Below are 72,089 nucleotides of genomic sequence, written 5' to 3' on the forward strand. Positions count from 1 at the left end.
TACTAGTGAGTTGGTTGGTGCCCACATTTGTCTACGGTATCTTGAGGGGGAGACGTTTCACCAGCTTTTGGCAGATGTAGATGCGCATTCTGTAGCGTGCCACAGACGAGCCAACCTGTTGTGTTTGATATGTAGGACACTATTTTGGACCTTTTTGGGAGTTATGCGCATTTGATGTTCCTTCCACTCCTTGCGGACCTGCGAGAGATTCGATCGTACAATTGTGGGTCCGCGACATTGGCATGGCTTTATAGGGAGATGTGTCGTGCTGTTGACCAGTCGCGACAGGAGATCTCTGGCCCACTCCGCTTACTACAGGTTTGGGTCTGGGAGAGATTCCCATCCTTAGCTCCTACACGCCATGGTGTCCTATAGATTGAGAGGGACTAGGATAGTCATCTGATTGACCCAGTCCCACTCGCATTCCGGTTAGTAGCTTCATTTACAATGCATTCATGCTATAAGTGTTGACTTTTTGAATCCAATCCTTGTTTTGATGCTGACAAAGCACGATCATCTTATGTGTGTTATTAAGTGATTAAGCAGGATTTTATTTTAACACACACATAAGGAAAAGGGAAGATGGAAGTCAGGATGCTTAAAGTTAGACAATTTGACGCCTTCCATAAAGACAAGAAGAGCAAAGAATAGAGGAAGCAAACATATTTGTTTTCAATTGTAAGGCATTTAAGTTTTATCTTAGGGGTCAATAATAATGGTCAACAATATTTGCATCTCACGCGTGATTTGGATTTAATGCTCAAAAGGCCATAGACTGATCATAGGGAACCAAACCTGTTCGGTTGACCGACGATAGATTTTTGGGCTTAATTTAAAAGCCTAGGCCAATCATAACATAACTTAAATTTTGAAAGGGCTTCGGGTGACCGAACCTAGAGTATTAAAAATGGTTCAGGTGACCGAATGTACGAAGAGTCAACAAAGTTGACTGAGGCTCGGGCAACTGAACTTAAATTGAGCTAACTGTACTTGGTCGACCTAATGCTTAAAAGCTACTTTTCCACTGTCCCCAGGTGACCAAACTTTTAGTTCAAAATAGGCTTGAGTGATCGAATTGTGAGGTTTGGAAAACCGAACAACTCACCGGGCAATTGAACCTCAAACGTTTAGAAAATCGCCTTAGCTTCAGCTAACCAGACTCACCCTCAGGCACTAGAACCCAAAAGCTTACCTTTTCTCTGTGTGTCTGTTTGGGCGACCGGACCTAAGGATCGGGCGACCGAAACTCTCGGGTTGTCACATTTTTACTGTGGTAATTGGTGTTAAAACTTGATTAAATATTTTTAAAATTCCAAATAAGTCCCCAATAGCTATAATTTTTGGAGTTCCTATAAATATTCATTCATTTGCTTTGATTAGCAACAAGATTAGCAAATAGATTAGCAAAAATTCTCTCAAATTTTATATACTCCTTGTTGACACCCTAATTTTAACTAGGCTATCCTAAAAAGACCTGGTGTAATAAAAGTTGACTTCGAATCCCAAAAATTGGAGGACCCTTATTGAGTCCTAATATTTTGAACCGAGTCCTGGTACTTTAAATTGAGTCTTAGTGTTTTTAAATTGAGTCTCAGTGTTTTAGGTTGAGTCCCGATGTTTTAAATCGAGTCACAGTATTTAAAATCGAGTCCCAATATTTTAATCGAGTCCTGACATTTTTTAATTGAGTCATGGTATTTAAAATTGAGTCTCGATATTTAAAATCGAGTCACGGTATTTTTAATTGAGTCTCGATATTTTTAATTAAGTCCTGGTATTTTAATTAAGTCCCGTTGAATTTTAATTGAGTCCCATATTGTCTTAAAAGTAGTCAAGTCCGGGTCCTCTTAATTGTCGGGATCAAGTTTTAATTTTTAAACTCGAGACTTTTCTTTTGGAAGACAAAAATTGGCCAACAAATATGCAAGAAATTCAAAAAAAAATAAAATAAAAAGGAAAGGCATGTACGTGGTGGGAAAAACAATTCTCTCCTAACAGAACCACGCATAGCAGGGGGAGGGAATATTTTCTGTTGGGATTTCCTTGCTTTCCCGCGGGCATTTTTGAGCCAAATTGCACCACCCAACTCCTATAAAGGTCACTGTTCACCCATCATCTAGGGTGGGAAGGATCTATGGTTCATTTTTTTTCTCTCACTCTCTCAAACCATCAACCATCACCACACCAGCCCCGAGAGTACTCTCACCCACTCACACACAACACACAACCATCACCACACCAGCCCCGGGAGTACTCTCACCCTCTCACACACAACACTGTTCACTACCTCTCATCCTCGCCAGTATCCCCATCGTTCTCCATATCTCTCACGATCTTCACAAGCCATCTCCATTCTCCTCTCTCCCATCACCATCTCTCTCGCTGCTTCTCTCCCATCTCTCCCGATCCTCATTAATGTCGTCTCCCCATTCTCACCGTCACCACCATATGCATCACCACCAGAAAAAGCCGAGACATCTCGGCTGTAACGCAGCAGGTTCCACTATGGTCTCGACTCTTCTCGCAAGCCTGAAGTTCGAGGCAGCCCCAGGAGCTCTCCAAATTTTCCGTTCACGCCCACCATCATAGAGCTACCTCACATAGCAGCCACCCTCACTCGTCACAGCTCCAGTACCCATGCCTCCACACACGTGGCCGCCTCCATAACCGAAGCAGCAATCATTGCCTTTGGCGGAGTAGAGCAGCACGTCTAGTAGCAGGTCTCCTCCTTCAACAGAAATCATATGCTCTCTCTCTCTCTCTCTCTCTCTCTCTCTCTCTCTCACAGATATTTTTGTTTCCATGCTCTTTCTCTTTTTCTCTCCCTCTCTTCCTCGCTCTTCTAGTCGTCTTCGATGAAGCATATCTGTTAATGTTGAGTTTTTGAGTCTGATCTCTGGTTTTGATTATGACAAACTACATATTACTAATGTGTGTGTCTAGTACTTGAAAAAGTCATTAATTCAGTGCACACACATGAGAAAGGATTGATGGAAGCTTGAAAGTCTTAAATATCATACTTCTGGCATATTCAATGAGAAAATGAAGGGCAAAAGAAGAAGACCTGCTTATACTTCATTTGTAAATGAATTTATTATATTTGCGTCTGTAATAATTTATATCGATTTGTAATAATCTCTACATGTCATGCATGTAGGTAAGTGTAAGCTCAACATGACCGTAGATTGACCATAGGGACCAAATGACCTTAGGGCACCCTTCGGTCGACTGATGTCAGGTTTTTAGGCTTAATTGAAAAGCCTAGATCGTAGGCTGGCCCTAGGTCCCCACACAAATGCACAAAATAGTCCCCATAATCACTTACATTATCATGGGAAAGAATTGAAATGAATTGGAAAAAATAGGCAAATCTGTGAGAGGTCGTGTGACCAAACCTGTGGTGTTTAAAACACCTCGGGCGCCCGAACCATTGGGAAGTCAGAGGGTTGACTTGGTTTCGAGCGACCGAACCAAAAATGAGCGTATCAACTCCGGGCGACCGAACCTTAAGAGGGAACTGTAACGACCTACTCAATTTACTATATAATAAAACAGAATCAACAAAGTAAACCCGAACCCGTGGGTAACGAGGATACACCTGACATACACAGAAGAAACCTAAACAATAGTAAATATAAATTACATTCATCAAACCATAAATTACATAATACCAGAGTTAACTACAATCCACAATAATACTGTACTCAAACACAATCCCTAAAATATCCAAAAATATCTTTAGGATCGCACATCAAAATCTCCTTAAATCTTAGCTCAAACTTACCCTCCTAGCGGGGTAGCATAACTAACTCAATGGGCGGCCTCGCTCTACCGATCTTTTTGGGTTTCCTAAAAATTATTTAAGTTAGGGTGAGACACCTTTAGTAAGGGAAAGTAAACTAAATACAGTTGTGTGGTAACATGAATATATTTAATGCCATTATAGATATACAGTACATTTTGCATACTAGAAAACATTAATCATTTCATAACTGCATGGACATATACTTTCATATTTCTAATAAATCGTACTGTTCATGAACTATTTGTTATAACTAATAGTACTGAAATTTACCCAAGATGTATAGCTAGCTGATGTCATGTATTACCCCCCATGACGGGTTGTGCAGCCCAAAGGCGGGACCCGATCATGGCTGGCCAACCACTGCAGAGTAAAAAATGTTTGTAAGTACGATGGGCCGCCACACCCTGGTCCGGATTGCCAAGTGGATGTCTACAACTCTACACTAAAAGCCACATCGACTATTCATATCCCACCCCCTCTACTTGTAGGGACGATTAGCACAAGTCTGAAACATAATAATCTGATCTATATAGCTACGGCACCGTGCTCCTGAAACTGAACTGAATTTAAATATCATCCGGGTTCGAATAATACATATAATACAGGATAATATACAATTTAACGTAAATAGATTGATAGCTGTTGACTTGATTGGTCACACCCAGTTTTGATTATGACAAATACTCTTGGTACTAATGGTTGTACTGAGAATTGTATGCAGGATCACCTTGTGCGCGCTTCGGGACTAAAAGACTTATTATGATGGCGTGCGGTGTTCGTGCCGATGAATGAAGAATCTTGTGCTACATTTGTATTTATTTTTCAGTTTCTTCATTCTGGGATGTAATTTTATTATGGACTGTGCACTCATATGGCTTGTAATAATTTGCATCATGCATGATAGGTAGGTATGCTCAAACTGACCTTAGATTGACCATAGGACCTCCAAATAACATGAAAAACTTTTGTCATAAAATGCCTAACTTATACAAAGGTTTTTAAATGGTTTTAAAGTTAAAAGAAGGCAAAAACTAAAATTTTCAAAGGGGTCGGTCAACCGGCTAGTCGACCAAATGTTAGAAATGAACAATTTTATTACTCAATTGGATGTCATATCAAATCATGTTCAAAATGAAAATTGTGGCATTTTACCATAGCTTGAGTTTGATATCAAGAACGTCCAAATTGGAGTTACATAGAAAAAGTTATGGCCAAAACACTGAAACGTGTCCGTAAGAGAAAAACTCCTTTCATGTTTCTTCCGTCTCATTGATGGACATTTTGCTCAGTCCAAAAGTCATTATCTTAAAATGTGTTCAACATGAAAGTTGTGGAATTTTCTCTTACCTTTCTATTGGTATCAAGAAAATCCAATTTGGAGTTGTATAGCAAAAGTTATGGCCAAAACACTAAATAGTGTCTGTGCAGAAAAGTAGGGGGCCGGTCGACCGAGCCCTTTCAGTTCATTTGACCCCGGTCGACCGAACCACGTGGGAGTCAACTTTTTGACCTCCCAGTAGACCGAGCCTTCACCACGGTCGACCGAAACACCCCTGGTCGACCGAAACTTGTAGTTCAAAAGTCCCTGGTCGACCGAAACCTTCCAGAGTCAACAGTTGACCGTTCGGTCGACCGAGAGCTTTTGTACTACAACTACCTGGTCGACCGAAGGGTCCTCGGGTGAATTTTCAGCGGTCTGGTCGACCGAACCAGGTAGTTCAAAATGCCCTGGTCGACCGAAACTCGAAAAATTGGCAGATCGCCCTCTCCGGTCGACCGAGCCCTTCAGTTCAAAAGTCCCCTGGTCGACCGAGCCAATTGAGTCCTGGTCGACCGAAACATTTTTGGTCGACCGGACCTCTCGGGTTACCCTGATTTTTACCGTGGATAAATATATTTTAAATAGGGTTAATTATTTTAAAATGATTTAAAACTTTCTTAATAATGCCTAATAGGTCCCCAACGGTCAAAAATACCTCCTTGCCTATATATACCCATTCATTTATCATTATTAGCAAGGATTAGCAAACTTGATTAGGGCAAAACTCTCTCAACTCTTAAAACCCTATATTAGCCAAAAACTTCTTGCAAACACTCACATACTCTTCAATCTTTATTTCTCTAAGCATTGTGAGTATTTCTATAAGGCTGTTGTGCATAATCTTTCTAGCTAATACTCTCTTTTGGTATAAAGGTTGATTGATTTTATTTGAGAGTATAGCCTAAAGTTCTTCCACGGATTTCATTTGATAAATCTTGTGTGGGAAGACTTTGAGGGTTGTGGTTCTTGCATTGTTGTTGCAAGATACCTAAACCTAGATTTTGTGTGCAAAATCCTTTTGTGAAAAGCTAATCTTTCAAACAACTCCATTGTTCTTTAGAAATTGAAATATCATATTGAGTTTGTTTGATCTATCTTGCTTAGCATATTTGAAACCCTAATATGATTTTGTGATATTCGAATATTGAGTTTCAAATCTTGCTTAGATACACACTCTAGATCTTGATTGATTATCATACTTGATTGAGTGTTTAGCACACATTAGAGCACTGAGCATATCTACATATCATTCGTGCTTGCTTTATTGATTGAGCTGTATTGGTGCACACATCTGCTTTTCTAGAACCATATTTCCGTGTACAAATTTTATACACTTTGGTTGTATTTCCAGGCACGAGCCTGAAGAGGGAGACTAGCCCTGGAATAGTCCCGGATTGGCTTAGACCCGGTTAGGAAAGCTAGGTGCGTCGTCCTGTTAAGGCGTGTAGGTTGAGGTCAGCCCCGCTAATTGACCTGGTTAAGGTTGAGGTCAGCCCTGTGTTAATTTGACCTGGTTGTAAACGGTGCCGCTCCACCCTTAAGTGAGCTGTTAGTGGAATCCTTTTACTTGCGAGCTAGAGGCGGGGACGTAGGCACAGTTGACCGAACCCCGATAACATATCGTGCGTGTTCTTTACATTTCCGCAATTTACTTACTGCACGTGTATGTTATATTGTAAATGATTAGATTTACATTTGCATAGACAGACCCTAGGTTAAGTAATACTGCTTATCTGGTTTAACCTAGGTGATAATTTTTAAATACCCAATTCACCCCCCCCTCTAGGGATTGCACCAAAGCTAACAATAGCATTTTCTGTAATAACATAAATACATACGGCCTTGCGCCGATTATTTTCACGTCTGCAGCCTTGCGTCGAATATTTCATAAATACAGCCTTACGCCGGCTATTAATCACGGCCTTGCACCGAACATTTCATAAATAATGATCTAAATAAATATGTTATTTATCATGTATTATAAAATCGTAATGTACTGCATTATTCCATAGTTTCTGAAAACATACTTTATCTATAGAATTGTTGTAACATAATATTTTTCATGTAAAATAATATTCATGCCACACAATACTGAATAAGACCGTATATTCTATACTAAAATCATATTTTCTGACATTTTATACTAATACATACATTTCAATATAATAACAGTATTTTCCCAAATGGACATTTTTTCAATAATACTCAAATGTAATACATGCTTTCTGAACATAAATTTTTACTAGTAATTTAATATTATTTTTCATGGAAAAGTAACTGCTTTAGTTTATTTCCATACTTGATTTCTGAGAAGAAACCCCCTAAAATATACTTGTCCTGCACCCATAGGGTTCCCCGTTCAATACCCTGAAACCAACATCTCTCAGAACTAAACTTCAGTATTTCTTCATGTACAACATTTCCTATAACTATGGAAAGACCAAATTTTGAATATAAAGTCTTACCTTAAACCAGGGATGAATTCCAAAGTAGCTCCATCGACGATCCACTCCGGTAGGTTTGCAGAGAACTTTTCCAGAAGCATTGTGGTGGTTTCAGATTGTCGAATCAGCGAGAATCTGACCCGAGATCTTAGAGAGAAGGGGGAGAAACCAAAGAGGAGAGAGAGAGAGAGAGTGTGTGTGTTTTGCGTGAAATTTCTGAGAGAAAATCCAATTTTGGGCTATTTATACACTAACCTTCATCGATGAGGTCAAGAAGGAAATTCGTCGACGAATACTATTCCTCGTCGATGAAATTCAAAACTGAAAAAAAATAGCCTCTCGATATCTTCTTGTTGACGAAGCGCACCTCATCAATGAGCCCAAAATGCTTTGCGTTCGTCGAGGAAGTCTGCTGTCACCCCCTTTTACTATTTCCATTTTCCTCTCTCTTTATTATTTAAATACCATTATTCTTTGGGTCATTTCAGGAACTTTTCACCAACTCGGGCCACTGAAGGTTTTAGTTCAAAATAGGCCATAGGCGACCGAACACTTAAGTTCGATTAACTGACTTAGCTTCAGGCACCTGAATTGCGGACATAATGTTTCTAACTTTTGTTCAGTCAACCGAACCTAGACTCGGGCTACCTAACCTTTTAAAAAGCCTTTTTAAGTTAAGTCTATTCGGACGACTGAACTAAAGTTCAGCCACCCGAAACTTCTCGGGTTACAAAATACTTATTGAGGTTAAAATATTTTAAATAGGGTTAATTTTTCTAATGTGTTTTAAAACAATGCTAATAATACCATACATATCCTAAACGGTTATATTTTGGCCTTTGTCTATAAATATGGGTTCATTTATGAGGATTAGTATTAGATTCGCAAAAATCATTAGCAAGAAATCCTCTCAAACTCAAAATCCTATTTTGCCTAAATACTCTCACTTCTTCACTCCCTTAATACATCTTAGCATTGTGAGAGCTTATTGATTGTGTTAGTGCTTATTAGATATTACTAATACTCCCTTTGCTTTGATTGATTATTGATATTGATTTTGGGGAGTTTAGTTAAGTTTATCCCACAAATTTGAATATTGTAAATCTTTTGTTGGGATAAATTAACAAGCTTAAGGATCTTTGCATTGTTATTGCAAGATTCCTATAGCTTTGATTTTGTTGTGCAAATATTTTTCCAAGCTATAGTATTTTCAAACTACTCTTCTGCTTATTTCACTGAAGTAAACTATTTTGAATTAGTTTGAATATTTGATTAACATCTTTGAAACTCTGATTTGTTATTGAGATTTGATATAACTTATTTCAAAGATATAGCTTGATTAGAACACTCTTGAGCATGCTTGTTATCACATCTTGTTGAGTGTTGCTTGCGCAAAGATACACATCACTGAGCTTACATAAGCAATACTGTTGATGTGCATGTGATTGATTACATTTGGTATATATCTGCTTGATTGAGAAGCATAATCACTGTACCCAGTTATTATTGTGAAATATGTTGTATTCCAGGCATGGCCTGAGGGGGCGGTAATCCAACCTGTAAAGATTATTAGGGTCTTCTCCGTCCCGTAAGGAGAATTTGTAAAGGTTGAGGTCAGCCCTGTGGGTTAAAGTCCTTTTACGAGGGTCATATGCACAGCAGCAGTCCTGTCAAAAAAGCGTTGTGTGATGGATCTATATCAAGTAAAGTATGGGTCATTCAGACGCATCGGATCGTCCTCCCCCACTCCTGATAAAATATGCTCTCATTGATACTGCCATGTAGTCACGTACTTCTCATGCTCAGTCGCCCAGTTCATGACCCCTCAAACGTGTCCATCAATGTCATGTAGGTCCTCTCCATGTACGTCCACCCCCGACGTCAAGAAAAGGTCGGGAATGCCCTATCAATAGCCAAATTGCGGCATAACTCAATCAATGAGATACCACTTGATAATATGAAAGCATATGAGTGGAACTTGGGCTACCCACTGGTTACTCTCGACTACATAATCAGTGGGTAGGTCGGCTAGAATATCAGCCGTGTAGGGTATCCATATGAACTGTACTTAAACATAAATAAAATATAAGTGAACTATACATATCTAGTAGTAAAATACTATGATGTGCTACATTTTAATTGGACTATACCTCATGCTCCCGGTGCATGTCTAACTCGAACTTGTAACAGGGCAATGTGTGTTGCGCAACCAACAGCGCCCTCAACTCGTCCCTCCATCTGTACAAAATAAAACATAAGTTTTCTAATGTAACGACTAGTAAGTACTACAAATTAGTATTTGTAGTACTTATTGTTGGAATTGGTGTATTCTCAAGAGGGGGGATGAATTGGGTATTTAAAAAATTTATGCCTAGGTATAACTAATCCAACAATAGTAGACCATAACCTAGGGTCTATCTAAAACACATATCAATTCAACATATAAACTACTGAGCAGATATATAATCAATTTAAAGCAATCTCAGTATATCAAACATTCAGAAAATAAATATTAATATACAGGTGCAGAATGTAAATTGCGAAAAATAAAATTGACACCAAATATGTTATCAGGGTTTGGCTAATACTGCCCATGTCCTTGCCTCAAGCTCACAAGTAAGAGGATTCCACTAGTTGCTTACTTGTGAGTGAAACGACACCATTTACAACACCTTACAGGCTGGAGCACCTAGTTCTCTTAACTGGGTCTAAATTAGTTCAAGACTATTCACAGGACTAGTCTCCCTCTTCCGACCACACATCGAGAATATAACAGATAATTAATACTTTTGTGTACAAGGAAATGTACTTCAAATGCAAGCAGATGATGTACAACAATATGCTCAAAAATACACTCACGTATGATAAGGAGTTAATGCTCAAGTAAGATTTGGTTAAACACGAATGTTAGCTCACACCAAGATGTGTATCTAAATATATATATATATATATATATATATATGTGTGTGTGTGTGTGTGTGTGTGTGTGTGTGTGTGTGTGTGTAAGTAAGATCTTTGATTCTAGAAAATATATATATTCACAATATGATTAATCAAAGAATCTTAACAACTCTAAACTGAATATCTCAATAATATTTTTCAAAGATGTAGCACAATATATGTTCAAAGTTTAAGCTTGCAAAACATTTATTAAATATAGAAAGCAAACTTTCAAGTCTTGCAATCAATATGCGAAGAATCAAAAGCAAACAAAATGATTTTCCCAATCAATGTAAATCAATCAGAAAATAATGAGAAAAAACTACCAAGCAAACTCTCAAAAAGGATTCTTCAAATGAGTATAAAAATTTGACAGTATAAGCTTAAAAGTAGTGTATGGGAATGCATACAGCAATATAGAGAATACTCTTCAATCTTGAAATCAAATTTGCAAAAGAGGAGTATAAGAAAATGAAACTCTCTTTTTCAAAATAATGTTAGCAAAGAATGTAAAAGAAAGTATGAAATATCTGGTTTCAAAATTTGAAGTGTAGGCAAATAGGAGTGTCGTGACATCCCGAACCCGTCAAACACTGGCACGGGTGCGGCTGCGTACTGGGAAAAATGGGGTGAATTTTGAAGAAGTATTTTCATGGAAAAACAAGGTATATGGAGTCGCCACTAACCTTTTGAAGTGTGGTTAGAATACTTGATTACTACCCAATTAAGGGTAGAACAGTCTTTTTTACCAGAGTCGAGCTCGAGAGTTCGGTTACACGAGGGAAAGGTATTAGCACATGCACACTAACACATGCTTTTACACACACTAAACCACACGCCACGACACTCACACACTGACGTACATGAACTAATACACCCACCTGCACACAAACCGGCACAGGAATGAAACGGTTAAAGGGGGTCGACCAGTTTTAGGTCTGATCAAGGCCGTTGTCAACACGCGATACCTTCCACGTGGGGGGGGGGGGGGGCATGTATGGAATGTTTGAGTTCATGTGTGTTAGTGTGTATTTTGTGTGTGCATGAGTACGTGTTCTGGTGTGTATTGTGTACGTGTGTGAGTGTGTGTGCATGCGCATGGGTTGTGTACATGCGTGAGTGTGTGTGCACGTGCATGGGTGGTATGTGCATGGGTGAGTTGGTGTGTGTGTTGTGTGCTTGGGTGTGTACGGGTGTGAGTAGGTCTTTTATTGTGTTAGTGGTGTGCAGGTAGGTGTGTGGGTTAAACTGAACTTTATTGTGTGTAATAGTGTGTGTGCAGGTGGGTGTATCAGTTCATGTACCAGTGTGTGTGCAGGTGTGTGGCAGTAGGTTTTAGGGTGCGTGTTGTATAAATAGTGAGTTAATGTGTATTTGGCTGTGAGTGGTGTGTGCTTTAGTGCATGAAACAGTATGGGTGTATTTTGTGTTGCAGGCAATGTACGTCAGTGTGTGAGTGTCGTGGCGTGTGGTTTAGTGTGTGTAAAAGCATGTGTTAGTGTGCATGTTGTAGTGTGTAGTTTAGTGTGTGTAAAAGTGCATGTTTTAGTGTGTGTTAAGGTGTGTGCATGAGTGAGATTGGTTGGGGAAGGAGCTAGGCCCTGCTGTGATGGCTGCCGAGAAGGTGGCTGTCTGTGAGGGTTGCGGCCCGCGAGTGAGGGTGTGTGAAAATCATGGGGTGGCGCAGGGAGAGTAAGTGTATGCAGGTTGTGAGGTGGAGCAGAGTGAAAATGGCGATGATGGTGAGCAAAGGTGCTGCGGGTTCAGAACTAGAGCTGATGAACGAAGACGAAGACAAGGTGCTACTGGAATGTTGCGGCCATGAGCGGGTGCTCTGACGCTGAGGGTGGCCGGAGGCGGTGAGGGTGTTCGCGGAGCTGGTGTGGCCGTGGCTGAGTGAAGACGATGGTAGGGACGATGCCGAGGGAGGGTGTGTGAGTGTTGTGTGCTTTAGTGCATGAAATAGTGTGTGCATGAGTGTGTGTAAGTTTGTGTAAATGTGTGCTTGCAGTGTGTGAGTTGTGAGTGTTAATGTATTGCTTTGGTGTGAAGGTGTTATGGCTGTGACGATGGAGGTGATGATGGTGGTGTGTGCTTTGGTGAGTGAAGGAGTTATGGCTGTGACGATGAAGCTGATGATGGCAGTGTGTGCTTTAGTGAGTGAAGGAGTCAAGAAGATGGTGCGAGTGGGAGAGCTGAGTGTCGATGAGCGGTAGTTGGTTGATAGGCATGGCCACACGCAAACACGCAACATGGGCTGCAAACAGCTGCTTGTACAAAGGGTGGGTGGCGATCTCTGCCTTCAACTACCGCTGCTGCTGCTCCTTACCGCATACAACCACCGCCACCGAAACCTCTCCCAGAATTAAACAAATAGTTTTGCCGAACTTTAGATGAAAATGGAATAGTAACGCATGACGACTGGCTTGGTTGTCGCGAAAGAAAGAGAAACAATTTTTTCATTCTTACAGTCAGCTCTACAATTCCAAAATGTTCTTTCTTTTCCTACTACTCATCGGCAATATTCAACTGAAAGAAAGTTCTCGAAACACATTTTCCATTGAAAACAAGAACAAAAGGAAAAAGAATCTAACGGCAACATTAGGAACGATAACAGGGAGGCGAAATCAACACGTAACGACTAAAAAATTTACAATAACACTTCTTCAGTACGCAGGAATCGCGGATCGAAATTAAGACGAATGAAACAAAACCAAAAAAGCAAACCAAAAAAACAAAACAAAACAAAACAACACACAAATGATTGGATCTTCAAAAGACGAGAGAAAAAAAAAAACGTGAAGAGAAAAAAACTTTTAGCTTTGGTGCAATCCCAAGAGGAGATGAATTGGAGATTTAAAATTTTTTTTTGTAGGTTAAACTAATCTAGTAATATTATGACGCAACCTAGGAGCAGTCTAAGTATGTATGAAATTGCAGATATGATATATTAACCAAATTCAGTACATGCACTACAATTTCAGTGTTTCTCAACAAGATACAATATCGTGTCAATCAGATACGTAGTATATTCAGTAGGGAAATTAAATCAAGCATAAAGCATAATATCATGCAGAAAATGTAAAAGGAACACCGAATATGATATCGGGGTTCGGCCAATCTTACCTACGTCCCCGCCTTGACATACCAGCACAAGGATTACACTATAAGCTCACTTAACGGGTGGAGTGGCACCTAAACAACCAAGTCCATCACACGACGCTTTTTTGACAGGACTCTGCTGTCTATATGACCCTCGTAAGAAGACTTTAACCCAGACCTACTTTTTTAATGTGTTCATTACGATGTCAATGTGTTAACCAATTTTTTTCGTATACTGCAGGTTGGCGTACTATACGATGTTGATCTACTCTCTCCGGATCCCGCAGTTCATAGTTTAGTGAGAGCTGGATTGGACGTTGTCCATGAGGATGGTAGACAGATCCCTAGACCTCAATCTGTTCCGCCTGCACAAGGAGATTGACCAACTCCAATACGAGGGGGTCGAACAGCTTCCTCTAGTCATCCATTTAGTCCCACCTTCTCGCCGCCGGTTGTACATACAGAGTACGTGTTCAGCTCGTCAACACCATATGTGCATTGGTCAGGAACCGAAATTGCTAAACCGTCTAGTAGACAGGGAGACGCCCTCTCTGACTCTGCTACCACCCTATCGATGTCATACCTATTGGACAACATTCTCGATGCAGAGGAGGTGGATGCACCCGCCATGCCACCTCGGTCTCATCCAGAGCCTTCATATGCATTCGCATGGATGTTGATGATGCAGTACCGATTGGCGGAGATGTTGGACATGTAGCACATCGACAAGATAGGACACCAAATGCATATGAGCAGCCAGGAGAGGGTAGATATAGACGGCAACCACCTCGAAACTAGAGACGACCTCTATGTGGCATGGGGTAGTAGGATCAATTATTTTTATTTCATTTGTACAACATCTATTTTGTATAGCATCGTTGCATTATTTATGTATAATTAGAAATATTTATTCATTTTCTATAGCATGTATATGTGAATGAAAGTTGTGTATGACAGGTGTGAATGAAAGTTGTGACCATATTGGTATTCCCGACTAAAATTATTTTCTTTTAACATTTGCATGGATTTGAACAGGTGCTCTTATGTATTGTTTCCCACGGACTTATATATGAAACTTTTGAATGAAATTTGTGAACATACTAGTATCGATTGCCGAGGATAAATGTTTTATTTGAACAGGTGCATAGATGGATATGATCATTTCTAAAAGGTTACTTTGCCGGAATTTTTACATTAATTTTATACTTTGAATGTGTATGAAAGTTGTGAATGAAATTTGTGAACATACTGATATTAATTGTCTAGGAAAAATGTTTTCTTTGAATAGGTGCATGGATGGATATGATCATTTCTAAAAGGACACTTTGCCGAAATTTTTACATTAATTTGATATTTTGAATGTGTATGAAAGTTGTGAATGAAATTTGTGAACATACTGGTATTGTCTAGGAAAAATATTTTCTTTGAACATTTGCATGGATTGGACGCCCACACCACGCTAAATGATATTATTCATATTATAGAATATTGGTTCAACAACAAATAAAAATTATAATTTAAGTTTTGTAACAACCAATGAGAATAAAATTAAAATATTCTATAATTTTTGTTCTATTAATTATTGGGAGAATACATTTATTCATAATTATTATCTTAAGATCACCTTAGGTCGTAAATAAAATGGATGTACTTTGAAATTGTCTCATGAGTTTATTATTTAATTTTTGAAATTGTATGATAAATTTATAATTTAATGTTTGTACATTAATGATAAATTAATAAATATTTTAAGAATTAGTTAACCAGAACATGAGATTGTAAGTTTCAAATTTTGAGCTCCAATACTTGATATTATTCATATTATAGAATATTGGTTCAACAACAAATAAACAACTCAAAGTGCATGACTGAATATGGGCAATAGGAGTCACTAGTCAACAAATTTATTAAAATAAATATTTTTTAATGAAGAGTGACAAAATCGTGATGACCTCATAGAGAAGGTGAAATTTTGGGGGATGGGAGGTCTAACATGATCTACAAGGCTAGTGTAGTGACGTTAGGATTCCAAAGTCCAACCACTTCAATGTCAAAGAATCTCACTCTCGATCTCTTGACATATTCCTATTTTATTTTTTCTTTTTAATTTTGTTAATAGAATTAAAAGAAACATAAGTATAGTCATCATCCTTATTATTATTATTATTATTATTATAAATGAAAGAAAAGGAGAACACAAAAAAATATTTATAAATAATTTAAAAAGATGGATGACCCAAACGAGCATGTCATTGGTCAATAGAAACACCATGAGTAGAAATTAAGTAATATGACAAGAATTAACCACCATCAAAATAGTACAAGTTATCATTCTCAAGCCACCCACCTATCCTCTTCTTTGTTTGGAGATCCTAAATAACACAATTAGAAGGAAAGAAGGTCACAAATAGTTATGAGATTTAGTTAATTGACTAATTGACAACAACTTCAAGGGGAATTTTGGCAAATATAATACAAAGGAAACATGAATAGAAGGAAATGGAAGAATATTGCCAATATTGCCACAACTAGAAATGGGTGTAATAGAGCACCAATAACCTTAGAATGTAAGTAATGGGTTTTAAGGACTGAAAAAAAATTAGCACTACATTTCATATTGAAGGGAGCACCAGAATCAATAATCTAGGGTGAAGAGGATGAAGAGGCAAAAATTCTTCCTCGTTATCATCCTACAGAACCTATAAATGAAACCTCAAATGAACAGAAACCTACATATGTTAGGCATTAAAAACCACATATGGAACAAAAGACACCCTTTGCTAATAGTAGCATCTGCATTCCAATGCGACGAACCCACTAAGAAGAGCCAAAACTAAATCCTACATGAACCCATGGATGAGAGAATCGGATAATTCATGCAAGTTGATAACATGAACATGACAATGACGATGGTTAGATCTAGCCAGTAGGTAGGACTTGAGGGTTTTGTCAGAACAATCATCAATTATCTTAATTCATTTTCCAAATCCCTTCACTTTAATATGTTTGCCTGTGTAAAAAGGTGATAAATGACTTGCAAGTTGCAAACCAGTTGATTCCAATGGGATGTGACAGGCAAGGGATGCAACAGTAGTGGATGAGTAGGTAACCATGGCCAAATGGACTGGTTGGGAGTACAAAGTCAGGGTGCACTAGGGCTTGCAACCAAGGGAAGTTAGTTGCTAGCTTATTAAATAATTTCACAGAGAGGCTATGTTGGCTCTGTTAGAAAATGAAAAATTACAATTAGTCTACATAAAATATCACTGTTCTGAGTGAGGAGCAACTGATGACAACATTAAGAACATATAATAGCTTGTAGTTGGGTGATACCAACTCAAACCCATTAACATGCTCTTTGGAAAAAAAAATCATTGACACGCTGTTTCAGAGTTTAGAAACAGTCCATGTTACAAATTGTAGTTAAAAAGATAAAAATAAAATAGAATACTTAGGATTTCTTAATTAATAAAAAAAAAATGCATAGTAAATCTCGCGGCTTGGTCTAGTGAAATTTAAACAAATCTCGTTAGACCAAGCAGCGAGAATTAAATGGTAGCCCAATTGGTTAAGTGACGCATGACAAGAAAATCACGTTAGATGGTCCAACGAGATTTGGCTGGGAAATAAGCTGGTCTTGATGCGTGGCAAATCTTGCTACTCGGTCCAACGAGATTTGGCTCATGACTGTGCCTCACAAATTGCAGCGTAGTTTTATAGGAGTTTTTTCCCAGTTTATTATCATTTTATAATAATATATTAAATAATACTCTATTTGGGAAAATTATTCCCAAATCTTTCTAAACCAAACAGCGAGATTACGTGAGCGTCATTCTGAGAATAATTTTCCTGAACATAGTATTATTTAATATATTATTATAAAATGATAATAAACTAAGAAAAAACTCCTATAAAACTGTGTTGCAATTTGCTAGGCACAGTCACGAGCTATGCTTTGACTGGGCAATCGACCAGTGGATTTATAGACTTTCAAAGCTATTTGAATTTAGTTTTAACCAATCAAGTTGAATATTTTTATCTATAGGTAGAATTCTTGAATATGTGATTTTTTCAGTGTTGAATTATATTACACATTTATTAAAATGTCATTATAAAAATTATAAAAAATATTAAAAAATAAATTATAAATATGATTATTTTTGCAATCTCTTATTTTATACAAGAGTTAATTTAATTTAATTTAATAATTTATAAATAAATTATTACAAATATATATTTATCATATTATCAATTAATTGTTTGTCCTTTATGATGTATTTGATCAGAAACAAAGAATAAAAAATTAAATAGAATAATTTAAGATATTTCTAAACAAAATACATGTAATTAATTTATGTGTTGTGTTAATTGAATCGTGAGATCTTTAACTATTTTGCCATTTATCCCACATAATAAAATTGGTTCAATATTTTTCTAATTAAAAAAATTTATCTATAAAAATTATTGAAAAAGAAATAGAACCAATCCCCCTCACAGAGTATAATCCTTAATTCACATATGCTTACTTCAATTTTCTTTTTAGTTAAAGTTACACAAGTCCATTATCTTTTCTAAAATATTATACTCATTAAAACAATTTTGGCTTGTTGTAAAAATGCCCACTATTTTTTATATATTATAATTCACTCCGCTAACTTTTACTTGTCAATTGATGGAAGTATTTTTTTTTTTTTCAAATGCATTCAGTAATAGTTTTCATGAAATGTAAAATATAATTTTTATAATTAAATGGTATATATAATATCTACTAAAAAAAAAACTTTGTACAATTTTTTGCATGTAAATAAAAAAAAAAACTTATACGTTTTTAACCAATAATTTATATATATAAAGCTACTAAAAAGGAAAATAAGGGTTTGATTGGAGAAATGAGTTTAAAGAAATTTGCAAGGCCATTAAAAAAGTTATTATCTAAAAGTAAGTATTATAAAAATTAATTACGAATGAGTAGTAGAAAAATTAAAGTGATTCAGTAATAAAATATTTTAACTCAATCTATGTAGATACTTGATGTATTGAATTAAAGTTAACGGGTTAAATTTGCCAAAAGAAAAAAGTATGTGGACCTTTATGATCTTAACATTTTTTCAAAGATTTATAATCAGCATACACAAAATGATTTTACCTAAAACACTAAAATTTTAGTTAAAGAAATAAAATAGTACAACATAAAATTTGTAGTATATTAACTTTATCTCCCTATGTTATAGATAGTATCAAAGGGAAATCATTAAAGATTGAATTTTTAATAAAATTTTTAATTTTATTCGTATTGAATTATGAGTAATCACAAACTTAAGGCATAGATATTGTTACAATTTTCTATTTTTTATTTTCGAATCTACATAGGGAAGAAATAGATTATAAAAAATTCATTTGCTTATGTTACTCATTTTCTATTTTTGTATCATTTTTGGTTGTTTGCTAAAAAATGAAAAGGTCAAAATTTAAGATTTTCAATTATTTTGACAACTTGTTGCCATAAAATTTTAACATTCATAAATATTTTTTTTTATTAAATCACTCACTTTATACACACTTTTTTTTTTTTTGTTAAACTTAAATTTAAAAATCATATGAATTTAAAAAAAATAAAAATAAAAATAACTATAAATTTTTTAAAAAATAAAATAAAAAATCCAATTATAAAATATATTTTTATTATTTTTTAGTTGACATGTGCAATAAGATTGTTATTGTAAGGTGATTAAGTAAAATAATTACGATAGTTTTTAATTAAGACACATTTTTAATTTTTATTAGTTAAAACACATCTTATTCCAAACATTATTTGATTTAAAGATAAAAATGAGTATTTTTAATTAAGATTTTACTAGTTTTTAGTTTTAAATTTTATTTTTATTTTTTATTTTTATAATTTTGTCCGTGTTGTCAAATGTTCCTTAAGAAGTATCGAAATTATGGCAACATCATTCCTATTTTTAAGATGCCCCCCCCAAATAAAAAAGGAAGATATTTGCAGCTTTAAATTTTTGAATCGTCTTATATTTGAGATAAAAGTATCCTAAAAGATAAAAACTTGGTTAGTTCATTGCATGACCGACTCTTCCATTAGACAGCTGAGGTACTCGCTTAGAGCCCCAAAAATTTTGGGACCTCAAAATTTTTTTTTTAAATATAATAATATATTTTTAGGAACCTAATTTTTATTAATTAAATAATGTTAATATTATTTATTATGCTATCTTCCCATACATTGACTTCCCAACTAACAAATAAATGAAATTCTATTTTAAAATATAAAATAAATATAATTTAATTCTTTTTCTTTTTTTTAAGTCTCATTGACTTCCTAACTAATAACTTTATTATATTTCTAACTATCTATTACTCTCATATCTCTTTCTTAGCCTCTCTAAAAAAAGCTTTCCATCTCTCACACTCTCTCCCTCTCATCTCTCGGTCTCTCTATAATTTTTACTCCGGCTCTTGTGTTCATCATTTTCAAGCCTCCGATTCTTTGTAATTTTCATCAACCCTAATTTTGAATATAAAACTTTAATTAGTGATTTTGTATGTCAAAAAATTAATTTTAAATAAAAATAAAAAATAAATAAAATATTAAAAAATTTTAATTAAATGATTTGTCTAGCTCCATACTGTGAAAAGTCGGCCGTTCAGTGTCATGTGATCTTAATTATATAAGCATAGAACGAAAAATTGAAACGAAAAGTGACCTAAAAATGACCCCCTCCCCCTCAGCGTCGTCGTTCATCAATTTGGAAAAGAGGATATAAAGTGACACTCCCAATTTAGAATAGGGAAAGGTGCCCCTGGATAGGGTAGGGTGCCTTTTGTCCTATTCTATTTCTAGAACTAGAAGAAACCGCACCTTGCTCTGCCCTGGTTTTCTATAATACCAACCTTCCCATCCAATGGGCCGTCTTACTTTACTTCCTTTTTTTCCAAGGCGCAAAAAGTCCTTTTCTCTTTTGGTCCCCAAAACTGTGGGCCGCCTGTGAAAATTTATCATCCCCTTATCCAATGTGAGAATACCAATAAGATAATATGGAATAGATATTCATATTCATATATATATATATATATATATATATATATATATATATATAAATACATATATATTTGAGACGGCAAACCCGATGAGCCCTTCGGACCCAAACCCGATGTGACACCAAACGCACGGAACAGCGTCCGCCCAGCTCTCGCTGTTCAAGTTATATTTTAATTACAAGAACTACAAAATTATGGGTATATAAGGGATCTAACAAATTATATTTTAGTTTTAAAATTGCTTAATTCTTTATAACTCACACAACTTTCACAGCTGATATTATTTTGTTATAATTTATTTTATTTTATTTTATTTAAAATGATGGTCTTTGAATCTCTTTGCGCTATATTTTTTTACGTGCCAATACATAAAGAAACATAAAATTAAGACGTAATTTGTTTCACTTTTATAATTAAGATGTGAATTTTTTTACTTTAACCAATTTTATCCTTCAATAATTGACTTTAATAATTCTTGTTTTACCTATCTAATTAGTTTACAGTCTGGTTACAATTTATAATTTTTTTTTTCAAAATTATGGACGAAATTAGATTTTTTTTTTATAACGGAATAAAAAAAAAGTGAAACAAAAATTAAACACAGCCATACACACCCTTATTTGAAAAAAATAAATGGTCCATCGAATAGTATTGAGCTTAGATTATATAACAATTATAATTACCCATTTTCAAATTTAAAACATAAAACAACCAATAAATTTTGGCCGGTGAAACTTATTCAAAATAAGTTAAATCAAATGATATATTTTACTTATTTACATTGTATACACTAATTTTAATTTGTATTATATTGAATTTTGCTTAAAGTAGTTAAGCTCTACATGGAAATATATAATTAAACCTTTAAATTTAGAATTACATAAATGTAAAAAAATAAAATCAATGAAACGAATTACCTATAAATATAAATGCTTTTTTTTTATATGTATTTTGTGGCTGTCTATTTGGAGAAAAATATATAATTAATGTGCTTATTTTAATGCATAAGATTTGCGTGGCAGAATTAAGTTGAATTGAACTGGAGTGACTATAATTAAATAACCTAATTATTGAATACATTTGAATGTTCATGAGAACATTTGCTTGATTTAATTGATGTTTGAATAAAGTTATCTCTAAATAAGTTAATTGGATAATGAATCGATTAGACATATTTTAGGGTAGTTCTAATTTTTTTTAAAAAAAAATTTACCTACTTAGGAGTGTTTATAGTTTGGGGTTGGGTTTAAAATTTCCAACTCTTCGGATCTTATCATTTAAAAAGTCAATCTTAAGTCAAATATTTGAGGATGTAATTTGAATTGATTTGGGTAGATTTGATATAACGTGCATTGGGTTACGTAGAAAAGAAAAAAAAGGTTTGTCAAATAAAATAATATATATTACATTGAAAACGCTATTTATAGTAGTGTCATTCAAGTTATATTAGATGCTAGATTTCTTAAAAAAAAACAAAACAAAACAAAACAAAACGAAAGTAATATCAATGTAATCATACGATGTAATGTAATAAGTGTTTGACAATTTTTTTAATTTTTCATTGAATACACAATTTAAAGTTCTGAAAATAATTATTAAAAAAATATCATATTTGTTTGTCTAACGTACATACTATCAACAACATTAAATTATAAAATGCAAAATATGGCCATTGTCTTTCCAAAGGATCAAAATGTCATTCACAATCAATATAAAAAGCAAAAATAGAAAAATCAATTTCACAATCTATCATATGCATTCTTTCATAGATCCTGAGTAATTTTAGGTCCTTATTAAAATTTTTTTTTTATAACACATGCAGTAGACGCCAATTGGGTTGGATCGGGTACATTAGATATTAAACCCGCAAACTGACCTATATAATTGAATGGTACAAAATAAAAAATTGGCAACCAACCCATTAACCAACCAACGATTTGTATTCTTTTTTCCTTTTTGATTATTCTAACAAGGCATATAGGTTATATCTTCTTTTTTTTTCTTTCTTGGATATTCCCTTTTTTTTATTTTTTATTACGTAGGAACTCCAGCCACCAACAAACCCTTCAGACCTCCTGGTGGGACACCAAACTTACGGATCATCATCCTCCTCAAGTCTCACTGATCAAGGTAAAGTTCGGATGCGGATACAACTTCTGTGCATGAGTTGGACGTTCGGCCAACCCGATCCCTGAGACACATCTCTATTACCATCCACGGTCCCAGTTATGTGATATATTTGATGTTTGAAATTGCTTTGAAGTGCAATGAGCTATTAGGGTGAGATTGTATCACATTTTTAAATTAATTTTTTTTTATCTCCTTTGAGTGATTTTTTTTTTTTTGTTATGGTACTTTATAAAATATTATATAAAAATCTCAAATTTAGAAAAAAATATTGAGTTCTATAAAATAATCTAAGAACTATTCACGCGGTTAATGGATGAATGTTACCAACCACATGTTTGTTCGTATTTCCTCAACGAACATATTTTATTTTTTATTTGCTCTTTGTTTGTTTAATATTTTTTATTGATTCATAATATAGCATGCCATGAAACTTACATGCTTCTTTAATTTTTTCTTTTTTGTTTTTTAGGCTTCAAATAGATTCACAAGATTAGTTGGGCTTTCGTTGACCATTTTGAACCATGTTAATTCCAATTCCACCTTTATAAGTTCCATAGTGTCATCCATAGTGTCATCAATATTTTTGTTCCATTAATTTTTCGAAGCATACAATTGGCTGCTATTACCTAATGCTATATGTTTTTTGTTTTTTGTTTTTTGGTTTTTTTTTTCCAAATATATCAATGAACATGTGCTCATAGAGATCATGAACCATGAGTCCTCGCGATATACACCTTGCTGATTTAAAGGTGGATTGCATTATTTTGCTTTTTTAGTTTCAATATATCAGTTGCTATGTTGTTGTTGTTGTTGTTGTTATTATTATTTGTTAAACTGAAATGGAAACGGAAAAAATATGGAAACAAAGAAAATGGAAATCCCTTGAAGAGGATGACTGCAGCAGAGGAGAATGAGAGTGTCAAATTCATTCCATCAAAAAATACAATTATCACGTGCTCAAATAATCCATTAAAAATCATGTGCTCATTTTCCATTAGAATGCAATAACTCATTTCCTTCTATATCTATCCTACGTATCTATAAATAAGAACATTAGTATTGTGTGAAGAGTGCAAGTGAAGTGAGGGAGCGAGGAGTGTAAGAATGCTGAAGGTGAGAGAGTGAAAAGTGTGAGAAGAGTTGAGTTGAGTTGAGTGTATGTCTCCTCCTTTTGTTTTTCTCCCAGAATATAATATATTCAGTGTGCTCAATAGACGTAGGTCAATTTAGACTGAACCACGTAAATCTGGTGTTCTTATTTTGTGTGGTTGTTTTGTTTGTGTGTGTGATTATTGTTTTTAAATCCCTAACAAGTGGTATCAAAGTCAGGTTGGAGCAAAGTTGCCAAATTAGAGCAAAATATCCAGATTAGAGCAAATTGGAGGTCCTAGGAGCTATATTGTGCTAATAACGTGTTTAAGGAAATTTCTGTCTAAGAAAGTAGGACTTAAGCAGTCCATTGTGACCCCCCACTTCCCTGGAAATTTACTTTGTGTAATTTAACACAATTATCACTAGGCTCCACTGCCACGTCAACACTAGGCTCCACTGCCATGTCAACAGACACGTCAGCACTAAGCCCCACTATCACGTCAACACCACGTCATCACTGGGTCCCACCTATCATGTCAGCAATTTGTTAACAACATTAATTAACGTTGTCAGTAACGATGTCACAATATTCTATTAAGTGGGAGTATATTTCGTTAAATTTAACAGAAAGTTGATTGATTTTGACCAGAAGGTTTGACCAGATTTTCTCTGAACAACTTGAACCATTTCTAAGGTTTTCATCCATTTCGAATCCAACTGTCCTGTCCATTTGAATTGATTCCATTTCTAGCTTAACGAATAAAGATGTCGAACAAAAATAGTTCAAAGATTAAGATGTTTAATGGCATCAACTTTGGTTTTTGGAAGATGCAGATCGAAGACTACTTGTTTGGTAAGGAGTTACACTTACCATTGAAGGGAAAGTCAGATTCCATGAAGGAGGACAAGTGGGAGTTGCTTGATCGAAAAGCTCTCAGAACTATCAGGATGACGCTGGCAAAGTATGTTTCCTTTAATATCAAGCACATGACAACCACCAAGTCTCTTATGGATGCACTTTCTAACATGTATGAGTAGCCATTAGCTGCCAATAAGGTACACTTCATGAAGAAGTTATTTACCATTAACATGTCCGAAAGTGAAAGTTTTAGTAGACATCTAAATAATTCAACGACCTGTCAGATCAACTCGCCTCAGTTGAAATCAAGTTTGATAGTGAGATTCATGTCTTACTAATTCTTAGTCAGTTACCTAAGAGTTGGAAAGGTATTGTTGCTGCGATAAGTAGTTCCGCAAGAAAATCAAAGCTGAATTTTGATGAAGTCGTCAACATGATTTTGACAGAAGAGATCAGGATGTCAAACACTGCTTCCACTTCAAGTTCAGCATTAAATGTAGAAATTCGAGGGAAAGATTCATGGAAAGGAAGCAGGCATAGCCGATCAAACAATCGCAGCAGATCTAGGTCTAGGTGATCCAAATCCAGAAATCCCAAAGGTTCCCAGGGCACAAAGAACATTGAGTGCTAGAAATGTGGAAAGTTCGATCATTTCAGAAACCAGTGCAAAGGTCCAAGAAAGGAATATGAGGCGAAGACAGAAGCAAATGTTGCCTTAGAAGAAAGTGATATGTTGATATGCTCTTTGGAGAGCAAGAAGGAGTCTTGGGTCTTAGACTCTGGAGCCTCATTTCATGCCACTTGCAGGAAAAATTGCCTAAAGGAGTATATATCAGGCGACTTCAGTAAAGTATACCTTGGCAATGATCAACCTTACAACAAAACTGGCAAGAGAATTGTGAAGATCAAGATGAATGAGTCAGTATGGAAGCTGAAAGATGTCAAATATGTTCCAAACTTAAGAAAGAAGTTGATCTCAATTGGTCAATTGGCATATGAGGGATACACCACAACATTCATTGGCGAAGAATGGAAGATTTCAAAGGTTGCATTGACTATTGCACAAGGTAAGAAAAGTGGAACGCTTTATGTTACTTCTAATGCATGTATGTCTATTTCAGTTGCTATAAGAAATGTCAATAGCAACATTTGGCATCAACGACTTTTTCACATCAATGAGAAGGGACTCAAGGTGATGTACTCAAAGGGAAAGTTGAGTGATCTACGGTCAGTAGAGATTGATATGTGCGAGGATTGTATACTTAGGAAACAGAAGAGGGTTAGTTTCTAGACATTCACTAGTACCCCAAAGAACAAGAGACTTGAACTAGTCCACTCAGATGTGTGGGGACCGACGACCGTCTCATCCCTAGGTGGAAGGAATTACTTCGTGACATTTATTGACGATCATTCTCGGAAGGTATGGGTTTACTTCCTGAAATACAAATATGATGTCTTTGATGCTTTTAAAATTTGGAAAACAATGGTTGAAAATGAAACTGGTTTGAAAATCAAGAAGCTAAGTGTAACGACCAGAATTTAAAAATAAAATTTAAATAATAAGGAAAGGGAAATGGAAACCGGAAACAGAAGGAACCGTAGACTTCGTCGACGACATTGCATTTCGGAAGAGAAAAACAAAAAGGGGGAGTTTCAGGGCTTCGTCAACGAAAAAATACTGAGAGGGGTTCTGAGGCGGCCTGAATTTCGTCGACGAATACAGGGTCTCGTTGATGAAATTTGTGAAGGACTCGTCGACGAATACAGAGTCTCGTCGACAAAATCCCCTGTTCTATAAATAGTTGAAATTCGGGATTTTTTTTATCATTTACCTCTGAGCTCTCTCTCTCCTCTCTCTCTCTCTCTCTACGGTTCTCTTTCCCTTCTCTTTACGTTTCCGGCCCCACTAGTTGTCAGATTGACAATCCGAAGTCACCACGATGTTCTTGGTGGAGTTCTCTCCAAATCTGCTGGAGCGGATTGTGGGAGAAAGTTAGTTGGAAATCATCCCAAAGTTGAGGTAAGGCTTTTAAAGCTATATTTGGTCTTGCGCTAGTTAGAAGAAATGTTATGTGCATGAAAATACTGAAGTTTAATATTGGGGGTTTTCAATTTTAGAGTGTTGGTCAGGGAACCCCTCAGGTGTTAAACTTGAATGCTTTTGGGTGAAAACTTTCTACTTAATATGCGGGTTTTTGAAAGTTGAGGAAAATATTGTGTGCTTAGAAATACTGAACTTTAATTTTGAAATTTTTTATTTTCAGGGTGTTGAGTTAGGAACCCTGCAGGTGCGGGGTAATTTTATTAAGGGCTTTCCAGGAATCAGGTAAGGGGATAAACTAAGCTAGTATTGTTTTGGAAAATGTTTATATATATATATATATATAGTTATCATTTGATTTATGGGAAATGTATACGATTATATATATATATATGTCTTATATTTGCAAAAATACTGTGAAAATGATCGTATGTTGAATATGTGGAAAATCTATTGTGTGGCATGAGTAAAAATGTTGTGAAATGCTATTTTCTAGGAATGTGGATGAGATGGGTTTTTATGATGGAAAAACTGGCGTACGGGCTGAGATGTTTTTAGATATATATATATATATATATATATGGATGTGATTTGCCGGCGTATAGGCTGTGCTATGTGATTTGCCGGCGTACGGGCCGTGCTAGGAGATGTGATTTGCTGGCGTATGAGCCATGCTATGTGATTACTGTTTGCCAGCGTACGGGCTGTGCTATGTGTAGCTGGCGTACGAGCCGAGCTATGTTAAAATGTGTAATACCGGTGTACGGGCTGATGATTTTCATGATACATGTATATATGTGAAATGATATGATTGATGTGAAAATAAATGATATGAGATATTTATGTATCACGGTTTTAGTATATGTATATGATATCAGAACCTTGTTGGCTTGGTTTAGGCTAGCACTTGCACGATACCGTTGCTATGTGTCCATGGTCCTCGTGATCGTGATATCTGTGTTAACGCCGCTGTATGGAGTGGTGTGAGATTGGATGGTCGATGGGTTATGTTCGAGGAGTGTGCTGTTATCGCCCCTGGTGTACGGACCAGTCTGGGTAGACCCATCGGACCTACAGACTAGACTATCGACTTGGCAGTGGTCGGCCAACCATTGTTAGGTCCCGCTTTCGGGCCACACAACCTAGTCATGTGGGGGTAATACATGACAACAGCCAGCTAACCCACCAGGATGATTTTTATGTTATTATTATTATGACATGAGTTGAGATATATTATGAAAATGCAGTATGTTCTGCCATGTTGATATATATATATATGTTTTCCCAGATTTGATGAAACAGTACTAAATGTGTTATATATGATATATGTTGAACATGAATTACTCATGTTGCCACACACTAGTATTAGTTTATTTCCCTTACTGAGAGGTGTCTCACCCTTAAACTTCATTAACTTTTCAGAAGTCCCAAATAGGAGAGCGGGAAAAGGTCCGCTGACATAGTGTGGATTATCTGCCCTTTTTGAAGGGTAAGCTTTTGGTAGGGATAGGATTTTTGTGGGAATTGTCCCTAGACTTATTTTTGGGATGTATATACTGAGAGATAGTGTTTGTAGTACTCTGGTATGTATTATGCACATTATGATGAGATGTATATGATTTTATACTTTCTGCTGCGTAGGCTTCTACTGTATGTTTTGTTATATCCCTGGTACCCATGGGTCTAGGTGGATGGTGACCTGTTGAGTTGTGATGTTTGATGTTGATATTATTATAAAAAAAAATATGTGAAAAATGAGCGAGTCGTGACACTAAGAACCAATAACGGTGGTGAGTATGATGACACCGTGTTCAATAAATTTTGCTATGAGCATCATATCAGGATGGAAAAAACTGTGCCAGGTACACCTTAGCGCAAAAGTGTAGTCGAGCGAATGAACTGAACATTAACTGAAAGAGCTAGAAACATGTCTATGTAGTTAGGCTTACCAAAGCAGTTTTGGACAGAAGCAGTCAATACAACAGCATACTCGATTAACAAGAGTCCATCAGTACCATTGGAAAATAATCTACCAGAAGAGGTATGGAGCGGAAAAGAGGTGATACTTTCACATTTGAAAGTTTTTGGTTGTATAGCATATGTGCATGTTAATGATCATGTCAAAAACAAGCTTGATCCAAAGTCTCGGAAATGCACCTTCGTTGGTTACGGTGAAGATGGGTATGGGTATCGCATTTAGGATGATGAAAACAAAAAGGTGATCAGAAGTAGAGATGTGATCTTTAATGAAAAGGTGATGTACAAAGACAAACACACAACAGAACCAACAGAACCTGCAGAACCAGTTCAAAATGAAACAACCTATGTAGACTTGGATGATGTCCTAAAAGGTGTTAGGACACAATAGGGAAACACTGAGAATCCTTGGGCAAAGGAGACACAATAGAAAAATACCAAGATTCCTCAGGCAGAGGAACCTCTAGAGCAGATTGTCGCACCATCGCCTCCTACTCTAGCTCCAGAGCTTAGGAGATCTTCTCGGCAGCATGTACCAAATGAGAGGTATATGAATTATTTACTTCTTATAGATGGAGGAGAACCCAAATGTATGATGAAGCATGTTAGGCGGGAGATTCGATCAAGTGGGAGCTTGCAATGAAGGATGAGATGAAGTCCCTAAACTCCAATAAAATGTGGGAACTAGCTAAGTTGCCCAAAGGTAAGATGACTCTTCACAAAAAGCGAGTATATAGGATCATAGAGGAGCATGACGGATCCAAGAGATACAAAGCCCGATTAGTAGTCAAAGGCTTCGAGTGGAAGGAAGGAATTGACTACACTGACATTTTTGCACCAGTTGTGAAGTTAACAACCATCGGATCAATCTTGCGCATTGTTGCCTCAGAAGGTCTACATCTCGAGCAGTTAGATATGAAAACAACATTTCTTCATGGTGATCTTAATGAGGAGATTTACATGCACCAACTAGAAGGATTCTCAGTAAAAGGTAAAGAGGATCTTATGTGCAAGAAGAGCTTATATGGTCTCAAACAAGCTTCAAGGCAATGGTACAGAAAATTTGACAGCTTTACGCGCAAAAAATATTTTCAGAAGTGCAATACCAACCACTGTTGCTACTTCAAGAGGTATCATTCTAGCTATATCATACTATTGCTATATGTCGACGACATATTAGTTGCAAGACCATATATAGGATAAATCAGGAAATTGAAGCATCAAATGTTGGAGGAGTTTGACATGAAGGACTTGGGTTCAGCCAAGCAAATACTTAGGATGCGGATCTCTAGAGATAAGCAACAGGGAACGTTGCAGCTATCTCATTTAGAGTATATTAGCCGTGTTTTATAGAGATTCAACATGAGCAGCGCCAAGGTAGTAAATACGCCATTGGCTGATCACTTTCATCTCTCCAAGGATCAGGCTCCCCAGATAGATGAAGAGAAGGACTTCATGGCTAAGGTACCTTACGCCTCAGCCATTAGAAGTCTCATGTGCGTCATGGTTGGTACCAGACCAGACATTAGTTAAGAAGTGGGAGCTATCAGCAGGTTTATGTCAAATCCAGGAAGACTCACTAGGAAGTAGTGAAGTGGATTTTGAGATATCTACCTGGCACTATTGATAAGTGTCTATGTTTCGGCAAAGGAGATTTGGAAATTCGAGGATTTGTTGATGCTGATTTTGCAGGTGAAATTGAACATCAGAGAAGCCTCGTTGGATATGTGTTCACTGTTGGCATAACAGCTGTTAGTTGAATGTTACAGATACAGAAGATTGTTATTTTATCTACTACATAAGTTGAGTATGTAGTAGTGACAGAAGCTAGTAAAGAGATGATTTGGCTTCAAGGTTTATTAACAGAGCTCAGAATAAAGTAGGAAAGAAATGTTTTGCACAACGACACTCAGGGTGCAATACATCTGGCAAAGAACTCTGCATTTCATTCTAAAACCAAACACATTGGATTACATTATCATTTTTTTAGATCTATTAGAGGATGGAGTGTTGACATTGGAAAAAATCTAAGGTAGTAGGAATCCGGCAGATATATTGACAAAGTTGGTGACTACAGAGAAGTTGAAGTTGTACTCAACTTTAGTTGGTCTTCATACTTGAAGACAGATTTGAGCACATCATTATCTATATACTGGTTAAGATAGTATCTCCATCTCCAAGTGGGAGATTGTTAAGCTGAAATGGAAATGGAGAAAATATGGAAATGAAGAAAATGGAAATGCCTTGAAGAGGATGAGCTGTAGTGGAGGAGAATGAGCGTGCCAAATTCATTCCATAAAAAAACACAATTATCATGTAGTCAAATAATCCATTAAAAACCATGTGCTCATTATCCATTAGAATGCAATAACTCCTTTCCTTCTATATTTATCATAGGTATCTATAAATAAGAACATTTGTATTGTGTGAAGAGTGCAAGTGAAGTGAGTGAGCGAGGAGTGTGAGAGTGCTGAAGGTGAGAGAGAGAAAAGTGTGAGAAGAGTTGAGTTGAGTGTGTGTCTCCTCCTCTTGTTTTTCTCCCAGATTATAATATATTCAGTGTGCTCCGTGGACGTAGGTTAGATTAGACCGAACCACATAAATCTGGTGTTCTTATTTTGTGTGATTATTTTGCTTGTGTGTGTGATTATTGTTCCTAGATCCCTATCATCCTATTATGTGTCGATGTTGAATTCTATCTAGATGTTGACGAAGGGAAAGATGATTCCCAATAAGAATAGATTGAAGAAAATGGGAGTAAAATAGATAAAAACACATATAATATAGAGTTGCTACCTTATATTTTTTTAAAGCATAGGGAAACACAAAAAAAAAAAATCCTTGAAAGGTTTACGAAAACCAAAGGTTGAATTCGGGAATGCATTTGTGCATAAGGAAGATGATTAACTAATCATTTCAGTGATAGTTAGGTAACTACCACACCTATCGACACTCATTCATAGAACGATTGCCACAATTACATATGTTTGCCTTGAAAAAAATAAAAAATAAAAGAGAAAAAATCTCTTTTGGTCTTCAGTGTTGGCATTATTGTCCAAGAGCACTTCAATATGGTTTCAAGAAGTTCAGAGCATTGCTTTATAAAAGGTTTGAACTCATAACCCTAATTTTGAAAATAAAAATGATGATGATGGAAAATATTTGGTTTGAAAATATTATGTTTACATTATGGACCTAAAAGCCAAAGTTTTAGAAAATTGGGATTAGGTTTGTATTACTGGTCCTTGAAAATAGTGATTGAAAAAGTGGGTTTAAAAGGGAGTTTGAGTTAAAAGTATGATTTGGTGAAATGCATGAGTTTTAAAAAGTTAGGGTTTCATCAATAGCCAATAAAATTGAGAAAACCACTAGAAAAACATACATATTTTTGAGATTTTTGAAAACATTTTTAAAATGAAGACACTATTACTAGACAAATAAGCAATCATGGTTCATTTTATCTAACTGTGTTGGTCGAGATCATAATTCTTCTCGAATCATATGATTTTCAAAAGTTAAAAATCTCTATCATGCCTAGGGATAAGGAGAAGAAAACACTATACAGAAAACTCTTTCTTTTGTCTCATCATAAGTCATAACTAAATTTTTGAGAACCAAGATATGAAATTCAAAATTTTTGAGATTTTTTACATTTTTTTTCCAATTCTTTGGGATTTTTAATAATGACAAGGTTAAATAAAAATAACACACACACACACGCACACAGAGACACACACACACACACACCAAAACACACATTGACATTCAAAAACACATTAATATAAATATTAGATACTTACAAATACTGATACTCATATATAAAATACACCTATTCACGCGTGCGTGCACACACACACACATACAAACACACATGCATAAACACTAATATGCACATATGTTATTATACATACACACAAACACAAACACACACACACACACACACACACATGTTGTGAATGTGGCTCACATTCTAAAGGAAGGCATGAAGAAAATTTGGGAGCAGCAGTGCAACAATGGGTAGTATTTCTATTCTGTTTGAAACCGTCGACAGTCTGGCTCGGAATAGCCTGCGTAGATTTTGAATTTTGAATAATTGGACATTATTTTGGTTGGGTTTCCTAGGGAAACTTCCAAGGAGGCTTATATATACACAAAATATGTTGTATATGGTGTGCTTTTGTGCCTTTTTGTGTGCCAAGGGTGCCAAGTGTGGTTGAGAGTATTCTTGATAGGATTCATGTAATTTGGACAAAAAGATAGTGAATTCTCATCGTTTGCTCCCATGGATGTAGGCATTGCCGAACCACATAATTCCTGGTGTCATTGTTCATTTTATTACTTACTTTATATTGTTGTGGTTATGAAATTATTGTGTATTCACCATTTAGATTGTTGCATTGTTTTGTTTGATCCTTTTACAAAATCATATTGTTATTCCACTGTGCATGTTTGGGGGTTTTTACACAACAATTGGTATCAGAGCATTGTTGTTATGGCATCGGGCACTTCATCTACAAAATTTGACGTTGTCAAATTTGGTGGGATAGAAAACTTTGGTCTATAGCAAAGGAGAGTAAAAGATTTGCTTGTGTAGTAAGGGATGGTGAAGGCTTTGTATAGAATTCAACTGGAAAGTATGGCTGAAGCAACATAGAATGAATTGGAGGCAAATGTAGTATCAACCATTCATTTGTGTTTGGCTGATGAAGTCTTGTATCACATCATGGATGAGAATTCTCTAGAAGTAGTTTGGCGTAAACTAAAAAGTCAGTGTATGTCTAATTCTTTATCAAATAAATTTTTTATCAAGCAAAGGCTATATTGGCTTAAGATGGTGGAGGGTTTGGATTTGAACCAGCATATCAATGCTTTCAATTAGATTATGAGTGTTTTGGTGTGTGTTGATGTAAAGTTTGAGAAGGAAGACAAGACGCTGATGCTATTAAATTCTCTACCCGTGTCTCAAACTTATGAGAACTTGATTGCCACTTTTACATGGGGCAAGGAAAGCTTGAATTTGGAAGAGATGACAAGCACATTGCTCAATTTTTATTGAAGAAAAATGGCCAGCGATGATGTTTCGCATTGTGATGGGCTTGTAGTGAAAAGTAACCAAAAACATGGGAGATGTAAGTCCTAGAGCGGATCTTGGTTGCAGTTTAGGAAGAAAAAGGACGTGAAGTGTTTTAGGTGCTATAAAATTTGGTACATAAGATTGGAATATCCTGAGTGGAAGAATGGGAATGCTAAAAATCAGCAGGGTCCGTCAAAATTTGCAAATGTAGTGGAAGGAGACTCGGAAAGCAATGATGGAGATATGCTATGTGTTTCATCGGGTTTGGAGTGCCTCACGAATGATTCTTGGATCCTAAATACCGAATGCTCTTATTATATGACATCAAATAGAATATGGATCGATACCTACAGGTTAGTTAATATTGATTGTGTTTTTATGGAAAATGATATTTCATGCAAAATACTTGGTATTGAAAATGTCAAAATCAAAGTGTATGATGGTGTTGTAAGAACTGTATGTGATCTAAGGCATGTACCGTGTCTAAGGAAGAATGTTATTTCATTGGCCATTTTATACTATAATGGATACAATTACAAGTCTGAAAAAGGGGAAATGAAAGTGTATGAAGGTGACTCGATAGTGATGAAAGGAGAAAAGGTAGCGGGAAATATCTATGCACTATAGGGTGTTACGGTTGTAGGTGGAGCTACACCTATAGAATCTGAGTTAGATAATCTGTGGCATATGTTGTTAAGGTACATGAATGACTACATGTATTCAAATATTTGGGGATCGGTGAGGATAGTATCACGGGATAGACATATGTTTTTCATGAGTGTATCATGAAATGTCTTGGTTTATCTCATGTGGCACAAGCCTGATGTTGATGTATTTACTAGGTTAAACTTGTGGTTGAGGTGGACTACTAGACCGGGAGAGAGATCCTCAAGTCAAACATTGGGACAGAGCATACTGGTTTTGTTCAAGAAGTTTTGTGAGCAAGGGAGGTTATATGCAGGCCTTGTAGGGTACTTCTTGGTGAAGTCAGTGAGTATGGCGCGTTTCTCGTGTGCCCGATCATCAAAGGTACCGTAGCTATACAGTTCAGTTCAGTTCATATTTGTGCTAAATGCCCCTACTAGTAGAGGGGGTGGGAGATGAATAGTCGATGTGGCTTTCAATGTAAAGTTGTAGACATCCACTTGGCAGTCCAGACCAAGATGTGGTGAGCCCATTGTACTTACAGACATTTTTGACTCGGCAGTGGTTGGCCAGCCATTGTCGGGTCCCACCTTCGGGCTGCACAACCTGTCATGGGGGGTGAGGGTAATACATGACATCAGTTAGCTATTCATCCTGGGTAAATTTCAGAATTACTAGTTATATCAAATGATTTTATGAACAGTAAAATACATTATGATTTAGTAAACCATAAAATTGTATGTTTACTCAGTTATGTTATTATCAGTGTTTTCAAGTATGTGACATGTACCGTATAATTATTATAGCACTAAATATTCATATTGCCACATAGTTGCATTTAGTTTATTTCTCTTACTGCGAGGTGTCTTTCCCCATTTTAGACCATTTCAAGGAACCCAGAAAGACAAGCAGACCGAGCTCGCTGTTGAGATAGTTTTTACTACCCCACTAGGAGGGTAAGATTTTGAGTTAGGATAAGCTGGTTTTTGGTATTAGATTCTAGTTTCATCTTTTGGTGATTTTTAGGACTGTATATTTAAACAATATATGGTGGAATGTAGGTACTCTGGCATATTGTGTTATATGTTTGAGTGGTTGAAATTTATGTTTACTATTGCTTAGGTTTCTGCTGTGTATGATAGGTGTATCCCCGTTAGCCACAGGTTTGGGTAGGCTTTATTATGTTTTAAGTTAATAATGTTTAATATGGTTGATAATGTGGTAAATAAGCAAGTCGTTACAGTTTGGTATCAGAGCCTAGGATGCTAGGTTCTATAGACTCTAGAATGCAATAGTAATAATATCAGAGTATAGGATAAGGGAATTTGAAGTCTAGTTTTGTAGTCTAGATGGACGACTTTTGTGATGGTTTGTGTATCTTTCATGGGGTGAAGATTTCAAGAAAGTTGTGGTAAACTGTTGTTGGGTTGGGTGTCTAGGTTATAGGATTGAACCTTGAAATAAGATTAGAGGTGATGAATTAGTTAAGGATATAATATACTAGTTAGATGATATGTTATAGTAATAGGGTCTTAAGCTAAGTTTATTGTCTTTTCAGGATGGACCCTGGAGATAGTAGTGCCCATGCTAGTGGTAATGAGGATGCTGGGCCCTTAGGTGCTATGGGTGGTGACTCAGATGTAGTACTACGCAGTGTGGCTCAGCAAGTCATGGCTAAAATTTCCAGGAACTCCAAAGAATAGAGTGGTCCATCTGCAGGCTATGGTAGTTCAATCGAGAAGTTCATTAAGATGAATCGTTCGACTTTCTTAGGAGGAACTGATCCTGCAATAGCTGAAAACTAGGTGTAGGAAATTGAAAAAGTATTTGCAGTACTATAATGTACTGAGGAGCAAAGGGTGTTGTTTGCTATGTATAAATTGACTGGGGAGGCCGAAAGGCGGTCAACGACAGTGAGACTCCTGGAATAGTAGAGGACAGTGCCTATAGAGATGACATGAGAGCGATTTAAGGAGATATTTTTTTATAGATATTTTATAGCCTTGTCCAAGGAAGCCAAGATTGAGGAGTTCCTAAATCTAAAGCAAGGATAGCAGACAGTGCAGCAGTACGTGGCGAGGTTCATTGACTTATCTCACTTTGCTCTGTACATCATTTCAGATGAAACGAAGAAGGTAAGACAGTTTGAAAGAGGTATGAGGAGAGAATTATATAAGCAAGTGTCGATACTGAAATTGTAAGATTTCACTGAGCTGGTAGATAGGGAAATATGGCAGAAGTCAGAGAGCGGTTAGAGGCTAAGGAATAGAGATAGAAGAAGAGATCCATGCCATCTGGTTCCCAGCAGGGGTCCAGTCGGGGTTCGTGGAAGAGAGGTGACTACTACAGAGACTAGAGGCAGGAGTCGGGGAGTCGTGGGTTTTAGGGTATGTAGCCTTTTCCAGTTTGCTCGACTTGTGGGCAGAGACACTTGGGCGAGTGTCGTGCCGGGTGAGGTATTTGCTACCAATGTGGGGAGTCGGGGCATATGATGAGAGACTATCAGGCTCATATTGGTGCTGCTCCTGCTCCTAGATCCGCTTGGGGAGGCTATTAGGTGCCACATGGAGGCCAGTAGAGGAATATAGCTCCATTTAGAGTTTTTTCTTTTACGCCGACTGACACTGAGATAGTCGGTGACGTGGTGATAGGTATGATTAGCATGATTTCATTTAAAGTTATTGTATTATTTGATTCCGGAGTCACACACTCGTTTGTGTCTATGGAGTACACTAGACTATGTTGGGTAGAAACACAGTTTTTAGATACTGAACTGTTAGTAACTACACCGACTGGGTCAGTAATGAGGTGTGGTAGGGTGCTCTGAGGCTATTTAGTTGATATTCATGGGAGAATTTTGTCTACTGATTTGATAGTGCTTGTTGGTTTATGGTGTAATCCCAATAGGGGGTGAATTGGGTATTTTAAAAAATGCTTTGAAACTTATTCACCACTTAGTCCCTATGTCTAACTTTAACCAATTACTTATCAAGTTTGTGTGATATTATTCAACAAACATACATGCAATGTAAGTAATGAAGTGCCTTGTAGAAATTTAAAAAGATAAGGGAAGAGAGAAGGCAAATGCAATTTTACGAGGTTCAGCCAACCTGGCCTACGTCCTCGCCTTGAGCAACCCACTCAAGGATTCCACTATGATCCCTACTCCTTAAATTGGGACAAAACTTCCCTTACAATACGCTGCTTACAAGAGGTACAACTTCCTCCTATTTCGCTGCTTACAAGAGATACAACTCTCCCCTCAAATCTGGTTCACAACCCGAATCGTGAATACAATGAAATCTGTAAAACATTCAAAGTTGCTTCCAATAAAGCTAGTGAGTACAATTGAAATTCCTAATACATAATCATATGATGAAACTTGAAGCTCAGAATGAATGTAACGATATAATCATTATATGCAAAAATATGATTCACTAACTTCCTTTTTTATCAAATCTCCCAAAAATATTTATATAAATCAATGCTTTGAAAAACTTAGGTTAAATCTTTGAATACACAAACAATTTTGAAGATTGCAAAGATTTGAAACACACTTTGTGAAAACAATATTTCTCTCAAGTGTATATAGACAACCTTTATACTTTTCAATCAAGTGGATTTTGGAATATTAAAAATATCAAGTCTTTGAATGAAAAACTCACTTGAATCAACAATATCTAATCAATAATAAAAGCTTTTCTCAAGTGGTAATCTTAACAAAATGATTTAATATATATGCACACTCAAGATCAACCTCTTATAAAATATTCAAAAATTGATTTTGCAATGCCAAGCTCTTTGAAAAACTAAATATCAACAAGTAGATCAGTATGTATATATATATATATATATATATATATATATATATATATATATATATATATATCTATGAGACTAACTCTTAACAAGTAGTGTGATTTACCAAACCTCAATATCTAAAAGCTTGTACAATAATCACAAGAAAACCTTTTGAGGATGAAAGTAGCCTTAACTCAGATGTGTAGTGTAAGATTTGAAATCCCAATCACAACCTCAGTAGTGTGATCTCCCAAGATGTGCTAATATGCTCAATTGTATTGCCAAACTTTGATTTTCTTCTTCTTGTAGTTGAGTCTTATCGTTGTTCTTGTTCTTGTTGATCTTAGCTTTTGCACTAGGGTTTAGATGTTCAATATATAGGTGTCTTACCCTTAGAATCAATCCTAATCGTTGGATCAAAGAAATAGCTCACGTGTTCTTTCATTAAAAATAAAATAAAATTTTAAACTTTCCCGCAAGTTCAGACGATTGAGGTTAAAGGCCTAGACGACGGAAGTTCCTTAAAGCTTTGAAAAATAAACCTAGACACAGGGTCAGACGACTGAAGTTTGGGGTTCAGACGATTAAAGTGTCGGGTTCAGATGACCGAAGTTTGAGTTCAGTCTTCTGAGGTGCTTCTGCCAGGTTTTGTGTTTCACCATTAATTCTTCAAGCGACTGAACTTAATCTTCGGTCTTTTGAAGAATTTTTTCAGACGATTGAGGTTAACTTTGGTCTTCTGAAGTGGCAACTTCAGGCGACTGACCACCGAGTTCGGTTGTATGAAGTTCCTAAATCCTGAATTTTTTCTTTTTGGTTCAAAAATATGTTTTGCTTTCTTTCTTGGATCTTTCATAAAAATATTTTTCGGGGTTTTGAAAATATTTCTAAGTCCATAAATGTCCCCTAATGATGTTCATGAAACACATGAGTTATAAGGTCATTCTAGTTTATGATTTAAGCCTCAAATTAAATCATATGAAAATGTAAATACATAAGTTCTAAGTACCCATTCCCATGATGCTCTTGAACTTGTCGTTTACATCTTCATTCTTGTACTCTTTGAGTTCCATGGATTTTCCCAAGTTGTGTATGCTTTACTCTTCATGGCTTCCATAACCTGTTATCCTTCTGTGCATGCTTAATATAGTTCATGTTCATAATCTCAATGCACAGATCAAATACTAAGTGATTTGTCATTATCAAAACCGAATTGGACTCATAGAGTCAACAGTGCTGGACGTGCACGGGTTTGATGTCATCTTCGACATGGATTGGCTAGCAGCTAACTTTGTCAGTATAGATTATCGTTCAAGATAAGTGATATTCAGACCTCCAGGAATACCAGAATTCAGGTTTATAGGGGTCACGAGTGCAATCCCCACCTCAATTAGTTTCAGCTATTCAGGTGAGGAGACTGCTCCTGACTGGTTGTCAGGGATTCGTGGCCTTTGTGAAGGAAATGACTGGGAATGAATTGAGCTACCAGGCTTGCCACCTAATTGTGAGGTGGATTTTTCCATTGATCTTCTTCCAGGTATAACGTCGATCTCTAAAGCACCTTACCGAATGACGCCACTAGAGTTAGCTGAATTAAAGAATCAGTTGCAAGATTTACTTGATAAGGGTTTCATACGACCTAGTGTATCTCCATGGCGAGCTCCAATGTTATTTGTGAAGAAGAAAGATGGGACCATGAGGATGTATATAGATTATAAGGAAATTAATAAGGTGACTATCAAGAATAAGTATCCTCTACCCAATATAGATGATTTATTTGACTAGCTCCAAGGTACACGGGTGTATTCTAAAATTGATCTCAGATCAGGTTATCATCAAGTAACGGTAAAGGCGGAGGATGTATTAAAGATGACCTTTAGGACAGGTATGGGCATTATGAGTTTCTTGTTATGCCTTTTGGTCTGATGAATGCTCCTGCAATATTTATGGAGGTGATGAATAGGATCTTTAACCAATATTTAGACCAGTTTGTTGTTGTTTTTATTGATGATGTACCGGTCTATTCGAGGAGCTGTGAGGAGCGTGAAACGCATTTGAGGCAGATCTTACAGACACTCGGGGAAAAGAAGTTGTACGTGAAGTTCAGTAAACGTGAATTCTAGCTTGAGAAAGTTGTGTTTTTGGGGCATGTCATCTCAGGTGATGGAATTTCTGTGGATCCTAGTAAAATGGATACAGTAGTGAATTGGGCTAGACCAAGGAATATCCAGGAGATCAAGAGTTTCTTGGGGCTGGCTAGTTATTATCATCATTTTGTTGAGGGATTCTCAGCATTATCAGGGCCTCGGACATGAATGACTAAGAAGAACGTTAGGTTTGAATAGGACGACAGTTGTGAGCAGAGCTTTCAAGAATTAAAGAAAAGGCTTGTCACTACACCAGTATTGATCATCCCGTCAGGGGGTGAGAGTTATGTTATCTACAGTGATGTGTCCTTGAAGGAACTTGGCTATGTACTGATGCAGCATGACAGGGTGGTAGCGTATGCTTCTAGGCAGTTGAAAGAATATGAAAAGAACTATCCTATCCATGATCTTGAATTGACTGCAGTAGTACATGCATTGATGATTTGGAGGCATTACTTGTATGGCGAGCTATGTGAAATCTTCTCCAACCATAAGAGTTTAAAGTACTTCTTCACTTAGAAGGAACTGAACATGAGACATAGAAGGTGGTTGGAGCTTATTAAAGATTTTGATTGTACTGTTAGTGACCACCCAGGAAAAGCAAATGTGGTAGCTGATGCATTGAGTAGGAAGTCTTTGGGACCAGTGCTGGCAGCTATGGAGATTCAGCATCCGATTATAATGGATCTGGAGAGACTTGGCATAGAGTTAGTCGAGAGTGACCCTCAGGCATGTATTTCCAGTTTAGTGGTGCAGCCTACTTTGCAGGAAAGGATTAAAGCTGCTTAGAAGGAGGATCCAAAATTAGCAGAGGTAAGGGTCAGAGTACAGAATGGTAAGGGATAGGAATTCTATATTTCAGATGATGGAACTTTGCTGTTCCATTCTAGATTATGTGTTCTTGTTGATTCTGATATTAGAAAGACTATTTTAGGAGAGGCTCACAGATCTTTGTACACAGTTCATCCCGGCAGTACAAAAATGTATAGGGATCTACGAGAGTCATATTGGTGGAGTGGTATGAAGAAGGAGATTGCTGAGTATGTAGCGTAGTGTTTGACGTGCCAGCAGGTAAAAGCTGAGCACCAGAGGCCGGTAGGTCAGTTGCAGCCACTTTTTATCTTAAAGCAGAAATGGGATCATATATCCATGAATTTTTTTTTTAGGGCTTCCGTCGGTATTGCTTGGCCAAAATGCAATCTGGGTGATTGTAAATCATTTGACTAAGACTGACCACTTCCTTTCTATCAAGGTTAGCTACTCCCTTAATTGACTGGAATAGATTTACATTCAGGAGATAGTCCGTTCTCACGGTGTGCTAGTGTTTATAGTATCAGATCGAGACCCGCGTTTCATGTCACGATTTTGGAGGAGCTTGTAGAGGCTCTAGGGTCTCAGTTATCTTTTAGCACGATGTTCCATCCTTATTCAGACGCGCAGACTGAGAGGATGATTCAAATATTAGAAGATATACGTGCTGGATTTTGGGGTAGTTGGACTCAGTTTATGCCATTGGTGAAGTTTACGTACAATAACAGTTTTCAGGCCAGTATTGGCATGGCACCGTTTGAGGCACTTTATGGTAGAAGATGTCATACTCCTTTATGTTGAGACGAGATGGGTGAGCGAAAAGTTGTGGGACTAGAATTAGTACAGCAAGCGTATGATAAGGTTCAGCTAATTAGAGATAGAATCAGTGCAGCTCAGAGCCAACAGAAAAGTTACACCGATAACCATCGTAGGAAATTGGAATTTGATATTGATGATTATGTGTTTTTGAAAATAGCTCCATTAAAAGGAGTTATGAGATTTGGAAGAAAAGATAAACTTAGCCCTAGGTTCATTGGCTCGTTTGAGATTCTAGAGAAAGTGGGGTCAGTTGCCTGCAGGTTAGCTTTGCCACCTGTGTTGTCCAGAATACATGATATATTCCATATCTCCATGTTGAGGAAATACATCCCAGACCTTTCTCATGTAATCAGTTATGGTGAATTAGAGCTCAGTGATTCACTAGTTTATGAAGAGGTACTAGTACAGATTCTGGACAAGAAAGAACAGGAATTACTTAATAAGAAGATTTCCCTAGTGAAAGTCCTATGGAGAAATCATGCAATACAAGAAGCTTCTTGGGAGCTCAAGGAACAAATAAGGTTGAAATACCCACAATTGTTCCAAGAGGTTCAATTGTAATAAGGTAAAGTGTAAATAGTTATGTAATGTTTCATTTGCAGATTAGTCAGTGTATGTATTAGTTTAGTTAGTAAGTAATATTTTAGTTTTTGGGGAATTTTATTTTATATATGTAATCTCCTAGAACTTTGAATGTAACCAGGGTATTCCTCCGCCATAAGTGAGGGTAAGTAATAAGATAAGTAAACTTTTTATCTTTAGGGGATGGTAAAGCATATGGATAGTAAATTTCGAGGACGAAATTTTTATAAAGAGGGGAGAATGTAGAGACCTGAAGGAATTATATTAATTAAGTAATAAAAGGAGAAAGAAAGGAAATTATAATTGGAATTTCAATAGGGGTCTCGTTGACGAACACAACACGTTCGTCGATGAACATGCTTGAGAGGATCGTCGACGAGGACACGTGTCTTGTCGACAAGAAATTATGGAGAGGCTATTTTCAGCTTTGAATTTTGTCAATGAGGAATAGACATTTGTCGATGAACTTCCTTCGTGGCTTCGTCGACGAGTTCAGGTGTATAATTACCTAAACTTGATTTTTTCTATAGAAATTATGCTAAAACTCTCTCTCTCTCTCTCTCTCTCTCTCTCTCTCTCTCTCTCTCTCTCTCTCTCTCTCCTATTCATCCCTTCCCCCTTCTCTCTAAGATTCTGGGCCATATTCTTGCTGGTTCGACAATCCGAGGCCACCACGACACTCTTGGGAAAGTTCTCTTCAAGTCTGCTAGAGTGGATCGTTAAGGGGGGGGGGGGGCTAACTTGAACTCCATCCCAAATTCAAGGTAAGGCTTTTTATTTAGTATTTGGCTTTTCCGCAGTTGTAGGAAATGTAGTACTCGAAGAAATACTGAAGTTTTGTTTAGGAAGATATTGTTTTCAAAGTGTTGAATGAGGAATCCTGCGGGTGTAGGACTAGACATTATAGGGGTTTTTCAGTAGTCAAGTAAGGGAGTAAACTAAAGTAGTAATTTTTCATGAAAATTATTATTATTTAATAGCATATTTATGTTCAGAAAGCATGTATTATATATAAGCATATTTGTGGAAATGTATATTTGGTAAAATACTGCTGCTACACAGGAATATGTATTTTTAGTATGAAATGTCAGGAAATATGATTTCAGAATAGAATTCATGATTTTATTCAGTATTGTGTGGCATGAATATTATTTTACGCATATTGTATTATGTTAAGTCAATTTTACAAAAAAAAAAAAAAAACATGTTTTAGCTATTTTCAGGAATAACAAGTTAATATGGTAAACTATGATTTCAAAATATGTATGATAAAAAGTACATTTATGCAGAGCAGTATGTATGAAATGTTCGGCACAAGGCCGTGATTGATAGCCGGCACAAGGCCGTGAAATATGCATGTTTTTGGCGCAAGGTCACAGTTATGAATGTAATCTGCACAAGGCCGTAATTATTTATGTTATTATATAAATCAAAAAATGCTATCAATCTATTTATGTTCAAACAGTGTATTATCATGTAATATATGTTATCAGAACTCGAATGACAGTTCAGATCAGTTAGTAGGATCACGATACTGTAGCTATACAGTTCAGTTGAGTTCAGATTTATGCTAATTGCCCCTGCTAGTAGAGGGGGTGGGAGATGGATAGTCGATGTGGCTTTCAGTATAGATTTGTAGACGTCCACCTGGTAGTCCAGACCAGGGTGTGGCAGTCCCATCATACTTACAGACATTTTTGACTCGGCAGTGGTCGGCCAGCCATTATTGGGTCTCGCCTTTGGGCTGCACAACCCGTTATGGAGGTAATACATGACATCAACTAGCTATTAATCATGAGTAAATTTTAGAATTACTAGTTATATCAGATAATTTTATGTATAGTGAAATACGATATGATTTAGTAAACCATAAAATTGTATGTTTACTCAGTTATGTTATTATCAGTGTTTTCAAGTATGTGACATGTATTGTATAATTATTATAACACTAAATATTCATGTTGTCACATAACTGTATTTAGTTTATTTCCCTTACTAAGAGGTGTCTCACCTCAGCTTAAATCATTTCATGGAACCTAGAAACAAGGGCGGACCGAGCCCTCCATTGAGACAGTTTTTACTATCCCGCTAGGAGGGTAAGTTTTGAACTAGGACCAGCTGGTGTTTGGTATTAGATTCTAGTTTCATCTTTTGGAGATTTTTAGGACTGTATATTTAAACAATATATGGTGGAATGTATGTACAATGGTATATTGTGTTATATGGTTGAGTGGTTGAAATTTATGTTTACTACTGCTTAGGTTTCCGCTGTGTATGACAGGTGTATCCCCGTTACCCACGGGTTCGAGTAGACTTTATTATAGTTTAAGTTAATGATGTTTAATATGGTTGATAATGTGGTAAATTAAGCAAGTCGTTACAACACATATACTCTCTCAAGACCAAATGTCTTGAGATTCCACTAACTCTCCTTGTTTTAATAAAGACCAAGGAAACCAATACATCCCTTGTTTTCAATGGAGATAAGGCAACCATAATACAATCTCTATTTGTTGGAGACCAAGGAACCAATATAAGAAATCTTAAAAACACAAATTCCTCACAAGGAATGGTATACAATTAAATCTCATAAAATAAACTCTCAAAAAATAAACAAATGAAAACTCAAGAGTTTTCTCTTAAGGATGAGCAATTAGAGCACAAAGAGAGATTGAGAGATAATGAAAGCAAGAGCACTTAGATTTTTAGTATAGGTTTTTTCTCTAATTTTCTCAAGGCTTAGGAGGGCATATACATAGAGTTTGGATGAAAACTAGTTGTTTTCTACCTATTGGAGCCTTTTGATTTTTAATACTATTTGAATATTTATAAGGTTCAATTGACCACTTAATAAAGAGACAAGAAGAAGACCATTTGCAGGAGCTGATGGCCATTTTGGCTGAATGCTCAAAATGAAGGTTGGAAAGTCTTTCACTTTTTCTTCCCTTTTACCTTTCTTCACTTTGTCTTTTTTTTTTTTCATTTTAAATTGTTTCAAGTGATTTTGGATGATCCAAAATGGTCTGATGGGGACCGACAACGATTTTGACCTCATGCACATAAGTCAAGATAAAATCTCTGTCATTTGAGGCATTTCTGCCTGCTTTTTTACCAATTCTAATTACATTAGGTTATTCATAGCAGTCTAAAATGACAAGAAGATGGATGATAGTAATTTTGATTTTGGACACACAAATTGAGCAAAAAAAATATATCGTTATAAGCTTTTCTACACTATTTCTATCAAATTTGACTGCACTGTGTGACTTGGAGCAGTCTAAAATGGTAAAAATAGGTTTGACAGTGATTTTGAACTTAAACACATAAATTGAGGCAAAACCTCTATCATTCAAGTTTTTCTGGTCTTTTTCTATCAAATATGACTACACCAAGTGATTTAGAGTGGTCCGAAATGGTAAGAATAAATCTGATAGTAATTTGGACTTCAAGCACGCAAATTAGTTTTTTGGAATTTGAGTGCACAAATCAAGGTAAAATCCCATAATTTCTAGTTTTTCTGATCTTTTTTTTTTTTTTTTTTGCAAATTCTAACTACACCAGATGATTCAAAGTAGTATGAAATGGTAAGATAATGTTTTCGAGTAATTTTTCCCTTCAACACAAAAATCGAGGTAGAAGTCTTGTCATTTTTAGATTTTCAGTGTGCTTTTTGTCAAATCTGATTGTACCGAGTGATCTGAAGCAATCTAAAACGGTAAGAAGGTTCAAGTTGTAAATTTGGGTTTTTTTCACAAATTTTTGAATCAAAATTTTAGCTTTTCTTTATTTTTCTAACATTTTTGGACACTTGTGGAATTTTTGGCCATTTTTGGTGGACTCCATGTGTCTTTTCCTTTATTTTAACAAATTTTAAAAAATTTCAAAAAATTATTAAATATATTATAATAGTTTAATAATTAAATATTCAATATTTTTTTAAAAAAAATGAAAATTAAAATAGTTAAAAAAATAGAATTAAGATGATTTAAAAAAAACAAAAAAATTAGGAAAATAGGCACACGTGTGCACGTGGTGTCCACGCACAGGTGCATGCATACACACGCCATCCTCATTAACCAAAACAACATCGTTTCGTGATTTAAAATACACACACAAACGCGCGCGCACACACACACACACACACACACAGATATATATATATATATATATATATATATATATATATATAAATTACGCTAGGGTGCAGGCTTAAAACAATGCCAATTTAGTGTCGGCCACCTTCTTCCTTTCTTTTATAGTGCCCCCCCGGGTTGCAGCCGCCATTTTCGACAACAAGGGGGCCCCTCCCCTATATTTTTCTTTATCTTCTCACATTCTCTCACTCCTTGTCACTGTCTTGTGCCCCCGTGCCCCTTTGCCCCCTTTCTTGCTGCCCTCGTCTCTACCAGCCACACTAGTAGTGTAGTTCTAGTGGCTACACCGAAGCTGCATTGCCACCCCCCTTTTTTTTTATTTTGTTTTTTATTAATATTTTTCCTCTCTCTCTCTCTCTCTCTCTCTAAAAGTCCCCAAAGGGGGTAGCACTCAGGGTGCTTGGCCATTTCTTTCTCTTTCTTTCTTTTTCTCTCTTTCTCTCCTTTATTTATTCTTCTTCTTTTTCTTTTTCTTATTTTTCTTCTTCTTCTTTTTCTCTCCTCTCGTGGAACTGAAGGCCCCCCTCTCCTATTTCTTTGCATAGGCAACCCTTTCTCTCTCTCTCTCTCTCTCTCTCTCTCCCTCCCTCCCTCCCTCCCCATCTCTTTCTTTTGCATGATAAACAAATGCATGTATGTAGGAATGCATGGATAATATGCATGAGCATGATGTATGTATGGATGCGTGGTTATTCATAATATGCATGTGATGTATGCATGTGTAGAGGTACATATGGATGCATATGTTTATATGATATTATGTATGTGTGTGTGTGTTGACTTTTTGAGTCTAATCCCTATTTTGATACTGTGTGCAATCAGTGTTGAACAAGTCTATATTTTAGCACGCACATGTGATAAAGGAAAATGGAAGCCTGAAGGACATAAAGACCACCACAGTCTAGCGTATTCCATAAAGTAACAGAAGAGCAAGGAAAAGAAGACACATATTTTAAATTTGTAATGCACTTAGTCTATTTTGGTATGTAATAATGCATTTCATGCACGATATGATTCAAAGATTGACCATAGACTGACTTTAGAGACTATAACTTTCACGAAAAACATTTCTCTTAAAGTCTAAACTTATACAAAGGTTTTCAAAATAATTTAAGGTCAAAAACAGGGCCAAAATTGATTTTTATAAGGACCTTGGTTGACTAGCCACTTCACATCATACACGTGTCAGTCGACTGACCTTAGCCAACCGACAATTCTTAAACATCAAACGACTAGCCAACCGACCTTAATTTTTTAAACTATTTCCAAGCCTTGGTCGACCATCTATTTAGTTCAAAATGACAATGGCCGACCGACCTTCATGGACCGGCAGACCAGACTTAAGGCCAGCCGATCGAACCTACGAAGGTTCGGAATCGCCATTGGCTTAGCCGATCAACGTTCTCCTCAGCCGATCGAGCCCTTTTGAAAATTCAAATTTTTTCCAGTCAACTGAACCTCTCGAGAAAAATTAATTTTTAGCGCTAATTGTGATTAACTTTAATATTAAACAACTTTACAAATTCTTTTTATGTCCCAAATGGTCATTGATGGGGATTAACATGCCTTATGCATCCCTTATACTGATATGATGACACATGGATGACCTCTCGATGTCGACTCCTTTGCTGACATAATGACACGTGGACAACCTCTAGATGTCCACTATTGTTTATATTTGTTTTACAAGAACACATGGGATCAATTAAAGATCTTCTACATCTTTGATGGAAGACTTTTTTCATGTGAAGACTTGTGTTATTTTGTTAATTTATATTTTTCGTAGATATGTTATTTCAAGATTATTAGGTGCTTGAAGACCATGCTTGAAGACCTAAGTGAAGTATTGAAGCAAAGTCCAACTCAAACCCATGTGGGCCCCACATGGCTTCCAGGCCCCACATGGCTCCAATGGGCCTGACACGGTTTTGGCCTTCCTTTTGTAATATGTTTAAATTTCAAATTTGAATCGTAACAATGCAAGACAACTAAGCTTGACTTGTGTGCTTATGAGTTGGAGTTCCTTGTTTTTTTAGTAAGTATTAATTGTGTTAGGTTAATAGTTGTTGAAAGTTGTTGAGAGTTGTTCCGTGTTTAATGCTTTGTCTCCCAGGTTATGCCTATAAATGACCTTCTTATTGTAAGAACAAGATATAAAGTTGAAGTTGAATATAGAAGAAACATTTCTTTGTTTGAGCTTGTAAAGCTTATCCCTCTCCTTGTGAGTGAGTAGTGTGAGGCTACGAGGTTCTCTCCGGAGATCAAGTGGTGAGAGACCACTAAACTATCCAACGACTCCATCAACTCCTCTTCAATCTAATACTCTCACAGCCACCATCAACACCACACGACCAACACCTTCATTCACCCACATGACGATCATTATCTACACTTCATTGCTGCGTTCATCTTGTGATTCAAAGCTTGTATGAAGGACCTACGGTGTGACCTAACTACGTTTGGAACAACGTCGAGTCATCCAAATCAATCCCTTGGTAACTTCAGTACTTGTGTTTGAATCCTTGGCTATATCTTGTGAACCCTTGCTAGTAGATTAAAATCACATCTTTGAATAACCCATTTGATCCATAGATTGTGATATTGGTACTTACTAGTTAACATCAATTTTATAACTATTAGTTTGCTAACATAGAACTTTTATTCTTGAATCTTTTAAATAACCACTTTTCAGCATACAACTTGATTCCTTTGTGAAAGAACCAATTGGGACTTACTTGCTGGACAAGTCATACACCTTTTCAAAATCTTTGAACGTGTGATATAAAGCATGATTTATTGTGTTTATGTTCGAATAATTAAATTCTTAAGTTAAAATGTTTGGGTGTATGTGTTTGTGTGAGGGTTGAATTGTAGCACATAGGTCAATCATACCCATCCTACATCATCTTGGCATCAGAGCCAAGGTCAAATTAGGCGAGCCTTTTAAGTCCCAACACCTTTATTTTCCATCTACAGATTTGATGTGCGATTTTCACTTTCAAAACCTTCCGATCCTCAAAAACTTTAAACAAAAAAGTTGTGAGAAATTTTATTAGCTTTCTTTGGACATCAAGATCACCTTATTTGGAGTTTTATAGCAAAATTTTCTTAGACTTTTCTATAGTCTAGAACAACCCATCTATAGTCTAATTTTTGGGTATTTGGACCTTAGTTATGTTAGGTTTAGACTTGACCTTACCTTGTGTAACAAAACACCATCCCAAAGGGCTGCCTTAGTGCTCTCCAAATCCTTTCCCAACCCCTAGGATGTCTACTTAAATTTGGAATACTTACCAAGGTCGTAGGATTCATATTGAGAGAGAGCCACTTATGACTCGTAGAGAAAGACCTTCCCTCCCTCCACAAAGGCGAGTGAGTCACCAAGATGACATTGCTAGGATACCTCCACGTCATGAGCTTTATGCCCAACATTGGGATGATGAGGACTATGATGTTGATGACCTTCATGTTAGTAGATCTTACCTAAGGGACCATCGTGATCCTTACGAGGAAGTAATGAAGCAAGTAAAGATAGAAGCCCCCACCTATGATGGGCAGATGGACCCTAAAGTCTTCTAAGACTGGGATGGATTCCTATTTTGATTGGTATAAAATGACTGACCCTCATCAGGTTAAGTTTGCAAAAATAAGGTTAACGGGGCAAGCCAAGCTCCATGGGATGAATGTTGAGAGGCAAGCAGCGAGGTTAGATCATAGACCCATTGAGCATTGGGATCTAATGAAGGATAGGTTAAGGGAGAAGTATGTACCTCTTAGCCATAAAGAGCACCTTGCGGATAAGCTTTATAGCTTGTGCTAGGGTAGCATGAGTGTTTCTGAATACATGAGTCAATTCGATGAGTTATTTATAAGATATGGTGTCTATGAGACTATTAGTCACCAGATCTCCCAATTTCGCAGAGGATTAAATCCTGAACTAAGGAGAGAACTGTTTCTCCATCACATTGAGTCCCTTGAACAAGCCTATAATTTAGCTCATGACTTTGAGAAAATGAATAAAAGGCCTCTAGGAAAACAGTTTGGCCACCCTTCAAATGAGCCACACTCTCAAAGGGTACAGAGCCATAACAAGTCTCAACCAGCACAATCAGGTCAAGTCGCTTCTCGAGGGAGCAATCCCACAGTCCAAAAGCGTATAGACGAAGGGAAAGCACCTATGACTGGATCCTCTCATCAGAGTTCTGGCAGTGCAGTGTGTTTCAGGTGCCATAAACAAGGACACTTTCCCAAATAGTGTCCCACTAGGAACTTGGCGCTTGATAAGGAAGATGGTGAGAAAAAAGAATAAGGAAAAGAAAGAAACTAGTGGAGAAACCTTGAATATCATAAGTAAAGAGCCATTTGAGCAATAAAGTAAAAATACACAGGAAGTGTCAGTGGTTGTTACTAAGGAGACTAAAATACCCCAACCTAAGAAGGAAACAACACTGGAAGTATCACCTATACTTTCCAAGTTTGAGGATGTCATCTCTAAGCCACCTAGTGAATTACCTTCCATAAAAGAGATTCAACATGTCATTATCCTTTTTCCTTATTCATCTATGCCTAATCTACCATCTAAGTATAGAGTGTGTGAGCAGTCTGATACATTTTCAAAGCACATACATGATCTACTCTTTGACATAAGAATGAAAATTAATTTGAATAATGAACATTATAAATCTAGTGCTGACATACATCCTAAGTTGCAAAAATTTTCAAAAGGCGATATGGTTATGTTCCACATTCATCTCGTGCGGATTCCATTAGAAAGGGTAAGAAAGTTGCATGCTAAAAAGATCGAACATTTCAAAGTTTTAAAGAAAATTAGTTGTAACGATTACATGCTTAATATTCATATTGATTTTGGCATAATCATTGTGTTTAATGTTAAAAATATAACCCTTTTTCTTGAAGCAGCACCTTTTGTGGAGCCTTCAAATTTTAACCATGTAGGTGATCCTACTTCATTCCCTAATCCTCTTGAACCAGAAATTCCAGAGTTATCTTTGTCTCCACCTTTACCCATACCAAAAAACCTCGATGAGATCGAAGAGATATTGGATGATAAGGGGACGTTCACACGAGTTGGATCATATCAAAAGTTCTTTTTCAAGTGGAGAGACAAGCCACTTTATGAGAGGAGCTAGATACTTAAAGAAGACCTTTTTCATCGCACCTCAAAGTTGTATTCCCAGTACATCACCTCTAATTTTTCGGAGAAGAATTCTTTTGAATCTGGGAGAGATGATGAGGATTAACATGCCTTATGTATCCCTTTTACTGATATGATGACACACAGATGACCTCCAGATGTCCAATCCTTTGCTGATATGGTGACATGTGGATGACCTCCAGATGTCCACTATTGTTTATATTTATTTTGCAGGAACACATGGGATCAATTGAAGATCTTCTACTTATTTGATGGAAGACATTTTTTATTTGAAGACTTTGTTATTTTGTTAATTTATATTTTTCTTGAATATGTTATTTCAAGATTATTAAGTTTTTGAAGACCATGCTGGAAGACCTAGGTGAAGTATTGAAGCAAAGTCCAACTCAAAACCCATTGGGCCCCACATGGCTTCTAGGTCCCGCATGGCTCCAATGGGTCCCACACGATTTTGACCTCCCTTTTGGAATATGTTTAAATTTCAAATTTGAATTGTAATAATGCAAGACAACTAAGCTTGACTTGTGTACTTATGAGTTGGAGTTCCTTGTTTTTTACTAAGTATTAATTGTGTTAGGTTAATAGTTGTTGAAAGTTGTTGAGAGTTGTTCAGTGTTTAATACTTTGTCTCCCACATTATGCCTATAAATGGCCTTCTTATTGAAGAATCATTTCTTTTTTTGAGCTTGTAAAGCTTGTCCCTCTCCTTGTGAGTGAGTAGTGTGAGGTTACGACGTTCTCTCTGGAGATCAAGTGGTGAGAGACCACTAAACTATCCAATGACTCCATCAACCCCTCTTCAATCTAATACTCTCATGGCCCCCATCAACACCACACGGCCAACACCTTCATACACCCACATGACGATCATCATCTACACTTCATTGCTGCGTTCATCTTGTTATTCAAAGCTTGTATGAAGGACCTACGGTGTGACCTAACTACGTTTGGAACAACGTCAAGTCATCCAAATCAATCCCTTGGTAACTTCAATACTTGTGTTTGAATCCTTGGCTATATCTTGTGAACCCTTGCTAGTAGATTAAAATCACATCTTTGAATAACCCATTTAATCCATAGATTGCGATATTGGTACTTGCTAGTTAAAATCAATTATATGAATATTAGTTTGCTAACATAGAGCTTTTATTCTTGAATCTTTGAAATAAATACTTTTCAGCATATAACTTGATTCCTTTTTGAACGAACCAATTGAGACTTAATTGCTGGACAAGTCATACACCTTTTCAAAATCTTTGAATATGTGATATAAAGCATGATTTATTGTGTTTATGATTGGATAATTAAATTCTTCAGTAAAATGTTTAAGTGTATGTGCTTGTGTGAGGCTTGAATCGTAGGACATAGGTCGACTGTTCTCGTCTTACATCATCTTAGCCAAATCAATCCCTTGGTAACTTCAGTACTCATGTTTGAATCCTTTACTATATCTTGTGAACCCTTGCTAGTAGACTAAAATCACATCTTTGAATACCCATTTGATCCATAAATTGCAATATTGGTACTTGCTAGTTAAAATCAATTGTATGAACATTAGTTTGCTAACATAGAACTTTTATTCTTGAATCTTTGAAATAACAACTTTTCAGTATATAACTTGATTCCTTTGTGAAAGAACCAATTGGGACTTAATTGCTGGACAAGTCATACACTTTTTTAAAATCTTTGAACATGTGAAATAAAGTATGATTTATTGTGTTTATGTTTGGATAATTAAAATTTTAAGTTAAAATATTTAAGTGTATGTGCTCGTGGGAAGGTTGAATCGTAAGACATAGGTCGATCATTCCGGTCCTACATCAGTCATATTTTCCTCAGACTCCATATATATTCCCCTCATTACTCATTTTTAAAAACTACTACTTAGATTATAAAATTCTCCCAAATATTGTATGCTTTAATTTTTCTACTCTTTTACACTCATTTATTTCAAATTTTTTAAGAGAAGCATTTGATTACTACTCTCCTCCTTCACTAGCACACTAATTTTTTTTGAAGTGTGGTTTAATCAAACCTGCTCTGTATGGTCAAGATTCCCACACGTCAGCAATCCTGACGCGACTCGCCTTCAACATTGGATTTCTACCCTGCATCAATGGCTGAGATTACTTCACGCCAGAAGCAATGATGAAGGGATGCTCCTCCAGCCGCCAAGCAACACCTGACAGCCTTTTTCCCCACGCACAGATGACCCTTTGCCAACCTTTGAATCCTTATTCTTAATGGACGTTCGTGATCATGCCACGTGCTCAATCCCTACTCCACATGTCCATCCACTCGGGTGCTGACACATGGCCCTTACCGACCCTAAACTAGTCTTCCCCCCAGACCTGTCAAAGTTTAACCGGTTCACCCACTAAACTAGTTTGCACCAGTTTTCTCTTTTTTTTTTTTTTTAATTTATTTTAAATACTTAAATAATTCATTTTAAATTCACAAAAATTCAAAAAAAATTTATAAAATTTACACAAAAATCACAAAAATGCATGAGAAAAGTCTCAGCAAAAAAATAAAATATTTTTGGTTGGTTTTCTTATTTTCTTTCATATTATAAACTTGGTTTTAAATTCTATAAAATGTTGAAAATCATAAAAAATCAAGAAAAATACTAAAAAGTTCCCAAAATTGTTTTTGCACTTAGAAAAATCGTAAAAAATCAGAAAAATCTTTTCAAACGCATATGCAGAAAAATGTTTTCAAACCCACATGTTATTGTTTTTGCCTTAATTACCTTTTAGTTATTTAAAGTACTCAAAATTTGGGGAAAAATATTAAAAATTGTCATAAAATTTCATAAAAATTACATAAAAATATAAAATGTTTTGGAAATTAGAAATTCATCTTTACAAGATTTTCATCCCCAAAAGAGTTCCAAAACCTCTCGAAATAGTATTTTCCTATTTAGAAAAACCCTACAAAATTCAAAAATCCCAAGAGTGTATTTTATACTTTATTTTCGCGATTTTCCCTTCCTGATGACTGCAATGGAAGGCATTGAGCTCTTCGGAGTATGGTTTGCCTCGGTTATGAGGGAATACTTATATAGTTTTTTTATTATGCATTTCTTTATGATTTTTCAAAGGGAGTAAATTAAGAAGGCTTATTAAATTTAATTTATGAGATAATTTTCAATTAATTAGGTAACATTCGTTAGAACGGGCGTATAGGGGGTGCTAATACCTTCCCCTTGCGTAATTGAACTTTCGGGCCTGACTCTGGTTTTTAATTAGTAGTGACTCCATCACACATTGTTTTCCACACAAATATTATTTTAAAATCCACCTTTTCTAGTTTGCGTACCCTGGGGCAACACACATTCAGGTGTTTCCGCCCCGCGTAGAAGCATGTCGCGACAATGCTTGATGAAAGAAATGATACCATTAATCCAGGGTTGAAAACTCCAAGCTTTGAGAGTTGTTATTTTGGGTCTTGAGAGATGAGAGCAACAATCATGAGTTCATGACTCATAAGAGTATGGGAAGGGGAAGTTAGCAGAACATTGAGTGGCGATTGCGGCAAGGAGGGCGATGACAAGGGTAAGGGCCATGAGGTGACAACAAGGGCAAAGGCTGCGAGGCGATGGAAACCTAGTCTGGAGACGGCAAGGGTGACTAGAACTTGGTCTGGTGATGGTAAAAGTGAAGGCCACGACTCATGAGATGACTTAAGTGATAGCTAGGGTGATGGCAAAGGAGAGGGCTGCAAGGCGACGACAACTTGGTCTAGTGATGGCAAGGGCGATTGGAACCTGGTTTGGTGACAATGAGGGCAACTGGGTGAAGGCTTGAGGTTGTAAATTGGAATTTGGAATTAAAGTAAGGAACCCTAAATTTAAAATATAAAGGATAACTAGTTAGAGCTAATTTATATAAATTGTATATAATTATTAATTATTATTAATATATAATTTGGTTAATTTGGTTAAACAAAAATAAATAATTCTTAAAATGAACCGAAAACCAAAAATTGATTTTTACCTAGAACTAAATTCAAACCGAATTATTTTTTAACTGAATCCAACAGACCGAATTGGCTTGGTTAATTCAGGTAATTCAGTTTTCACTAAACTGGCTCACTCCAAGCTTGGGCTGGTTGATCGCCCCTAACACTAGGCCAGGGTTTGGTATTCCAATTATTTCCACTTTTTCGGTTTTAGTCCACTAGTGTTATGTCTTAAAGTACATCACAATTTAGAGAAAGAACACTACAAATAAATCAAATAAAGTCTTCAATATCTTCTCTCAATTTCTTCAACATTTCTTCAACTTTGGTGACTTTAATCTTGTAGAATAGAACTTAAGCACAAAGAAATTAGTTTACAATAGTTTATTATCATCAAAATCAGGTTAATGAAACCTTGTGGCTAACATAATCTAGATTCACATGTGCCCATTGATAAAAGTCAACTAGATATTGTAACACATCATTCAAGGCAAAACAAGAAAGCAAAGTGAGCAAGATGCCTTTCGCCTCAAGCATGCAACAAGATGTATCACTTGCCATCCAAATCCTCTATATAGTTGATCGCTAGAAGACTGCAAATAAATTTTACTAGTTGGAAAAGTAAAGAAGTAAAAGTCAACTAACAAAGAAGCATCAATAATTAGGTGGATTTCATGTATGCAAATAGCATCTATCAACATGTTGGCATATTAAATAGTGGCGTCACCTAAGGGCATATTTTGGGGATCTTTTGTAACTCCAAGTTTGACTTGGAGAAAGGGGGTATAAACATGTATTTGATCTATTTTTGTTAACGTATATTAGGCTTTGGGCTGAAGCCCAACCCTTATTTACTTGTACTACACTTTTATTACTTGTACTGCACTTGTATTACACTCCTATTTACTTGTACAACACTCCATGCCTCCTATATAAATATGCACCCATGTATACTCTTAGACACAAGAAATATAATAATACTTGTTCAGTATTTCTAACATGCTATCAGAGCCACTGCTTTGACCTTTTCTTAGCAGTCTTGTTTTCTTGGTGTTACTCCTTCCTTATCATGCTTACGCCGCCATCAAGGAAACGCACCACAAACCACTGTATCCTCTGTTGCCGTCATGCTCATCACTCTGATCAAGCTTCTGCAGGTACCATCAAGATCATTGTTTGTCGATCTACTCATTGGTGGAAACCAAGACATCATCAAAGCTCACACATGGTCGCACGTGTCATTGCCATGTTTTGCTTTAGAGTCCATGCGCCTTACGCGCCAATTGCTTGCTGCATTACACGCGCTCCACGCGCCAATTTCATCCTGACACATCAGCCCTAGCTGACGTCATCACACCATGTCAACTTGCCACATCAACCTACAACATCATCTTGCTACATTAGCACTATTGACTGTTGACCCCCCGAGCGTTGACTGTTGACCATATTGTCGACTGTTGACTTTGACCATTAACTTTCCTAAGGTTGACTTTTTCAGACTCCTTACCCAGGCTTTCGCTTAGATTTCATTTTTGCAGTCTATTTTTGCATATTGTGTCTCTACATGGATAGAAAAAACATTTTTCTTCCTCATCCCATTAATACTACATTGGAAGGGACTAGGAGTTATTTATCTTGGTCTTAAGCTATGCACAGTTTTCTTAAGGGTTACATGCTTTAGCATGATTGTGCTGGTGCAATCACTATTTCTGTCAAGGGGCCAACTGAAGAAGCTACTGTATTCACTACTCACATAGTTGAATGGGATCATAACCATATGATCCTTACTTGATTCCGGAACACTTCTAGTCCTTCCATCTCAAATATGATGGGCAGCTTTGATAATGCGAAATCTGTATGGGATATGTTGGCCAAACGATATTCTACTTCTCAAGAATACATAAAACATCAGTTATTGGTTGAGTTGCATCAGCTTCGACAAGAACCAAAGCAATCTATCAATGACTACCATGATCAGCTTCGCTTCCTTTGGGACCAAATTAACCTTTCTGATCCAACTTGGGCATGCTTAAAAGATGCTCAACAATATGTTGTTGTTCGAGATGAATTTCATCTCTATGAGTTCTTGATGTCACTTGACAAAGCTTATAAGCCCATTCGAGATCAGCTTCTTAATCGCAGTCCTTCTCCCTCTCTTGATACTGCTGTAAATGAGTTAGCTAGGGAAGAAGCTCATCTTGCAACCCTTCAAGTCCAAAATAAGCTAAATGTTCTGGTTATTGCTCTCTCTAATCCCATAGAGCAACCTTTGCAATCAGGATTTGATGCCCCTAGATCTGGCAATTATAGCAATCAGTCCAACAAAAAGTTCTGCAACTATTGCAAACGTCATAGCCACACTATTGAGACTTGTTACCTTTGCAACAAATCTACTGTAGCTGTTGCCAATTCTGAGTCTACTCTGTCAATACCTTCCTTCTTAGCTAAGTCTCAATCTTCTAGATCCTCTATCCACCTCTCCTCAACTAAACTATAGGACATAATAGCTTAGGCTATTCATATGGCTAGTAATACATCTCTTTCCACTGCTCTCTCAGTCTTGCCTGGTAAGTCTTAATCTTGCCTATTTGATTTTGCCTGTTGCAACTATATGACACCTCACTTGTCCTTATTTTCTAAACTTGACCCTGCACCACACCGTCTAAATATTCATATAGATGATGGTTCCACTTTATATGGCAATAGTCTAGGGTCTATTTTGACCTCCAACCTTTCAGTTCCTAGGGTCTTCCATATACCTGACCTATCCTATAATTTATTCTTTGTGGGACAATTAGTTGAACTAAGTTATTGCCTTACCTTTGAATATTCTAGATGTGTTGTGTAGGATCCAAGGATGGGGTAGGAGGTTGGGACTAGTCCTAGAGTTGGGCATATGTTTCCCATGGACAACCTTCATCTTCCACCTATTGCTCCTATTTTTGTTGTTCCTACAGCTGCTGCGGTTTCTTCTTTACCTTCTCTCGCAATTTGGCATCCTCATCTTGATCATACACCCTCTTCTCGGGTACAACAATTAGCTTCTCGGGGTCTGTTAGGTTTTGTGTCCAAAGACAATTTTGATCTTACTTCATGCCAATTAGGAAAACAACCAGCTTTACCTTTCAATAATAGTGAATATGTCACTAATAGCATTTTTGAGTTAAGTCATTCTGATGTTTAGGGACCTTAACTTGTTACTAGTATTGGTGGATTTTGATATTTTGTCATCTTTATTGATGGTTGTTCTCGTTATAGTTGGATTTTTCCCTTGAAATCTCGTTCTGAATTACTACCAATCTATAGTAACCTTGCAAAAATCGTTGAAACACAATTTTTCAAGCGTATCAAGATTTTTCGATCTGATAATGCTCTTGAATGTACTCAATATGTTTTTCAAGCCTTTTTGCATTCATATGGCACTGTAAATCACCTAACTTGTCCAAGTATCTCTTGGCAAAATGGTAGAGCCGAAGGAAAACTTCATGATATTCTAGACAATGTTCGTGCTCTCCTTGTCTTTGCCAAAGTTCCTGCTCCTTTTTGGGGTGAAGCTACTCCTCATTTTGTTCATACTATCAATCTCATTCCCAGTCCTTTTATCCAAAATCAAACTCCATATGAGCATCTTTTTGGGTCACCTCCAGACTATCATCACCTTCGCTCCTTTAGTTTTGCTTGTTTTGCTCTTCTTCAGCCACATGAGGACAACAAACTTGTGCCTCAATCCAGACTTTGTTGTTTCCTTGGCTATGATGAAACTCAAAAGGGGTATTAGAGTTATGATCCTGTATCTCATTGTATTATTGTGTCTCGTAATGTTATCTTTTGGGAACACCGATCCTTTATTGAGCTCTCTCACTTTCGTTCTTCCCTATCTACCTCCTCTGTATCAGAAATATTTCTAGATGAGTCACCTTTTTCTTCTATAAATTCTCATGATCCTCCTATAGACTTCTCTATCCAACCACTAGATACTTTTGATCCCTTTCCTAGTTCACCCTTTCATGAACAAGTGGAAGATGAACAGGTCGAGGATGGGCTACACAACCCTGAGTTTGGGTCTCCTACTCCTGCTCCACCTAGAGATCTTGTTGAAGACATTCCACCTCATCACTCAACTCAGGTAAGATCCATTCCTGCTCACTTACTTGACTATCATTGTTACACTGCCCTTGCTACATTGTACAAGCCTCACACCTATCGTGAGGCCTCCACTAACCCTTTATGGTAGATTGCAATGAAAGAGGAACTTGATGCATTATCTAAGAACCATACTTGGGATTTGGTTACTCTCCCTCTTGGACAGTCTATTGTTGGTTGTAAGTGGATCTACAAGATCAAGACTTGCTCTTATGGGTCCATTGAGCATTATAAGGCTTGTTTTATTGCAAAAGGTTTTACACAGGAGTTTGGGATTGATTATGAGGATACCTTTGCTCTAGTTGCTCGTATCTCATATGGTCATGCCCTCTTAGCTGTTGCTGCTGCTAGTAAGTGGGACCTTTTTCAGATAGATGTCAAAAATGTCTTCCTTAATGGGGAGTTAAGTGAAGAAGTTTATATGCAACCTCCATCTGGTCTCTCTATTGAACCAAACAACGTTTTTCACCTTCGACATGCACTTTATAGTCTTAAACAAGCTCCATGAGCTTGGTTTTCCAAGTTCAGCTCCACCATCTTTTGGCTTGGGTTACATTGCCAACCCTTATGATTTTGCCTTATATATTCATCGCACTAACAAAGGCACCATTTTGCTTCTCCTATATGTGGATGATATGATCATAACTGGAGATGACCTCAGTGGCATTCAAGAACTCAAGGATTTTATCAATCAGCGGTTCAAGATGAAAGATATTGGTCATCTCAGCTACTTCTTAGGTCTTGAAATTACTCATTCCATTGATGGTCTTTAAATTTCTCAGGCCAAGTATGCATCTAAACTCTTGTCTCGAGCTAGACTCACTGATAGCAAGACTGTTGACACTCCAATTGAACTTTATATGCATCTAACTCCCTCAAGATGGAAAACCATTGTCTAATCCCTCTCTTTATAGACATTTGCTTGGTACCTTAGTTTATCTCACTATCACTCGTCTAGAGATCTCTTATGTTGTTCACTAGGTGAGCCAATATATGTCTACTCCACGTTCGACTCACTATGTTGCTATTTTGCACATTCTTCGATATCTGAAAAGAACTCTCTTCCATGGCCTTTTCTACTCTACTTAGTCTTTGGTTGTTCTTCGTGCATTCTTTAATGCTGATTGGGCAGGAGATCCCACTGATCGTAGCTCCACCACTAGTTATTGTTTTCTTCTTGGCACTTCTCTAATTTCTTAGTGAAGTAAGAAACAAACCCTTGTGGCTCACTCTAGTACTGTAGCAGAATATCGTGCCCTTGCTGATACCAAATCTGAGCTCCTTTGGCTATGATGCCTTCTTAAGGACTTAGGTGTGTCCACATCCTTTGCTACTCCTCTTTATTGTGATAATCAAAGTGTCATTCACATTGTTCACAATGATGTCTTCCATGAATGTATTAAACAAATCGAGATTGATTGTCCTTTTATTCGTTATCATCGTGTCTACGATGCTCTCTATTAGGGATTTATACTAAAACACATGCTTTATGTAATCGGTTTTAGTATTTATTAAAAACTTCAGTTACTCCATTTTAATGAGAATCTTTGGGAGTAATGTTTTCCTGACATTATTTATTTAATGATTATGCATGTGTGTCTTTTATTCTATATAGTAGGTGATCTAATGTATAGAGTACGACTTATACACAGAAGATTAGACCATCAGTTCTTATAGAATATAAGTTTATTGTTCACAGTCTTAAATGAAATTGGACACACCATTGGTAGGATTGTAGCACAAGGTTTTAATAGGTTTGACTTGACTATTGGGAATGGTACAATTACAACTCCTTGTGCTAGTACACTTTGTGTGTATTGAACAAGATCTTCTTGGGGTAATTGTTTTTATACTGACTATATAAAACAATTAATACCTCATGGTTATTATGAGTGCTTATGCTTTTAATCCTGATATGATTATTGGACATGTGCATAAAGTGTTTATTACTTTGATTCATAGAAGAGTGAGATTCTTTATGGGTCAAAAAACTCAATGAGTTGGGTGATGACATTATGTGTATAGTGTACATTAATTATTGATGGAATCCATGTCTCAGTATCGAGATTGATGATACCCCCTTAAGGAAGCTTATAAGTTTTGATTGTGTCAAACCCTGCAAGTGATTTGAATTCGATACATTAAATAAGTTAAGTGGAAAGTCTCAAGGAATTAATATGTCAATTAATTAAATTGACAATAATTTAATTTAATAAATGAGTATCTGTAATCTTTATGTGGGGAGATAAATAAACATTTAATAATAGGAGTTCTAAATTTTATTTCAAATATGATAGGGAGTGCAATTATAATTCTTTAGTTGTATGAATTATAATTAACGTAATTAAGGATGAATTCAGGTCATTTTAGGAATTCTTAATTACGTGGGATGCCCTAGTCATATTTGCCCAGAGGTCCCTGCTGTAGCCTATATACACACGCTCCATTCAATAGCTATATGGGACAAGCGAACTCTCACAGAGGCAGACATTTTTTGTAAGAGAAGAAAACCTTAGCAGCTTCTTATGAACCCACTCTCTCAAAAGTAAGGTGTGTTTAAGGAATACAATAGAAGATTCCTAGTCGTCTTCAAAAGCTCATACTCGTACTTGCAGATTCAGGATCAAACCAAACAGATCTCGCAGGTATAATCCTAATCGCGTAATTAGGATTTGCATGATTAGATTTTTTTTTTTGTTATCCGTATGCACTATAGCCGGATCTTAGAGCTATTCCGCAAGTCTTTTCAATTGGTATCTGAGACTCTATTGATACTGTATACAGATAATAATACCATATTCTTCGAAAATCAAACCAATGCATACTTAGGGTAGAACGTGTGTATACACTAACCTTATTTTGTAGCATTCTATACGGCAATTATGGTCACACGAATGTATGTTTTGTGATTGCAATTGTTTATTACAAGATTCATAGCATGTGAACTCCAGTTATAGAGGCATAGGATTTTATAATTTAATGTAGATTCATCTGAGAAGGACGCACAGTTGCAACGTGTGAATAGTGGTCGAAAACTGGGTGAAACCCTAGTTACGGAATAATGATCAGATGGTTGGTAGTGGCGCATAGCAGTGGCAAAAAATAGGAAAAACCCTAGAATAGTGATGCGGTGGCAAACAAGGATTCACGGTGTTATAATGCAAGTTGCCTGACCATAATAGCCGGGATATTTATTATATCATATTTCTTGTTTATGTATGCTTGCTTGCGCATGTTTATTGTTCTTGTGTTATGTCATTAGCATGTAAATTTTAAAACTTCAATGTTGGTTTATGCATGTACACTCCTTTGATTAGGCTAGAACCCGCCTCTCGAAATGTTTTGCCCTAGCTCGGTCACTCCTTCAATTAGGCTAGAGCCCACCTCTCTAAGCGATATCCCCACACTTATCCAACGATCCAAACACCTTGGAACGTCAAAGATCTACAAGAAACACAAGATACAAGTTGCGTACAAGTATACTCTCTCAAATAGCAGATTAGTACAATTTCAAAACTATATACTTTCAATGTAATTCAATATAAAGAAATGGAACCTCAATTGAATTAAATCACCAAATTTATCTTCCCTGGATTGGAAGATTCAGAATTTGAAGACAAAAATTCATAGTTAGGATCAATAGCAACTCAGTAGTAAAAGCAAGATGTGAACAAGAGAGATTTAGAGCACTTTGAGAATTCTTGATTGCCGAGAAATTTTCTTGGTTAATAAAATTCTTGTATTAGGGGCTATTTATAGATGTTTAAAAGTTAATACCTTGTCCCCCCAAGTTTTCTTGGAGTATGGACCAAGTTCTTGAAAAGAGTAGTGCTCAAGAAACCAAAATTAAAAATATGCCCGTTGGAATTTTTTAAACATTGTTTGAGTGGCAATTGCTTGCCTCGATCTGTCAGTCACTTGCCACATTTCAATCTTGAAACTCATAACGTAGGCAGTCGCCTGCCAAAGAAGCACAGGCAGGTGATTGGCTTGACCACTCAGTCGCCTGGTAGGTTCCTAGCAATCGATTAGGACCCCATTGTCTGCTATTTTTTAGATTCTTAAAATTAGCAGTCACCTGCTTGAGTTGGGCAGTCACGTGGCTTCTAGAAAACTGAATTTAACTTTGAAAACTTCTTCTCATTTGAGACCTTTATTATTTTAATTTAAGTAAACATATTTTAAGGTCTTCATAATTGGTTTCTTAGTTTCTTGTTCTTTGAGCTTCAATTCAATTTATATTGAGTATTACATGAAGTACTTACATAGAGACTTCCTTAAGACTTTTAAACCCTTCTATATTGAGTATTACATGAAGTACTTTCATAGGGACTTCCTTAAGACTTTTAAACCCTTCAACTTTTGAAGTCCTCATGTATGTCCTTGCTTTGATTTCATCTTTTCTTCAAGCTTTCAATGTACTTTAGGCTTTTAGCAAGTTCACTTTAATATACATTGTTCTCATAATCTTCAAGCTCTATTAAATCATCTCTGAATCCATGCCTTAAGCTTCATATGATCATCCTTCTTTGAAGTACAAGCTTTCATGAATTCTTTAACCTTGCATTCATCATTGAGTCCTGAAAAGACATTACTCAACCAAATATGTTGAGTTTCACTTGTTTGTTAGCATCAAAATAGGATATTAAGCGTTATAAGGCCAACACATGTTTCTCCTACAGTGCAACTAAATGAATTGAATAACATTGATAAACTACCATGTAAGAGAAAGAAACCTTCTGAATTGAACCAAACTTATCTTTGACACTTACGCTTAGGTCATATTAATATGAGATAGATTTCAAGGCTAGTTTAGAATGGACCATTAGGTTCATTAGAAATGGAATTACTACTAGTCTGCGAATACTGCTTAGAAGGTAAGATGACCAAGCGGCCCTTTTCGGCCAAGGGCTATAGAGCAAATGAGGCATTAGAACTGGTTCACTCTAATTTGTGTGGCCCCATGAATATCCAGGCTAGAGGTGGCTTTGAGTATTTTGTTACTTTCATTTATGATTACTTAAGGTATGGGTATATTTGTTTGATGCGCCGTAAGTCTAAATGCTTAAATTCAAGGTATTTAAGGCAGAAATGGAGAAGCATCAGGGTAAATGTATCAAGACACTACGATCTGATCGTGGTGGCGAGTACCTTTTAGGAGAATTTGTGGATTACTTATTAGAGGGGGGAATTGAATCCCAGATGTCTGCACCTGGTATGCCACAATAGAATGGTGTAGCAGAAAGAAGGAATATGACTCTTATGGACATGGTTAGATCTATGATGAGTTATTCATATATGCCTAATTCGTTTTGGGGGCATGCACAAGAAATAGTAGCCTATATTCTGAACTTGGTCTCATCTAACTACACCCACAAAATTGTAGACTGGGCACAAACCTAGTCTGCGACATGTTTAGATATGGGGTAGTCTAGCACATGTGCTAAAAGGGAAAACAGATAAGTTGGAATCAAAGACAGATGTATGTTTATTTGTTGGCTACCCTAGAGGAATGAAAGGTGGTTTATTTTATTGTCCTAAGGATCGTAAGGTCATTGTTAACACCAATGCTCAATTCTTAGAAGAGGACTATGTAATGAACCACAAACCTAGAAGTAGGATTATTCTAGAAGAGTTAAGAGGAGATGTACCAACTATACCAATAGTGCAAGAAGAACCACCACAATATAGAGTTATTGACATCCCATTGCCTCATCGTAATGGGAGGAATATTGTAACTCGAGCTGAGTCTGACCCATCATGTGCAGCTACCATCAATACGCTAGTTGTATAACCAGGGCAAAATGATGGTTCACAAGGATCAGGATCTACACATCAAAACGTGCCTCATCGTAGTGGGAAGGTTGTACCCTAGCTTGATCAGTATATGTTCTTGGGAGAGTTTTATGATAGGATCCCTAATGAACTGGATACCGAACCCGACAAATACTGTGAAACACTTCAAGATAAAGATGCAAAACTCTGGCAAAAGGCTATGAAATTAGAAATGGAGTCCATGTACTCTAATCAAGTCTAGGATGTTGTAGAGCCGCTCGAAGGGATAAAACTCATCGGATGCAAATGGATCTATAAGAAGAAGAGAGGAGCAGACGGGAGGGTGGAAACCTTCAAGGCTAGACTTGTTGTGAAAGGGTTTACTTGGAAAGAGGGAATCGTCTATGAGGAAACTTTCTTGCTAGTAGCCATGCAAAAGTCTATCCAGATTCTTTTATCCATTGTAACTCATTTCGATTATGAAATTTGGCAAATGGATGTCAAGACAACTTTCCTTAATGGAAGTATTGATGAGTGCATCTATATGGTGCAACTAGATGGTTTTGCAGTAGTAGGCCAATAGCACATGTTGTGCAAGCTTAAGAAGTCCATTTATGGACTTAACCAGGAATCTAGGTCTTGGAACATCCATTTTGATCATGTCATTAAATCTTATGGTTTTGATTAATGCCCTAATGAGTCATGTGTATACAAAAAAACATGATGGAAACGTGATGGTATTCTCGGTGCTATGTGCGGATGATATCTTACTCATCGAAAACGATGTGGGGGTATTATCTTGGGTTAAGGTATGGTTATCTAGACAGTTCAACATGAAGGACTTGGGAGAAGCCGGTCAAATCCTTAGGATCAAGCTTTTGTGAGATCGCAAGCAAAGGATGTTGGGCTTATCACAAGCTACTTATGTCAATATGATTCTTACCCATTTTAGCATGTAGGATTCCAAGAAAGGGTTACTCCCTTTCAGACATGGAATCTTTCTATCCAAGGATCAGTGTCCTAAAACACCGATTGAGGTAGAGAACATGAAGGTAGTTCCTTATGCATTACTAGTAGGAAGCCTCATGTATGCTATGCTTTGATCTAGACCTGACATTTGTTTTGCCGTAGGCATGGTTAGCAGATATCAGTCTAACCCAGGGCAGGAACACTAGATTGTGGTAAAACATATAATTAAGTACCTGAAAAGGACTAGGGATTATATGTTAGTTTATCAGGCAGATAGTTTAGTACCCATTGGGTACAAAGACTCGGATTTTTAGTCAGATTAGGATTCCAGAGAATCAACCTCGGGAAATGTGTTTACCCTAGGAGGTGGAGTCATTAGTTGGAGTACTATCAAGCAATCATGTGTTGTTAATTCCATTATGGAGGCCGAATATGTGGCAGCCTCTGAGGCAGCCAAGGAGGTCGTTTGGCTCGGGAACCTTCTATTGGATTTAGGAGTGGTGCCTTTGGTACAATTACCTATGACACTTTACTATGATAATAGCAGGGTGGTTGCTAACTCGAAGGAACCCAGGACCCACGAGAGGGCAAAACATATCGAGTGTAAGTATCACCTCATACGAGATATCATACAGAGATGTGATGTGATGATGACCAAGATTGCATCGGCAAGCAACCTGGCAGACCCGTTTACAAAGAGCTTACCAACTAGGACTTTTGATAGTCATGTAGAGGGAATGAGAGTGAGATGTATGACAGTATGACTTTGAGTCTAAGTGGGAGATTGTTAAGGATTTATACTGAAAGACATGCTTTATGTAATCGATTTTAGTGTTTATTAATAGCTTCAATTATTTCATTTTAATGAGAATCTTTGTGAGCAATGTTTGCCTAACATTATTTATTTAATATTATGCATGAGTGTCTTTTATTCTATATAGTAGGTGATCTAGTGTGTAGAGTATGACTTATACACAGAAGATTAGATCATTAGTTCTTATAGAATATAAGTTTATTGTTCACAGTCTTAAATGAAATTGGACACACCGTTGATAGGGCTGAAGCACAAGGTTTTAATAGGTTTGTCTTGACTATTAGGATAGTATAGTTCCAACTCCTTGTGCTAGTACACTTTGTGTGTATTGAATAGGATCGTTTTGGGGTAATTGTTTTTAACTGACTATATAAAACAATTAATACCTCATGGTTATTATGAGTGCTTATGCTCTTAATCCTGATATGATTATTAGACACATGCATATAGTGTTTATTACTTTGATTCATAGAAGGGTGAGATTCTTTATGGGTCAAAAACTCAATGAGATGGGTGATGACATTATGTGTATGGTGAATATTAATTATTGATGGAATCCACGTCCTGGTATCGAGATTGATGATACCCCATTGAGGACGCTTATAAGTTCTGATTGTATCAAACCTTGCAAGTGGATTTTGAATTCGATACATCAAAAAAGTTAAGTGGAAGGTCTTAGGGAATTAATATCTCAATTAATTAAATTGTCAGTAATTTAATTTAATAGACAAGTATCTGTAATCTTTACGTGGGGAGATAAATAAGCATTTAATAATAGGAGCTCGAAATTTAATTTCGAATATGATAGGGAATGCAATTATAATTCTTTAGTGGTATGAATTATAATTAACGTAATTAAGGATGAATTCGGGCCAAATTAGGAATTCTTAATTATGTGGGAAGTTCTAGTCATATTTGCCCAGAGGTCCTTATTGTAGCCTATATACACGCACTCCATTCAGCAGTTAGGGGGGGGGGGGGGGACGAGCGAACTCTCACAGAGGCAGACTTTTTTGTGAGGGAAGAAAACCCTAACAACCGCTTACGAGCCCACTCTGTCAAGAGTAAGGCGTGTTCAAGGAATACATTAGAAGATTCTTGGTCATATTCAAGAGCTCATTTTCGTACTTGCAGATTTGAGATCAAATCAGACAGATCTCACAGGTATAATTCTAATCACATAATTAGGGTTTGCATGATCAGATTATTATTATTTTTGTTATTCGTATGCACTACAGCCGAATCTTAGGGCTATTCCGCAAGTCCTTTCACTCTCAAGCTCTTCTCAATTTTTTCTAAAGATCAGTTTGCAGATATCTTCACCAAGTCATATCCTAAGGGATGTCATCGTGCTTTGGTTGACAACCTCAAGCTATTCTCCCACCCACCTTGAGTTTGAGGAGGGCTGTTAATGTGTATTAGGCTTTGGACTGAAATTCAACCCTTATTTACTTGTACTACACTCTTATTACTTGTACTGCACTCTTACTTACTTGTACAACACTCCCTGCCTCCTATATAAATAGGCACCCATGTAGACTCTTAGACACAATAAATACAATAATACTTGTTCGGTATTTCTAACAATTTTGAAGGGACCCTTCCACCAACTTAAACTTAACATAGCTAACGATCTAATATCACTTTATCTCTCTCTCTTTCTCTCTCATTTTTCTTTTCCACTTAATATATTTCTTTCTTTGTCTTTCATTCCTCGTATAATATATGTTTGACCACCTCCCTCTTTCTCTTCCTTTCAGCTACGAGTTTCTAAGATTTCTACTCCTTTTTATCAAGGTATTTTGTCTAAAATATGGTATCTATCCAATACGTTCGACTGTGGCTAGCATAATAATCCCATCCCACCTCCACGCTGAAAAAGAAATTCTCAATTCCACTCTACAAATCATTCATTGGGAAGCATATCCAATTTGCACTTTGATTATTGTTTTAGTACTTGACATTTGCCTAAGTATTCTTCAAGCACATGTGAATGACATTTCCAAGAACAATTTTAATTTACTCATTTATTTTTTTTTTTAAAAATGAACGATTTATTGGAAAATAAAATTCAATTATGTAAATAATAAAAACTATTTGAAAAAAAAATTAGTTATGTTATATTTTGAGATGCATTGAATTGGGAAAATAATTCAATGCAAGTTAAATTTTGAATTTTGAATATCAAATTATTTATAATTTACATGAGAAGTTAACCTATGAAAATTTTAATATTTTACTTAATTCTCCAATCAAGATATTAGTAAATAGTCATTGTAAAACTAGGTTGAACTAAAGCACTTATTGCTAAATGAAAATTCAATTGCCTAAACAATAAAATAAACCGAAAAATATTAGTCACTTTATATTTAAAATGCATTGAATTAGGATGTAATCCATGAAGGTATAGCCAGATAACATGCACCAGTAATTTGTAAGTTTACGTTGTAAATAAAAAATAAAAAACTTTATAAATTCTTAAAATGGAAATTCATAATTAGTAACGGATAAATATGCCATTAGGCTTAACCCGGAAAATTTAATAAGAAATAAAAAAAAAAGATTATTTAGTAGAGATGCTACAAACCAAGATAGTCATTTGAAATTTGAAATAAATTAATCCTACAATGTTAAATTTATTTTATAACGAAATAAAAAATTATAAAGATAGAAAAATATGCTATTATTATTATTTTTTTAAATATCAATTTATTATAAAAGCGGGAACTCAACATAATCCTTATCCAAAGAATATGACATTAATTATCACTAAAATAATAAATGTTAGCAAACCTTAATTCAAGAAACAAAAATTAATGTCTTTCTATAAAATAGCATAAATGAGAGCCACATCTTTGATTATCCCTCCAATGGAATATTATGTTGAGGTAATTAATAAAAGACCAAAAATAAAACACTTTTAAGTAATAAAAATTTTCCAAAAGAGGGTAAAAAAATTGAAACCTTTCAGTAGAATATTTGGATAAGGTCAAGCGCCAAGTCATTTTTCCTATTCCAAGAAAGCCCTTGGATTTTGACTACTACACATTTACCCATTCCTTGCCTAAGTGCCTAAAAAATTGCTACACAGATTTATCGATATCCAATGCCCACTAAATTATACCAAATTTGACTGAAAAATTATTTATTTCTTAAATTTTAAATTATGATAATTTTATTTTCAAGATCTCAAATTTTATTTTAGTAAATTTTTTTGAGGAAAGATTTGATCTAATTTAGTTGTTACAATTTAAGACATAAAGAAAATCATATCTAATAAAATTTTAAGAGCTTGATCCAATATCAAATTAAAATTTAAAATTAAAGTATGTAATTTTATGGATCATAAATAATTACATTAATGTTAAGGGTTGCTTGCAGTTGAGGAAATATGAAATATTCAGTGAAAAAAAAATAGAAATGGAAATAAAAAATCAATGAAGCACATGGGAAGCAAGACAATACGGGAGATATTCTGGTTTGATATGGGAAATGAAGGCGAGCCACGCGGTCGAGCCGCTTCATCGAACAACGAAGCAAACTGCCAATCCTTCCCAATAATCTAGAAAAAAAATTAAAAATTAAAAATTAAAACAGCGCCAACCCCAATCAAATCGTCTAGCCCAAAACTGATTTCCTTAATTATCCGCTAAAAATCTTTAATTTTGGATAAAGTTAAAATCCATATGACAGGAACAGTCCCCACCTACTACTTTTCCTCCTTTTTAATTCCCCCCATTACCTCCATTCCATCCCTCCCTTTTCTTCATTCTTCGTCTTCTTCTTCTTGTTCGAAGAACAAAGAGCAATCCTCTTCTTTCGCCAGAGTCGAATTTTTTCTCAGAAAGAAAGCATTTTTCTTTCCTTCTCCTCTATTTTCTTTGAAAAAAGCAGGTGGGTCTTGCCGTTTTTCCGTTTTCCAGGGTTTCTGGGCCTTGTTTGTCATCGCAAACGTGGGATTTTATTTCTTTTTGTCTAGAATCTTGTTTCTACGTTTTAAAGTTCGTTTTTTATCTGCAAAAAGAGGTGGGGTTTCCTTGTTTGATGCAATAGGCTTGATTTGCTAAGCTATGGCTTGTTCGTCGAAGTCCGCTCTCTGCGTTTCCGGGTTAAATGAGATTGGGTTTAGCTCTAAACATAAAGGGGTTTTGGGGGTTTGCCCATCCAGTTGTTCGCTGCAATTTGTGGAATCGAAATCCCAAGATCTTCCCCTTTTGAAATTTGATTTTAAGGGAAAACAGTTAATTATTTCAGATCAGAAGGGCTCGAGGGATTTGAATGTCAAAGGCCCAACTAATTTATCAGTCAAGGTATGGATTTTTTTTTTTTTTTAAATGTATGGATATCCCATGCTTGTTTCCTGCCCTTTTTACTCTTTCTCTTTATTGATGGCATTTTGGTTTTCAAATTTAATTTTGTAACAGGCACAATCATCAATCTGCATTAGCCGGGC

At 36.3% G+C, this 72,089-nt stretch overlaps 1 protein-coding gene across 1 annotated transcript in view; it reads left to right on the forward strand.

The window, feature by feature from the left end:
* The first annotated feature begins 71,149 nt into the window (after positions 1-71,149).
* Positions 71,150-72,089, forward strand: part of LOC131145978 (thioredoxin-like 1-2, chloroplastic) — a 2,010-nt gene continuing 1,070 nt past the window's right edge. Inside the window, exons 1-2 of the mRNA XM_058095181.1 lie at positions 71,150-71,946; positions 72,061-72,089. The exon at positions 72,061-72,089 is cut by the window's right edge and continues 154 nt beyond it. Coding sequence (XP_057951164.1) covers positions 71,707-71,946; positions 72,061-72,089 — 269 coding nt within the window. The 5' untranslated portion in view covers positions 71,150-71,706. The remainder of the gene's footprint in view (positions 71,947-72,060) is intronic.

Source organism: Malania oleifera, chromosome 13, assembly GCF_029873635.1.
Source record: "Malania oleifera isolate guangnan ecotype guangnan chromosome 13, ASM2987363v1, whole genome shotgun sequence".
Lineage (NCBI taxonomy): Eukaryota > Viridiplantae > Streptophyta > Magnoliopsida > Santalales > Ximeniaceae > Malania > Malania oleifera.